Source organism: Lagopus leucura, unplaced genomic scaffold, assembly GCF_019238085.1.
Source record: "Lagopus leucura isolate 7727_CA_CO unplaced genomic scaffold, USGS_WTPT01 Super-Scaffold_100009, whole genome shotgun sequence".
Lineage (NCBI taxonomy): Eukaryota > Metazoa > Chordata > Aves > Galliformes > Phasianidae > Lagopus > Lagopus leucura.
This window is the reverse complement of record NW_024962266.1, coordinates 24,365,071-24,430,611: the sequence shown is the minus strand read 5'-3', so window position 1 is coordinate 24,430,611 and position 65,541 is coordinate 24,365,071. Positions and strand designations below refer to the sequence as shown.

Sequence of the window (65,541 nt, the reverse complement as noted above, 5' to 3'; positions counted from 1 at the left end):
ATTTCTCCAGCCCTCAGTACCCCAACTTCTACCCCAACAACCTCCAGTGTCAGTGGAGCATCCAGCTACCCCCAGGCTACCGGATCAAAGTCTTCTTCTTGGACCTGGAGCTGGAGGCTCGGAGCAGCCTGACCAGTGGCTGTGACTATGACCGCCTGGATGCCTTTGATGGTGGAGCTGAGAACGCTTCCCTGCTGGGGACATGGTGTGGGAGGGAGAGCCCAGCGCCTCTCACCTCCCGCAGCCATCAGCTGCTGCTGGTGCTCCACACAGACCGCAGCACGGCCAAGCGGGGCTTCTCCCTTGCCTACGTTGGAGGTAAGGCATCCGCTCATCCCAGTGAGTGTAAGAACCATGGGATTTTTCGCTGAATCATAGAATTGTTTGACTTGGAAGGGATCTTTAAAGGTCATCTAGTCCAACTCCCCTGCTGTGAATGGCGACAAAGGGACGAAAGTCTGAGGAGAGGTGGCCAGGCATTTGGGTACCCTCTCATGCATCAAAACCACTTTCCATAACTCAGTCATTTTGTGTTGGTGCCATCACACCTCAGTGCCACATTTGCTGTATTTCAGGATAATTACGTCTGAGCTGACCCACGTATCGGGCATAATTCATGCCTGCACTCAGCACAGGATGAGCCCGGGGTCTGTGGAATGGAGGAGCAGCTGCAGCATCTGTGTGCAGCCCAGCCCAGCACCCTGCCTGCAGAGCTGCTGGTGCTGCAGCACTGGAGCTGCAGCAGCTGAGCTGGGTGCAGGAGCTTTAATCTCTCAGCAGCAGAATCATACGTCATAGGGAGAACAGCAGAAGGGATTTTGGAGAATGTAGCCCTGGCAGTGAGAGGGGATGGAGCTATATCCTAAGCCTTTACAGGCTGGAGAGGGGTAAGGTTTGTACCAGGCACTCAGTAAGCTATGTTTCATTCCCAGCACCACAGAAATATGAGAGAGTGGCATCTCAATTTTCGTAACTCTTCATTCCTGCAGATATTTTCCTTTTGTCTGGGCCCACGAGGTGACTTGGGTGGGGTTTGTGTGATTTACGGCCATTGGAATGAGAGCCTTCATGCAAGGAGAGAGGATCCATTTTCTCCTCCTCCTCTTCTTCATCTAATGCACTTTAGTTATTTGGTAAATCTTCTAATGGTTTTTGTAATGCACTAAGTGTAGCAAACTGACACTGTTTTTTTATATTGATTTTATTGCATCTTACCAGTTTCATAAGGCCGAGATTCAGAGGGAGTTGGAATAATTCAATAATTCATTACTGTCCAAGTGCTTGGTTTGAGCTCGGCGAGGATGAATTTCAAAGGAGAGGGGCATTTTTTCCTCCCTGATTCCTTCCTGCATCCATTGCTTTCTGCTCAAAGAGATGGGGTTTGTCCAGTACTTGGGAGCCCACAGTATGCAGACCCAGTGCAGGCAGGGCTAAACCACTGCTGTATGAAACAACTCTCTTTTTTTCAACCCCTGAAAAGACAACTTGTCACATCAGTCCCCAAGCCATGGCTGTGGCATGATACATAGCAGCCATCAGGCTGGAGTCCCTGCTGTCCCCACCACCACCAGCTGCATGTGTCGCGGGGACAGCAAGCACAAAAGGTGGCAGTGGTGACAGCTCCTTTTCGGTTCTGACAGTCGTACCCATGAACATCAGCTGCACACGGACAGACTTCCACATCCAGATCCCCGTGCAGGCCCTGGCCCAGCTGCAGAGGAACAAGGTGTACTTGGGGATGCCCTCCTGCGTGGCTCAAGTGGTCGGTTCACACTTCAGGATACACACCAGGTTTGACACATGCGGCGCTGAGTCTCAGGTAAGGATTTGGCAAACCTTCCTGCAAAGCAAGCTGGGCAGTGGGCTGACATCTCTTCCTACAGCTCTCTGAAAGGTGGTTACAGTGAGCTGGGGTCAGTCTCTTCTCCCAGCTAATTGCTAGTAGGATGAGAGCTGATGGCCTCGAATTGTGCTGGGGGTGGGGTTCAGGTTGGATACAGGGAGAAAATTCTCAGCAAGAGCAGTGATGCCCTGGCCCTGGCTGCCCAGGGAGTGGTTGAGTCAGCATCCCTCCAGGTGTTGCAGAACTGATGTGGCACTGAGGGACGTGGTTGGTGGGGAGGGGTTGGGGTTGGACTGGGTGATCTTGGAGGTCTTTCCCAACCTTAATGATTATGTGATTCCATGACATTTTGTTGGTAACACCAGCTGTGGGAAGGAGTTGCTGGCCTCTTTCCCATGCTCCCAGTGGATGCTGGGCTTTGCTGCCAGCTGGATGTTCAGAGCTGTCTCCACAAGCCTGTGGAGATGAGCCCTGAGGAGTCTCAAGCCTTGTCTTGCAGAGACGAAACAACACATCCATCATTGTCAGCACGCTCTACATCGACTTCTCGGTGGGTGACCAGGAGGACATCCACCGGTACGAGGTGCAGTGTGAGCCCAAGAGGAAGGAAGCCTCTGTGTCCCTCATTGCTGGCCCTGACCCACACAGGCTGAGCCAGGCAGAAAATATGGTTGACGTGAAGCAGAGAGGGGTGGGAGTGATGGATGCCCACGAAACCAAGAGCCAGGACACCAGTGACATCGTCTTCATCAGCATCTGCATTTTGGCTGGGCTGCTTATGGTCATCGCTGTGGTTGGGCTCGTGCTGCTGTAGCAAACTCAAGTTGGAAACGTGGTCCCCAAAACCACCCTTGCCCCACGTTTACTGCTAACACAACTGCTGAAATGGAGATGGTGAAACAAAGCCCGAGCCCAACCTCCACCTCCCATGCCTGAGATCTGGGTGGTAGGCAGCCACTTTCCTTCCCATCAGTTTTCCTCTGTCTCTCAATCTGTCCATTTGGCTCAGGAATGCACTTCTTATGCTCTGTAACTATTCCCACACCTGCTTCAATTTGTTTTCCCGCTGGTGCCTCTACTTTCGGGAAAGTAAGGCTGTTTGCTGATGGCTGGAAGTAATCCTGTCAACTGCTGAATTCCTGAACATAGCAACTACCCCCAAATATAGCAATATTTGTAACAAATGTTCTCCTTGTTCCCCATCTGTACTGGTGTGGGCACTGTGGATCCGTACTGCAGACATCAGCATCTCCCCTCGGTGTGCGGTGATGGGTACAGCACATGTGGGTGCTTTTGGGTGGTGTTTCTACATGCCCTTACACCATATCTCAAAGGATCATTAGGGCTGGAAAAGACCTTTGAGATCCAACCCACCCCACCATGCCCACTGTCCATGTCCCTCAGTGCCACATCCTCATGGTTCTGGAACACCTCCCTGTCCATGGGATGCTGCAGGTCACATGCAGTGCTTTCCAGGCTGGACAAAAGTCCCTTGTAGCTGCCTGGGTGCTGGGCTCTCCGCCACCCTCCTGGCCTCAGGCAACCTTTTCCACCAATGGGGCTCTGTGCGCGCTGTGCTCACTGAGCTGTGAGGGTGATGGTGGTGCTGGGGGTTTGCTCATCACTGCAACAAGTGATGCAGTGCAGTACGTGAGCTATACAGAGAGCTAACAGAGAGGGCTGGCAGGAGAAAGGAGAGGTGTAACTGGGGGCTGGAGCTGTGCTGCTCTTGTAAGTTAATTCTGATAAGAATGTTGTGTTCATCTCTTCACTAAGGGGGGTGAGGCTCTGGCACTGCTGACCAGACAAATGTGCATGTCCCACCCCTGGGATGCCATATTGAGCACTGAGCTTATTCCCTCAGTGGACTGGGTGCAGACCCCACTGCTTCAGTGACTCCCTCCAGGGCTGTTTTCTTCTCTCTCCATCACATCCCGTGGCTGAAAGCAGTCTGCCTCAGGGGTGAGGTGCTTGTTAGAGGAAATGCTCCTCAAAAGTGGGGCAGATGCAGGTGTTCCCAAATGGGACATGTTCAGGGTTTGTACACTGTGGCCCCAGCAAGGTCATGTCCTGCTCAGAGGCCATGAAGTCCAGCTCTGAACCTGCTTTAACTCCTCACATTATTTTTCTTCTCTCTCACGTAATGCCTGGAGTGAGGCAGCTCTGCTCCTCTAATCTGTGCTCCCTGCACACCCCGCAGCCCACTGCCACCCCTTTACCACCCTGCAGGTACCCGATGGAGCACAGCTGAGCAGGCAGCAGCCACCAGCCCCGCCAGCTGGGGAAGCATAATGGATCCAGCATATGGGCAATTAAAAATGCAAGGACAGCGTTTGCAGGGAGCTGTTGTTTCCCGGCTTATTTTAAGCAGCCGTCTCTCCCATTTCTCAGTCGTCGCAGCCCAGAGGACAGTGAGGTCATCCTCCCCGTGCTCCTGGGGATTGGGTGTGCAGAGATGAAACGAGGCATTGGGGAACACGGGAAGCTGCTATGTTCAAAGGATGGTGTTGCCTTAAGGATCACTCTAAATCTGTGCTGCCCGCAGCCCTATCCAAGCATCTCCTGAGCTCTGGCCGTGGGAGGAGCTCTCTCCCAAAGCCAGCACTGTGGTGGGTTTGGGGGGTCTGGGCTTGAGGCATCGTCCTTCTCCTCCTCCCTCCATTGGTGTCACAATGTGAAAATTTCAGTTTAGGCAAACCAGTGGCTGCACAAAAGCAATCCTGCTCTTTGGGCAGGCTGTGCTGCGGGAAGAGCGCCTGTCCATGATAGGGGCACCTTTTATAGGGAGATAACTGCTTGGTGTATAATAATATATAATTAGCAAGGATTATCCTGTAATCTAGTCTAATTGACAGGGACCATAAATGTTGCCAGCAGAAGAATTTAGAGCAGTGCTAATTGCAGTATAACCCTGGCATGCCCTTTCCCTGGTGACATCCCTCAGGATGCCTGAGCTTCTCTGTGCCTCAGTTTCCCCTGAATCCGGGTGCTGGTGTTCAGGAGCCACCTGGCTGGGTCCTTACAGCTCCTTTTTGGTTCTATAAGCCAAGCATTGGGTTTGCCACCCTGGCAGTACTGCAGTGGAAGGTTGGTGCAATACTGGGGCTGTGGTTCTGCAGCCCCCAGAAGCAGCTGGGGCCCTGGGGGCTTTGAGAGAGCATCTGGGGCTGCTCCTTGTCTCAGCATCTCTTCTTCCAGGGCCAGCTCGGCAAAGCATTCGGATCGCAGCGAGAGAGATCTAAAAGTTTGGGTTCTTTGTGGAGAAACCTTTGAAGAGCCTCTTAAAAGACAAGCAAGGCTGAGGCACTGCACTCTCTTTTTCAGGAAGGAAGGGAAGGGTCTCACCTGCTCCCTTCTTCTTTCGCCCCAGCAATTTGCAGCACTGTGAAGCTTTCCTTCACTGCTGCCTCCTAAACCTGTGGGTTTGCTCTTCAGAAGTCCTTAAACCATTCCCCTGTTGTCTGTGCTTCCTGCTTGCTGCAGCTCCCCAGCCCAGCCCTTGGGGAGCTCTCCCAATTCCCCCGCTCAGTGAATCTTCATCCCACGTGTCCCTGCAGCTTTAACACCACCCTGCAAGAGCTGGACCCAGAGCTCTGCGCTTGGGTCCCTTGGAAAAATTGTTGTGAAAGTATTAGCCATAAAATAGACCAAATTTATTCGAGTTTACTGGTGTGCAGTAACTGCACTCCTGGAGTTAATTCCCAAAAGAGAAATACTCAGCATGTACTGAGAATGAGGCCAAAAAATATCTTCTCTGCAACGTGTGCTTCAAAGAGCTGAAAGGCATCCAAAATAGATGGAACAACAACTGCTTCTCCCTCAAGTGTGTTCAGAAAAGAAAGGTGTCAGGGGCCAAGAGAGATGTAGATAAAGTCACCCAGAAGAGTTGGCCATGTAAAGCCCTGTTCATGTCTATGTGACCTTGTTTTCAGATTTTACAGCACTACTACGGATATCATCTGGTAAGCATCCACATCTCTTTCCTCTGTGTGGCAGGTATTGGCATTGCAGCTATGGAAACAAAACCTACGACACTCATTGATCCTGAACTCCTTTTGTGACAGTCCAAGCTGGGTGAATTCAATTACAGCCTGAAGCTAAGTGGGAAATGGATCTGATTACTTGTAAGAAATTGAAGGTTTTCACATCTCTTGCTCCAGACTGGTCATAAAGTGTCAGGTCTTTACTGATGCATTGTCCTCAGTCACCACTGCCAGGTTCTGTCTCCAGCACACCTACCCATGCTTTGGATGTCGTAGTGTCCAAAGGAGTATTTAGCAGACCCACTTACTGACACCCAGTCCTGTTTTAAGATGAAGATCTGAATACCGCATCACTTTCACACCACGTTATTTGTTCTTAAGGGACTCCCCTGAGGTCAGCGTTGACCACGACTGATCAAAGCACACCTCCTTACGCTGCATTACCCTTCAGTTCCCATGCCTGTGAACAAGCAGGTTTCACTCATCCCAGCACTTGACTCTTTCAACCCCGTTAACTCAGAAAATGGATTGTGACCACTGCTTTGTACCTGCACAGAGAACAGAGAGCACTTTATTCTCCACCACTAGAGAAAGACTGTGCCTGTCACACAGCCTTAATAACAGCATAGAGAGAGCAAGATGACTTGTGGCACTAAAGAAACCAGAATACGAAAGGCAAGGTTTCCAGGTTTTAATAACTAGCAGCAATGCAAACAATAGTTTGTTACTTAAATCTATTTAACACCATCATTCTGAAACATGCTCTTTACAGAGAAAAAAAGCCTGGATGTGGAATGTTTTCCTCACAACATAATTGTATCTTAAAAATTCATTTCAAGGTGGGGTTTATTTTTTAACGTTACACTAAGACTAAGCACCACATTTCAATCATGAGTGAGGTATGGAAGTCAGAACAAGCTGCTCATTAAGCAGAGGTATTAAATAGCACCTTTACCCCAGGGCGTTTCGGTTGTCACCCCAGGGTTTCAGAAAATGCCCACCACTGCAGGATGACTGCACCTATGGAAGGATGGATAGAAAACAGAATCACAGAATGGCCTGGGTTGAAAAAGACCACAGTGATCGTCTAGCTTCAACCCCCCTGCTATGTGCAAGGTCACCAACCACCAGACCAGGCTGCCCAGGGTCACATCCAGCCTGGCCTTGGATGCATCCAGGGATGGGGCATCCACAACAAAATCATCAAAACTTGTTTTGTATCCCACTGTGGATGCAGGGGAAATCACCTGGCTTGGCTAAACAGGGCTCAGCCACAGCAGACTTGGCTGATTTAGGATCAACGAGGGTTTGCAGTTATCCATTAGGAACCTCCTCCCATGAAGCAATCGCCCCGATTTTCCACTATTTCTCACCAGCACAGAGATGGTCCTTTATGCCATTCAGCTAATTACACCTGAAGATCCACAACAGAGATGGAGCTGAACTGAGGTATAACAAACTGACAACAGAAAGAGGTGAGTGAACAGGGGCGGCTTTAGACCAGGAAAATACACAGCAGAGCAGAAGAAACTTTTTTTGTGCAGCAACCCCACGCAGATTTAAAGCACTGCTTTCATCACTAGAAGTTCCTGTCCTCAGCCAAGTGAGTCACACTGTCAGCACTTCGGCAATCCCCTTGTGACAGAAAGGGCTCCTAGTTCCGCAGAGACGCAGGCACATGAAGTTCTCGCTCGGCACTGAGCACGACACCTCACTTTTTATGGCTCTGCACAAACGCGGGGACGGTGAGCGTGCCAGCCTTGACTTCTGCTCGGGTTTCAGGTTTGTGCTTTAATGAGAAGACAAGAGCTCGCACCATTCTGCGATACGGCGCGCTAATGAGACGTGAAGAGAGATGAAAAGCTTCTCGCTCAATATTTTCAGCCAGTGGGTGATCAATCTGAAAAACAGCAAAGTATAAAATTAGATCTTTACATTTAATAAGGAGACCAACTGATTGAAATTGGAGTTTGGTGCTTTTCGGTGTTTCTTCATTAATCAGCGTAGATTCAAGGAAATCTACTTCTCATCACAAGTGCAACAGGAAGAACAATTTAATTCTACCCTAGCAATTAAGGAGCAAGGCAGCATGGTCAGTAGCAGGGAACATATTCACACGTCCAGCTGGGCGGCAGTGCTTTGCCATCACGACAGGAAACTAATCTGCAACTCGCCTTGGGTTCCAAGTGGAACCACAATTAGAAGCTATGATGTGCTCTGTGTGTTGTGCTGTCTCTGTGAAGCTCACTTTTTGATCCTGCTGATATAAGGCACCTCGGATGCTATTTTAAACTCAATTCCAGTAGCAACTATAAGACATGCCAAACACTTGGCAACTCTGCTTGGTGCTATAAAGGGAGATGCAGGCTCTGCGTGTGTAAAAGGAGGTATAATTAAGAATGCAGAAAGGGATTTACTAAATGTTAATTACGTAGTTATTGCTTCAACATGTGCCAAAACCTGTAATTTAGAAGAGCTTAGGAAAAAAAAAACAGCCTGCCCATCAAGAAATGGTTTTAATTTCACTTCTGCTTTTTGTGACAGGGAATCTCCCATGCTACTCATATGGGAGATTCCAGTGTGTCAACCAATACTCCTCCAAGTCCTTTGCCCACCACTTTCACTCTCTTTTTGCTACCCAAAACTAAATTACCCCTCTGCTGGAAAGCACTTGGAGCCCTATTGTGTCCATTCAGCCCCATTCTCCCCTTCTAAACAGCCTGCTTTCCACTTGCTTAACTTCTGTGGCTCCCCTACCTCTAAAAATTGTCCATCCTCCAGATACAAGCTCTACTTGTAGATGCAACGGCAGCTGCAAGCCACAAGGGTAGATTTCCTTGCCATACTTTCAGGTAAGTCCTCTTCAGAATTAATTCTGCCTTGTCCTACCTTACCCAGTACCCTCTATTTGAGGGTTGCTTTGTAGCCTTCATGTCTCCTAGGCTCGAAATTGACTGCCAGCCTTATTGCTGTGCTTGACCCAACAGGGAGCTCCTCACATAATCATCCCAAAGCACCCTCACACTAAATGACCTTTTTGCTCTGCCCCAGCCCAGATGGATGGGAAGTTGGAGAGGTTGTTCTCATAGCTGGCAAACACATAGCTGTGAAATTCTTGAGTGCTTATCACTTTTCTTGCTGTTTAAAGGACAACTAATGAATAAATTAAAGAGATAATTATTACAGTGTTTCACAGACCAAGCAAGCAAGTTGTTCAGCCTCACAGCAAAACTCTGTTCATTTACTTAAAGACACCAGAGGGATCTAGTAATTATTGCCATTTTACATACTGTCAAACTTGCCTCTATGTTTTTGCAATAGATTTCAATTTACAAATGTTTAATTACTTAAATATGAAATGCCCAAAGGTCCCAGTGTTGCTTTAACTGCTGACAACTAATAGTCAAAACTTTATGTTCTGCTAACTTCCTCCTTCTCTTATCCAACCCAACTACATTACATACACAGCTACTCTATTGGCTGGTGATGTAAATGAGATCACGTGTACAATGTACAATTAGTGTGTTCACTTGTTTAATAACAAAAAAACCCCCACAAATCTACCTTTAACACAAAGCTACTGATAAATGGCGAGATACATCGCTGAAAACAGGAACTTTTGTCCCCACTCTGCTGCTAGGACCAGTTTTAGGGTAAGCCAACGAAGGCTTATCTAACCTGTTCCTATGAGCAGCTACTCTTTGTGGTGGAGATGAACACTACCTCTAGATCCAGGGCTTCACAAAGCAGCTTCCGTGCGTTCTTTCTGAAAGCCTCAGTCTTGGGATCACTCTTGACTTCTATTGAAGGCCTATTTGAGTGGTGTTTGATGAAAGTTCTCCATTCCATGTAAACATCTTTGGCAAGGCTGGCCACATCATGATCGGAATGTTTGCGCATCCTGTTCACAGTGTGACCTGAAAAAAAGGCAACAAGTCACACAGTTTTGGTAAGCGGACAAAACATACATTGGTGCTCGGCAGCCAGACACATCTTTAATTCAGGCAGTGTCAGAGTATTGGCACAAATGTAAGCATAAAATTACTCAGAACGAAGCCTGAACTTCACACTCCTGGACTCCCGCAGGGATTTTGCTAGAGAAATTAGCAAGGAACGAAGCTAAACACTTGAAAATTATTTTCTCAAGTACGGAGACATACTGGGTCTAGTGAAAGCTTGTATAACTGGCCTAGATGTGTTTCTTCTTTTTTTTTTTAAACTGGAAACCCTTTTGAGGAGGACGCAGAGCTCCCGCCCTGCACGCGGACCTGCTGAGCGAACAGATTCCTCTGGGAGAGCACCCAGCGCGCCGCTCCCCGCCCGGCAGCACCGTTGGCCACCAGGTGGCGCTGTGCGGCTTCTGCGACCGCGGCAGCCGGAGGCGCTGGGCACGGGGCAGAAGCGCGGTACCTATTTTTGTGGACAGTAACACTTCCTTGGAAGGGATTTTCTTCTTCAGTTCCCCCAAAGCTTCCATCAGGTTTTCTTTAGGCTGCCCGGGGAGCTCGAGCATCGCCTTCCAGCGCTTTATGTCTTCCACCACGACCACCCTCTGGAAAAAAGCCAATGGGAAATACTCTTATGAACGAGGCTTCCCCGCAGCTAACGGGGCCGCTACCGACGCGCCGTAGGCTACGTGAACCGGAGCGCACAGCACGGGGACTCGCCTTCAGGGACTCGAGCGTGGCCTGCCGGTAGGAGCGGGGCTCCGATCGGACCCGGCGGGGGCTCTGCGGTGAGCGGGCCCGGCGCACCACGAACCGCTCCATCCTCCCGCCGGAAGCCGCCACCCCGCCCCGCCCTGCGCGCCGCGTAGTTCCCGCCGCCGGGTACGGCCGGTCGGGCCCGTCAGGCGGCGCGGACTACAACTCCCGGCAGGCACCGCGCGGAGGAGAGCTGCGATCTCGCGGGATCATCTCGCGAGAGGCTACCGGCGGCCGGTCCCGTCAGAGGAGGAAGATGGCGGCGCGGCGGGCCGGCCTGCTCTGCCTGCCTGCGGCCCTGCTGCTGCTGTGGGCGGGAGGCCGCGCTCGGGCTGCAGGAGCCGTGCCCGCCAGCTCCTCCGAGGCCTTTGACTCCGTGTTGGGCAACACGGCTTCCTGCCACCGCGCCTGCCAGCTGACCTACTCCCTGCACACCTACCCCAAGGTACTGCTGAGCCCCGCCTCGCGGCTCGGCCCCGAGCCCCTCTCCTTCCTCCCGGCCTACCTGACGTTGTCACCTCCTGAAGCACGGAGCGCGGTGCTTCGTACAGAGACGTGCTTCTTCTTTGAACTGGCTGTTAGGCTGTGGCAAATACAGCTTTCAAAGAGTATTTACGTTTTAGTGGTGGCAGTTCCGTGGGGTTGGGGGTTGCTTCTCCTTTCCTCCTATTCCTGAAGAGGCAGTTGTTATTTGGGTTGGGACTCTCCGTGTTTTGGGGACTAACGCTGTGCTGTGTCCATAGCCAAGGGGCCTAGGCCAAGACGCGGTGCTCGAACTGTGGGGGATGAAGCATCAAAGATGGCAAGCGAGTGGCCTAACAGAGCTGCCAGTGATGTTTAGATTCACTTGCATAGAAAATGTCCATCTCAGGATAGTCAAATAATATCTAACAGGGATATAATTACATATTCAGGAGTTTGCTATTGGTTTAAAGGTTTGCACAGCTCAGAATTTAAATGTAACATTTTCTGCCCAGAAGGGTTGTGGATGCCCCATCTCTGGAGGTGTTCAAGGGGAGGATGGATGAGGCCCTAGGCAGCCTGGTCTGGTATTAAATGGGGAGGCTGGTGGCCCTGCCTGTGGCAGCAGGGTTGGAGCTTCGTGATCTTTGAGGTTCCTTCCAACCTGGGCCATTCTGTGTGATCCTGTTTTTTTTTTTTTTTCTTTCACTAGGAACGTTTTTCATTGCTAACTGCAGCTGTATAGCAGCTTGAACTCCGAATGGTGGGAGTTCCCTTGTCCCTGAGATTGCCAGGGCAGCAGACAAATGGAAGTGGTGCTAATATGAGGTAGCAGGGCTTTGTCTGCTTTCATATGAAATTAAAATTGGTGCTTGCGGTGCAGCACCTGATTCTGGTATCTCTACAGGGAGGTAATGGGGAGCTGTGTGGAACACAGGTAAAATTAGTTCTGGATGTGTGATGTGTTTTGGTGCCTATATGTGATGATAGTGAGGAGAAAGACCTGAACCTGGGAAATTGAGGCTAAATGTTCTCCTAAAATAGGAGAAAGTCCATACTGTGCTGGCACTTCAGGTAAAGCTGATGCTTCTGTGATTTTTAATCTGCCTGTGAACTCGTTTTGTGTTGCTGGGAATGTTGAATAATACAACCACCTGTTTTGTCACAGTTTGTTTGATTTCTCACAAAACCACCAGGTGAATGGAAGGAAATTGTTTTAGTTGGAGAGTAAGTTGACTTTTACTAAGGCTTCTGTGGAAGGATGCCACAGAAATCCGTTTGCTACGGCCACTTCTGTGTGATATTAACGGACAGCACATATTTTCTGTAACAGCATAACTGTTTTAGCCATTCTGTCTGTGTTAAGTGTTAAGTTTTATCTGTGTTTTCAGCTTAGCTGCTTTTGAAGCATGTGAACTTGTGCTCTCAAACAATGACAGTGCACTTACAGTAGATTGTACAGTAAGGTGTGGTGTGTTTGTTTTTGGTGCAGTTAATTTAGAGTCTGTTTTCCCCCCGTGAAGAAAGTGGCTGCCATCACATTGGTGGCCGTGTAGTTACCAGGCTTGGTGGATCTGATTGACTTAAAGGAGGCTGGCTGTAACTCTGCAACATGGAGACCAGCATATGTGGAAAGTGCACCTCCACCCCTCTGTGCTGTGGTCAGAAGAAATACTGGGTTATGGGTGTACAGTGTATCATCTGTGTTGTAGCAGCACTGAGAAAGCACCATTCTGCAGTGCTATAAAAATGTGGTTTTGTGGAACTAGTTGGGCAGGTAAACGATTGGCAGTGGTATTGCTAAAGAAATTAATCAGAAGTTAATCATTTATTTTGGCGATTCTGATGGAGTTCTAATTAGAGGCTGGTGGGTACGTTGTAACACAGTGTAAAAAACAAACAGCCAAAAAAACACAACAAAGTCTGTTTTGATCTTCACCCACTGGGCTCTGTTGAAGTTCTGAAGTGGATGACGGTGTACTCGTTCTGTGGTTAATGTCAGTAAATCTTTTGCAATGTTACCTCTTATTTTTAAGGCCTGTGCTTTTTCAGAAGTGCAGCGTGGCTTTGCTGTGACTTGTAGGAACTGAATTGCAGAACGGAATTTGCTGTTCCAGGTCTGGCTTACCCCAGGACTGAGAGCTCTGTCTGAGGTGCATCAGGCTGCATCACAGTGTTACAGAACTGTGGCTGTGTTTTATTCCAGATGATTCAGACTGTCGTGTTTCTCTGACTTCTAGGTCTGGTGGAGGGAAGGATTGCGGTGCTCTGCTGGATGCCTTTTTGTAGCACTTCTGAAAAAAAAGTTGTGGGGTTTTGGTTTCTTTTTTTTTTTTTTTGGTCTATTTATTCTTGAATGGAGAAATGAATGTAAGTCTTTTCTTGTGCCTCCCCAGGAAGAGGAACTGTATGCGTGCCAGCGAGGCTGCAGACTGTTTTCCATTTGTCAGTTTGTGGATGATGGCATCGATCTGAATCGAACCAAACTGGAATGTGATTCTGGTAAGAATTCAGAACTCCTTTAACATCCCTTAAGGTGGAGATGCAGGCAGGGAACGGCAGCAGCATCTGAAGGATGTTAAAATGGTGGGATTATTTCAATTGCTTCCGTGCAACTTCAGGCTCATTTATAGAAGCGAATTGTTCAGATGAAGAACAACTATCACAATGTACATCTGCCTTGTAACTTGTGGTCTAAGCTAAACTCTCAACACAGCAATAATTATGTTTTGTTTGAAATGGGGATCTAAATACTTATGACTAATTGTCTCAGATCTGTGTTAGAGGGATAATCTCGTAGTGAAGGTGACATATATAAATGCTGTAGCCAATTAACACAGTTTCTGCAGTTGTACAGAACTTCTATGTAATAATACTGAGGTGGCTGCTTACCAGTTTTGTTCAGAGATGAAGTGGGATGTAACCAGCCAAAGCAGGAAAATCAGCAGAGTAGCTCCCTTCTGTTTCTGAAACGAGGACAACATCAGCTCTCAGAGGAGGCTTTTGTCTTCTCAGTAATTCATAAAAACAAGAGGGCTAGTGGTTAGCTTAGGGAGCTGCTGGAAGATACACAAGGAGAAAGCCTGAAATGCAAAGATGTTACAGCGATACAAGGCCGTATTAAATGCTCTAGAAACGGGCTAGTGCTCTAGTCTGTCATGCAGTGTGTACTGCTGTGATACAGCATGTCAGTCTAGTTGTCAAACCATACAAGAAAGAGTGCCATAAAAAGGGTGATGTAGCAGTAAGGCACACGTAGAGGTAATTGAACAGTTGCTTACTTTCTGATTTAACTCTCCTTTCTGAGGCTGTTGTCTTTTGCTGGCTTATGTTCTGTAATCTGTTGCACTGGTTGGTTCCCTGACTAGTTACTCAGGCAGGATGTACCTTGGCTGACTTGCTGAATTCTGTCTTCTGATGTCTCTGCATGTCTCCTAACACTAGCTTGGTGGCACTTTTGCTGTAGAATTGCTGTTCAGGTGCTGTGAGCCAAATACTCCAATGTTTAGCTGCTGATGCTGTGTGAATTGCCAGCTTTCCAGCCTCTCTGAAGGTGCATTTATTCCTGTAGGAAAACTGGGAGAGCTGCTGCACTCCGTGTTGCTGCTTAAGTGGAGGCTTTAGGTGGAGTAGAGCATAAACATCATCCATCTCAGCTCTAGTATTTTGGGAAAGAGCTATGCCCATGTATTGTCCACCTATAAACGTGAATAGTTTAGATTTCTTGGTCTTCAAGGTTTCTAGTGAACAATTAATAGAAGATACATGTAAATAAAGAGTTGGCTTCATTTAATTCTTGTTCAAAATTTAATCATCAATGCTTTCAACACAGTTACTTACTGTGCTAGCAGGAAAATGTTCCTTAGGTTTTCCTAAGGAATACCATGATTTCTACTGTTACCTCTGAGAGGTTCAGTACATCTGTGGCCTCTCTATTTGTTTAGAATTCCAGCCTTGTTCTCTAGGATAGTAAAGTAAGTAGTAAAAATGTTTTACGTGATCTGTAGAGGAAAAAATGCAGTGGCAGTAGGAGAATCAGTGAAAACTTGCAACCTTGAGTTTGTCCAGTCTAACATTTCTGATCGGTTGCTCTGACAGCATTCAGATTTAAAATATGTGATTTGTGTGAGCTCCAATTCCTTAACCTCTGTTAGACCTGGCACCAAATGCTAACCTTGGAATGATATTCGTGTCTTTCCCTACAAATGGGATTGTCAATCTTTTAACTGCTGCTTTGTTTCTGATCCAACTTATGTTGAAAATGTTTTCTTAACTAAAATGCAGAATTTATCTTCTCATTTTGGGAACTTTTCTTGCAGCCTGTACTGAGGCGTACTCCCAGTCTGATGAACAATATGCTTGCCATCTTGGATGCCAGAACCAATTGCCATTTGCTGAGTTAAGACAAGAGCAAGTAAGTACATGACATGTTTTTCAAATACCACCTACTTGTTTTCTGTTCAGCACGTCTCCTCTTTTTTAAAATTCTTCAAATGAAATCTTTTTAAGAACTGAAATATAGACATGGGGAAATGAGTGAGCAAGAACATAAGTTCTACCCTCTCCATATGAAAACAAACTGAAAGCCAGTTAATGTTGTATTTGCAGTTAATGTCCCTGATGCCAAGAATTCATCTCCTCTTTCCTCTGACGCTGGTGAGATCCTTCTGGAGTGATGTGATGGATTCAGCTCAGAGCTTCATAACATCCTCATGGACGTTCTACCTTCAAGCAGATGATGGCAAAATTGTCATATTCCAGGTGCCTGCCTTTTTGTTGAGGTGTCCTGGGTGCTGAATACTTATCTGTGCTCCTTCCAGTCTCAGAAAATGGTTGTGAGTCGCTGTCAGAAGTGTTGAGTTTTTGGTAGCATTTTGCTGCATTTAGTGCCATTACAGGGGTAATAAATGAATAAAATTATGTGAATGGAGCATGTCTTATGATCAGCTTCCCTATTAATTCTGAAAATGTGGACGATCAAGATTAGTGGAAGCTTGCTAACAGGATCTCTTAATCCTTGCTTTGTTTTAGTCGAGGCCAGAAGTGCAGTATGTTCCACAGCTTGATCAGGAGACTGAAGGTACAAGAGGATCCTTGTCCCTGAGTAAAACAGCTTGTAAGTTTTTCTTCCTGGTTTGGAGGAGCATGCAAGGAAAACAAACAAACAAACAAACAAAAAAAGCCAACAGAGCCAAAGTTGCAGGTGATATATGAAAGCAAGTTTTTAGAAAGCTGAAATGTAATTGGTTGCAATGGGTATTAGTGAGGTGTGTGGTGGTAGCAAGCTCTCCTGGAAATAGAAGCATGCAAGCTAGGGCCACTGTGAAAGATTCTTTCCATGCTTTTTGTGGACAAACTGGATAAAGTTTGGGTTTTCTACCTTTACTGCTTTTCTGACAGCTATTTCTGCTGTTCAATTTCAGCAGACCCACAGCCAGCAAGCTCGCAGACGTACCGAGGACTATTTGAAGAGCAAGGCAATGAGAGCTTTTTCAAGTGTCTTTCCATGTATGTATGTCAGTACCTGGAACAGGGCACCGTGGTGTTTCCTACATGTGTGGTGGCCCTGTGGGAGGAATCAGTGTTACGAGTCCTTTAGGTTCAGATAGAAAAGCAGCCAAGTTTCTGTATCTGGCCATTTGCTATTGCTGCGTTCCCTGCTTGCCCTGTGTTATCTATGGGCTGTCCTGCCAACTTTCATTCTCTTTCCCATTTTAGTTAACTGTGATACTGATAATTTCCTACGGTTATTTTTTTATGTGGAACATGATGTTTATACTTGTTTTTTGAGTATATTCAGCAAACTGTTCCATCAGTTCTGTGTTTTGCCTGTTCTGTAGCTCTAGATATGTTTCAGGACAAAACACTTGTATTTTTAAATGCAAAAGACAATGTTGTGTCTCATGTCTAGCCTGGAAATGCCCAGTATATATTAAAGTTTTGCTGCATATCAGCATCTTGCCTCTTTCTTCTCTCAGTCACTGATGACTGTTTCCTTAAAAGCTTAGATGTGGTGGATCAGTGAACTGCACCTTAAGTGCATAACAAAAATCTGTTCTTACCGTCTTCAGTGGGAGGAAGTTCAGGGCCCCAAACCAGGATCCAGCAGTCTTTTAGTATCTTTCAAGTTAGATACTAAGTGTTAGATGCTATGTTATATGCACAGGTGTCAGAATTAGGCTGTGCAGCTGGGGAGAGACTAGTGAACCAGCATGAAGTACAGTCAAAATTGGGCACAACCTTTTATAGACCTGTTATTTTGTATTCTGGTATATGAAATCTAGTAACATTCGTTTCATTTCAGAAATTCCAGTTGGATTTTAACCACTACACTTGTCCTGTCCGTGCTGGTGCTCCTCTGGATTTGTTGTGCAACTGTAGCTACAGCTGTAGAGCAGTATGTTCCATCTGAGGTAACTCTATTACGTTAAGCTTTCTACAGAATAAGCATCATGGGGGGTCAATTAGAGTTTTTTATTTTGCAGATGTGGTTAGCAAACAAATTGTTGTTTGAATGATTTTCTAGCTGAATGTCTGTCTGTCCCTGCGGCTGATAGGTGCTCTGAGCCTTGCTCAGTAAGCACAGATGCTGCCTTCTGCCTTATAGCCCTGCCTTCTTAGCAACCTCTGGGTTACTCTTCACAAATGGAGGTTGCTTCTGGTTTCCCTGAGAATTGGATGGGGCAGGTGGCAACTAGTAGGGATTTAATTCAGGAGCATCAGTGGTGAGAAAAGAAGTGACAGCGTGTTGTTGGTGACTGCAGAAAGTCTGTATGAAGGGGAACCAACTGAACTAGCATTCCTACAGCCCAAAGAGAGCAAGGCTTGCAGTGTTTGCAAGCTAAAGAGTTTGGTACACAAGCACTGCATGTACTGTTTTTTTCCTCTGGCAGATGAAATGCATTTATTTGGACTTAAATCTAGTCTCAGCCATGAATTTCAGATGTTGCAGAAAGTGTGAGTTAGCTTGCATTGAAGAGCTGCAGCCATGAAAGAGGGTAGTTGTGTAACAAAATGCAATTGATTCATATATGAAGAGTCTTTATCTTAAAGTAGTTCATTTAAATATTTCAGAAACTGAGCATCTATGGAGATCTGGAATACATGAATGAACAAAAACTGAACAGATATCCATCCTCTGCACTTGTTGTGGTTAGATGCAAGACTGAGGAACATGAAGAAGCAGGACCTCTTCCTACAAAAGTTAATCTGGCTCAATCAGCAATTTAAATAAGCCTCCATTGGATTGAATAGACTAATTCTAACTGTGCTAGCAACTCCTGATTGTTTGTGGTGGTTCTTCAGATAAGAAGCTTAGCAGCAAGTCTTTAAATGCAGATAAAATTACAGAATCAACAGATGTCATGGGTTTTTTTTCCCCTCTAGTAGTGAAGATTCAGACACCTTGAATTTGTTTCCAGACATAATCACTTTCCACTGGTGTTTGCTCTGTGTCTTTTTGCTTACAGAAGCTGTAAGCACGCTTTCCATATTTCTGCCATGACACTTTCAAACTTGTTTGTGTATTCTAGGATATACTGTGTACATTCAAGAGTTAGCTCTGTAAAGATATAAGAAATTTTAAGTAGGCAGGAGATGCCTTTTTAGTGTTGCACTTTCTGTTGTAGTTAAGAGAAAATATTATAAAATTATCTGCTGTTCTTTTTTTGGGGGGTGGGGGGGTACTTGTGAATGTTCCTGCACAAACAACCCTTTCTTCAAGAACAGAAATCTATTTTTTCTACCATGTGGCAATATCCAGGATGGAAAGCATTTGTGAAGTACTGTAGGCTAGAACTCAGTTTGTGGAAGGTGGAAGATGTGTTAAAAACATGTGGGCATATGCTTTCACAGACAGAACATTACATGGTTAATTAAATGTCAGACTGTAGCCTTTACATCTCAAATTGCTTGTAAAGTTAGAGCCTGTGTTTTCCGAAGGAATTCTACTTTCTGTTCTTGATCAACTATTCTAGTCTTGTAACTTCATTTACAGAAACAAGGTGATTCCTGAGAAATGAGAACAGATGAATAAAAACGACTGTATAGGAATTACTGACTGTACAGCCTTTTGCTGTGGTTTGTTATTGCTTTACTCCACCTGAAAGGCTGGCATTCCTCCTGTTGGCAATGTGAGCTGATTTTGCTGTGTGTGATTCACTGATACAACACCTAACAGTGTCCTTCACATTTCTAATGTATTTTGTTGCCATTCTTTTCTTTGAGGATTTGACTATAGCAGATGTATGATTTATTTTAAGGTCTCTTTGTAAGTATTTCAAAACTGACTAGAACGCATGACGCCCAGCTCATCAGCATGGTTTGTTGGTTGTACCAACTCTGGTGAAAGTTTAAAAACAAGCAAACAAACAGCTGTCTTCAAGTTTTGAGTTCTGGTGAAAACCTGAGATTCTGAGGAGTGCAGTCCATCGTTCCCTTTCTGTTAGATCTAGTTCAGTAGCCATGGCTGATGTGGCTGCTGGTTGTGTGAGCTGCAGGTAATGATCCGTGCAGGAACGTGGTGGTTGCCTATACAGTGCTGCTGGAAGTTGTGTCCTAGGTGCACTGAAGCAAATTTTCTGTCAGTGAATTATAAGAGTACGCAGAGGTTTGTTTTAAACAGGCACATATGGGTGTAGTAACTGTAATTTGAAGTCTTAACTTAGTAGTACCTCTGGATGTTAAATTCTTCAGTGAGCAACATTGCAGCCCTGAAAACTGAGTGTGGGCAGCCATGGACGTGTACCTTTCTTTGTGTGTTGGTGGCATTACCATAAGGCCTCAAACCCTGCTGTTCTGAAAACCATGTGTGTGTTCAGAATGCTGTTCCACTGCGTAACAGCAATGGGAAATCCCTGCTGTAGTGACTGGGCTGAGGCACACAGCCTCAGAATGCAGCCCTGTGTCAGTACTGAGTGCCAGCGTTCTGCTGCTGGTGGGATCAGGTGTGATGTGTGCAAATGGCTGTTTAACAGCTTGTAAGCATGGGCTTGGCAATTGTGGCCCATGTTCTCAGCAATACTTTGTTCTGGAAAGCCTTTAGCAATCCCTTTAATTCTTGTAATTGAGTAAGTGACATATAGATGTGTTGGAGTCTGTTAAAATATTTGAACTTACTGTTGCATGTAGTTGCAGAGGGAGTGTTATGGCTTCACTAATCCATGGCTATTTATGTGTTTTAAATATGTACATTACAGCCTCTGTTACCTTGATGATTTCTTCTCATGATCATGAAACTTTCCCTCCTGTTCCAAAATGTCTGACTTTATTGGTTACATTCCTAGGTTTGAATTAAACAAATTCTGCTTTCATTTGGCATTGTGTCTGCCTACAGGTCCACAACAAAGGGAGAAAACTCAACAAATAGATCAAATAAAAGTTCTGTGTGTTTTGTCTTTTGTTGGCTGTTTAATGGCATTTCAGCAGTGTGCACAGTGTCACCCATGGTTCAGTAATGTGCTGTTAGGTACAGGAAGCTGTGCCTGTTCAGTCTGACACTTAGCATTGCTGCTTGCCAAGTGCACCAGGTCTAAAGAAATTGTTAAGAGGATTTGTAAGCTCGTGTCAAAGCATATTCATTTAGTATTATTGGATACTACCATTAGGTTGCAGTAATGGAGCTGTTTCTCAAGATTTTGAATCTAAATGGAGTATTTAAGCTGTTTTAGTGTTGGACTTTGCAAAGCTTGTCCTATTTTTATTTTTTTTTGTTTAACTTCCTAACATCTTCGTTCTCAGAGGCTGCAATTTGGGTTTGATCTCTGCCCAAGACCACTATTTAAATGAAGGGCCTTAAATGATTGAAATTGCAGGAGGAAAGCATTTTCTGTTCTCTTTAGGCATACGTTCCGTTGAACTTGCTTCAGCTCTTAAATTCAGTCATCTTGACATGAGCAAAGGCATCTATCTCAACATGTGCAATTAATTGCTGCAAGAAACAGCTACGGTACGTTTTGGGGAGGGGGTTAGGTTTTGTGGTTTAGGTGATGGAATCAGCAATAGTCTTGCATCATGCATGGTATGTTCATCTTTGTTCCCCTGTCAGCCTCCCTGATCTTTGGCAAAGATCTTCAACTTCAGAAAGCCTTGCTTGTGTTCGTTACCGTGTTCTCGTTAAATTCTTGAACTCATGGTCTGATGTGGTGTAACTGCTCTAAACCCAACTACCTGCTTGGTTACAGCTGAGCTTGATAACCTTCGTGTAGGAAATAGGTAATAGTGGATGTCTGGTCTCACAGGCATTTCCCTCTGAAAGCTGGTTTACTCCATGTCTTCAACATTTTCATTACAGATTGTTTTGTGGGGTGTGCATGGGAAGCCTGGTTGGTCTGGTTGTTACATGTGACTAACCAAGCTCATTATCACCTAAAAAGCTATTTTAAGGCTTAAAATACTCATTCTATAGTGATGATTAGGAATTTGAACTTTCTCCGTAGAGAGAAGCAGATCTGGAATTTGATAGCATTTTTAACCTTTTATCTAGTACTGTTCCATGGTGTGGGTGCCTAGAGTTGCAGGCCTGGTGTACTCAGAATCCCCTCTGAACAGGACAGCTTCCTGGCATGGAGTTTAGCAGTGATACTTTCCTGTGAGAAACTGGGACAAGTGAGCGTTGCTACGTTGGAGGAAGAGGTCCACAAGGTTGTGTTTGATTTTGGAAGTTCTCTGAGTGGGTGTGTATGGGGTTGGCAGGTGTTGTCAGGAAACATGTAATAACTCAGTCAGGAATAATTTGTGTGTTTGGGGATGCAGAAGGAAGTAGCAACAATTGTTGCTGTGTCAGGCATCATTTGTTGTTTTGAATCAGTTAATTTAGTGAGACTGTCTTGGTGCCAGCTTTTAGGTAATAACAGCTGCCCATTTCTCCCAAGTCATGGTAAAGTAGTTCTTTGAGTGCTTGGGCTGAGGATGGGGTGGCATGTTGCTTCCAGGGTGGCAATAATTCAGAGTGCTTGAGTCTCCAATGCAGGGGCGAATTCTGTCAGCAAGTGGGACATGAACCTATGCTATTTTGTCCTTGAAACTGCAAAGCCTATGGGTATATCCTGTCCTGCCTTGCAGGAGCCTGGGGTTATGTTGCTACAATGCTAGTGGGTTAGCCCTGGTTTGGGAAGGAGCTGGGGAAAGGTGTTTTGGGTAAGGGTGATCCGACTCCATTTCCTCAGGCTTTCAGTTCATTCTCTTCAGTACCTGGCTGGCATTAAGGTGAGTGCAAGCTGTGTCAGCTGGGTGGTGGGCATTCATCTTCCACGTGGCAGGACAGCAGTGGGGTTGTCAGCATGGGAAGTTCCCGTTTGCCTCATACCCTGTCATGAAGCCAACGTGAAGCTGGGAGGAGGGAGAAGCAAAAGAAGCCCTGCTTCCAACCAGAGAAGGGGCTCAGCCTGCCAGCCCTGTCCTCCTGTCCACATGCCTGGGCAGCACAGTGCTTCTTTCTTCCCTCCCTCTGTTGCTTTTTGTGTCCTGGTAACGTTGCTTATGTTAGAGACCGTATATGTTGGTAACATGGCTGCATTTTAGGGTGCAGAAAGCTTCCTGTGGTCCTCTGAGCTGCTCTGAAGGCTGTAGCTCCAGGAGGAATGAACAAAACTCACCCCCAGGTACGGTCCTCTTCATGAAAATCTTGTGTTCTCTAAAATTCATGTGTTCTTGATAATGTTGTTTGTCTGATCTCTCTATCAGTGGCTTCTAAGTTTTCCAGTCCTGTCTACTTCACCTAATTTGATATGAAAGGGTATTGGTACAGCTTTACTGGCATCAAGTGCTGGACTTGCCTCAGTGTTTGTTGTGCAAATGGGTTACTGAAATCTGAAAAGCAATCTGATTGCTCTGTGAACCAAATGCAGGCTGTTTCCACTAAGCCAACTTTTGTTTGTATGTAAAATATATATATCAGTACTTATCCGTGTCCATTCCTGGATGAGATGGTACCAGAACCAGAAAAGCAACCATGATGTGCTCACGTGCTATGTCTGGAAATGGTGTTTTATTCTTTCACTTCTAGAGAAATGGTGATGTAGCTACTTTTGATTCAGCCAAGTCCTCTGAAGAACAAGGTAACAAAATGCCGAGCTTAACATTTTTGTTATTGAATTCTAAATCAGTGGAGCCTATCTCTGTAATGTAAAATGCAGGAAGTATTTATGGTGTGTTGAGACTTGTGTTTTTTCTTTTCCCCAGCCCTCAGTAGTGAAACATCCTGACTATAAAATTAATAGACTTAAGATGCTTTTTGCTGGCCTGGAGGTGGCAGACTTATGGTATAGCATCATGATATGTGTTCTTACCTTTTACAAAAGAGGCTCATTATGGAATTTCTACAGGCTTTCTATATGTTTTAATAGCTAGGCTTCAGCAAATTTTATTTAAGAAGAAAGTGAGATCACATGCAGTTGATAATAAGTCTGCAGATTGGCTTGCGACAGCATTTCCTCACTACCATTAATTTATACTCGTGCCTATTTGCAGCCATTCTGCCTACTGGTCAAAGATATTGTCCTGTGAACTGCAGCATGTCTGTGTCTACCACTTGCCTTTTAAGCTGCAGTGTTCTGCCTTTGATTCTTACTTGTGTTTGATGTGGGGGATGGTTACTGCTTCTTTGAATCCCTTTGCAGTTGAGCAAATGGTGTGTCTTATACTCGTACAACATATAGCAATTAAGTACATGAGGTACAGCTAAGTAATCCTGGCTTTTAGATCAAAGCTTGTTGCCTCCCAGCTTTGCCTCCCAACAGGCTGCTGCCGGCCATGCTGTGCCCACCTGTGCTGCCCACCGAGACGGGCCTGCGTTGTGCTGCTGCTCCTGGCTGCCATAGCAGCCATTGTGGGCCTGGCAATCGCACTGGGACTGCAGCTACGTGCACCTGGTTGGTCCCCAAGAGTCATTATTAGCGCAGTGAAGGAGGCCTGTTGCTATGGGGGTTGTTCCCCATACCAGTGAACATGGCAGTGTCAGAAGATAGTATTTCTTGCTTTCCTTTCAGTGAACCGCCCCTGTGTAGCCACCCATAACTGGACAGGCTTCTTGTGCAATGACAGAGTGACCTGCATCCCAGCCAGCCAGGTCTGTGATGGAACTGCCAACTGTAGAAATGGAGAGGATGAGCAGGAGAAACTCTGTGGTGAGCTGTTCTGTTATGATCCTCCCATACTGGTCTTCCTATTGATCTCCAAAGATCTGCCTCACCTACGGGGCCATTCATGATGCACTTTGGTGCTGCCTGTCCCTGTTCCGACAGGTACATCTGTACCTGCAGGAGCTCAGCCTCTGCCCTTGCAGGTGACCTGCCCCACAGCCTGCCGGCATACCTGGTTTTCCACTGCGGTAACCCTGAGCACTGGGTCTATGCTGACCAGAGGTGTAATGGGATGAACGACTGCGGAGACTGCTCCGATGAGATGGGGAGCTGTAAGTCTGCCTTTGGGCTGTGCTTAGTGAAAGATCTGCTGATAGCTTGAAGAGGTTTTGTGGGGTTGGTGCTCACTGGTGCTCCTGGAAAAGTCTGGAGGCTGGTGTTCTCTGAAACACAAAACAGAGACAAAACGCGTGGGCTTCTTCACATCTGTGGCCAAAGGCTGGAGGCAGTTGAGAGGGGAGAGACTCCATGCTTCAAAAGGCTTTTCCAGTCTAAATGGCACTATGATTCTGTGGCTGTGATGCTTAAGGCACATGGTGTAGTGGTGGGACTTATCAGGTTGACATGACTTGGTAATCTTTAAGGCCTTTTTCAACCTAAATGATTTTTTGATTATTTGTTCCCAGCCCCAAAAGTCATTCCATCTTTGTGACTTGCTGAGCACCAAGCAATTTCATCTCAATGTGGATCAGTAGGCAGCACCAATTATTCAAAACTGATCTTCGGTCAGGAGATAAGTTTGTCTGTAAGACTGAGGTCTGAGTGTGCACCTCTGTGATTTAAATCCAGCTCTGCTCAAACTCAAGTAGCAGGTTTGTTCCTAAATCACCCCTGAGATTTTGAACCTGACAGCACCTTTCTCTAGGGTGGCTTGCTAAACAAACAAATCACAGCTGGTCATTGCTCCCAGGATGCCATCTCTGCCACAGAGGTCATCGCAGTGTCTTTCTGGTCAATTCACAGACTCAGGGTCATCCCTGGTGGCTCCTCAGTAGCAGCTGTGGAGTTAAATGGTGTAAGGGAGGAGGTGCCTGTGAGTGCAGCAGCATTTTTCTTCCTGGTTTCTTGTCCCCACAGTGGCTGCCTGCCCTCCCTGCGGCCCAGCGTGGTGGAACTGCAGCCCTGTTCACTACAAGTACTGCTCCTGTGTGCCCAGGGCACTGTGCCGCGATGGTGTGCAGCACTGTGTGAGCTGGTCGGATGAGTACCTCTGCAGGCCGTGAGGTCTGGGCACCAAGAAGTGTTTGACACGGCGAGGTGCTTCCTGCACTGTCACTTCCTGCTGTGCCACCACCCTGGAAATTCTGGCACAAGCAGGCCCAGGTGAGCAGCTGCAAAAGGCCTGCAGCAGAGATGGGTGCTGTGCTGCTGGCATCCAGGTGCTGCAGGCCGGGCATCAGCTGTGGGACACCTCTGTGGGTTCTCCTGAGCACCTCTTGGGGCTCTGAGGGTGCGGAGTGGCAGCTTGGTGCTTAATGAGCAGCTGTTGGACTGAGATGTGTTGTAGAGCAGTTAGAAAGTGAAAAAGGAGGGAAACGAAGTCTGTTGCATCCTTGGAGCTGTGAGCAGAGGAAAACCAAGAGCTGCTGCCAGGCCATGGGATGACATGGGATCTGCTCAGTTTGCTCCTCTGCCAGTGCCGCAGGACCAGCCAGCTGCCTTTACAGCACCCACGAGATGTAGGTACAGATGTGTCATTGAAATATAAGAAAGCTGTGGTCTTTCTCTCTTCTTTTGAAAACCTTGCCTGTGTCTGAAACACCAATCCCAGATCTAGTATTCCAGGCCTCCAAAAACCACTGGGCACTATTCTTCCTGCATGCCAGCGCATAGATCTTCAAAAATAAATCCCGGTTCACTCATTTCTTCTCTGTCCTGTGATCTGTAACTCGGCATCTCTCCATGACTTGTATAAATAGTGAATGTTTGTTCTAATTTGTAGCTGGGATACAGCCATAGCTCTGAAAGATCCTTTAAAAATAGCTGCACTGTGTTCTGACTCATGCTTTTACCTAGAATGAAACGGCAGAACTCAGCACAATGGTACTGTGGAGATGTTTAGAGCCATGTTTAATAACCTGTCTGTTTCCATGCCACGTAGGACGGCTGGCTTGCTTTCTCTGTGTTGGTACAACATCACTGCAGTGTGCTCAGTGCTGCAGCTCAAAGAGTGGTTGGAAGTATCTTAGGTAAATGTTTCTCACATTCAGGCTACCACCCTGTCAAAAAAGAAAAAGAGCTGCACATTTTTGCTAGAAAAATCACTGGCATCTAACATTGCAACGAGGCTGATTCGGGGTTGGTAAATCCTGGCTTCTTGTAGTCACTGTGGCTGGGAGGAGGATGCTGGTCAGGCTGGCCCACGTGGCGCTGCTGGATTCCCCAGTGCATGTTTGTCAGTTGGTGCAGCAGCTCCCCTCTTCGGTGGTGGATTTGTGCCTTGGAGCTCTAAAGTGAGATGCTGAGGACGGCAGTAAGCGTGCTTGAGTCATTCTTGGATAAAATGTGCACAAGGGTGTGTTGAAAAGGGGAAGTCTGCCAGTCAGCACGCAGAGCTAAGGAAAGGGCTAATTTTATCAGGGATGGAGAACACAAGCACAGTGCTTTAAAACACCTCTTTTGAAAAGTGAGGCTATACTGTATTGTTTTCCTGATGCTCCTGTGACCTGACAGGCTCTCCATGCCAAGTCACAACGTGCCTGTTTGGTGTGTCAGAGCCCCAGCTCCCAGCTGCTTGACTGAGGTGAGGCGGTGCACAGTTCTGTGAGGTGGGCATCTCTTCATGGTCACATTAGCAGATGGTAACTGTGGAAGGTCTAGCAAAGCAAAAATAATCCGTGCTGGCTGATGCACCAAACTGCAGCTGCAGGAGCAGCGCTGGGCCTGAGCGTCACAGCCTGTCAAGCTGTTTTGCTAAGTCACTGTTTGTGCTGTTACTTGCCTCAGATGAGGGCTGATGTCTTCAGTGGATGCTATAAATAGTTTTGAGTTTCTGGGAAAAAATGTAGGGCCTGAATGTAAGTATGCTTGTTTGTTTGCAGTCCTTTTTTGAAGAAACTTCAGCACTAAAGGAGCAAAGTGAGAAAGGCTCTTCTCTCATCTCTCTGCACTCTAGAGGCAAAGTTCCCTTTCTTGGCATCTTTGCCATTTCCAGTGATGCACTGCTTTTGTTGTCACTTACTCTGATAAAGGCTGTCTAACAGATCCTCTAACTAAGCACCAGTAGAGGAAACCTGTTTAAGTTCTCAGCCTTAAAGGACACAAGGAAGCTCTCAGGCTCAGTTCACAGCCACTGTGTACTTTACTCAGTTTTGATTTGATTCCTGTGTGTTTCTGTGACAAACCTGTAGCGTTACAGCTCTACAGCTCTACTCCTGGCTTTGTGCACACTAATGCAAAATGATTCTGAGGATTAAAAGGAGGGATACAGGGGACTTCTGTTTGGATTTCTGCAGTAACTACATAACCAAGGGGGGTTACTGTCTCTGCTTTGTTCCCTCCCCTGCGGCCTGTGCTTATCCTGTTTGCTTCCTCCCTTTGTCAGAGCTGTCAAGCACAGCTTCATGCTTACAGGCTGAGCTTTCTGTACTACCAGCACTATTAAAGGCCCACTGCACTAAACATGCATAGTGCACCTTTATTTCAGCTAGGTTGATTGGTCTTCTGCCCCTAAGGTAACAAGAGGGGTGAAGGAATTGGAGCAGCATTTTGTGAATGTCTATGTCAGAAAAATGAGTTAAGGATGACACTAAAAACTTTATTTGAAAAAAATTATGTATTGAAAATATACAGTAGAATCACCATTCTCTTCATTGACCCTGCCCCTTCCTCCCCAAGCATAGGTTAACCCACAAACCTATCACAACAACCAGATGTAACAATACTGCTCTCCTTTGTTACTGCCTTTGGATGCATCTAAACTCTGTCATCAGCAAGAAAACAACAAACAAAAGACCCTGTTCTTTCTGACTCAGTAGGTATTTAACAAATCCCAGTCCTCCACGGTGAGGCACAGATGCTTCTGTTTAGAAGTCCTTTCTCTCTCTTGTTCTGCCAAAGCTCTCTTTTTATTGTTCTTTAATTCATGGCTGCCTCCAACATCCTTTTTCAAAGGTAAATGGCAATTCTGAACGTCTTCCTTATAAAACTGTAAGTTTCCAGATACTTTTGTTTCTGCTTCCACCAACTTACGTTTGACCACTTCCTCTATTCTGTGTGTCTTGCCATCTAGAGAGGGGGAAAATAAAAGTTTAGATTTAGGGAAAATTAGGATTATGCTGTAAAATACACACTTATGTTGCAAATTATTCTGGCTAAGCCAACCTGGAATACTGACTGCTCATAGACAACGATTAAATGATGTGGTCTCTATGCAGTTACGTACAGAAGCGCTGAGCTGCTGTTCTGGAACTCAAGTCTTCTTGTGGCTTCATGGCCTCCATAACTGCCTGCTCCCACTGCAGAACTGTCTGAAATAAGATTTGAAGGAGTCGCTGTAATGTTCATAGAAATATCACCAAGAACTGCTCTATCCCTTGCAATATTCTATTCAGTAATTTAATATCCCACAGGTATTAAGTTAGGACAATTTCCATGGAGTAAGATAGATTTAAAGCTCCATACCTGTTCTGCCCATCCCTCTGTTTTGCAGTTACTATGATCAAATTCTTTCAGAGGCACTTTTGATTGAACTAAGCCCATCTGCGTTTGGATCCGCTTAACAACAGCATTCACATCCTAGTGAATGAGGAAATAAAGCAGTCAGAGGGGGGAGCATTTGATTGCACCTGTCCAATAAATTAAGCTCTCTCACCTTGAGGCCTGTCCCAGAAATGTCCAAACAGTTCAACTTCTTGAAACAAAGAAGGTATCCAATTCCCACATCTGTGATTCTAGGGTTACCTGTAAGGTTAGTTAGTTAAGTTGCAGTATGTGGAGAGGTATGGTCAGAACACCAAGAAGCTACTTGTTCAAAAACTAATATTTGAACATTCTTGGCTTTTTTTTCTTGTTGTTTGGAAACTGAGTCAAATCTGGTATTTTCCCTCTAATAATCAAAAGACAGGTTTTACAATACTACTTCACATGCTTAAAGATATTGACGTTAAGTGGCAAATGGCTGCACTTAGAGGTATGACCTCACGTGGAATGTTACTGCTGAAACCTGGGGTTGGGCACTTGGCCTGTGGGAATTGCTAAATTATATGTATTCCATCAATAGGAATTCTTCACCAAACAGGACATGTTTTGCTACTGCTACCACACCACAAAGCACTTACAGGACAAGTCTAACACCAGAAGGTTCTGAAGTCCCTTTTTCAGTACTCGTACTGGTGCCGTCATTCTGCGAAGGCCTGCGTCTGACAGAGCGTTGTCTTTCAGGAGGAGTTGTTTCACACTGAGAGGAGAAGTACAATAAATACAGTTTATAGTCATGTTATTTAGACAGTTTCACCAATTGTCTTAAAGTCTATGTGGAAAGCTCTTCAGTAGATGATCAAAACTTAATAATAATTAAAATAGTAAGAAAGAAGCTTGCGTTGGTGGGGGAAACAAATATTGCCGTATTCCTTCTGCTAGCTCAATAGAAGCACTTGACCAGCTACTCCCAGAGCTCCAGCAACAAGCCAGCCCTACAGCATGAGTATTTACTACTAGAGACAAGAAGGTTGTTTGTTAATTGGAGTTATTTAAATTAGGGCTGCCAATCTCCACTCGAGACTGTGAAAAGAAAAGTGCTTGGTGAAATGGGAGAGGACAGATTTGTTAAGGGAGATAGTCATGATGTTTAAGTGAACAATGTGGTATTACCACAGATCAACTCAGGGAAAACCACAGCCTTAGAACGTTCTTCAGAGCACTTCAAGACAAAACCTTGCCTCTAAATACACTGAAGTTTTTACACTAATACAATATCCTCCATCAGTGGCTTTTCTGCCTTCTGATTTCCCAAGTCTTCTACTTTCTAATCTTTAGAAAATAAGTTCTGCGATACTGTTTGATACTAAACTGTCAATTAATGAAATATTAGGCTTAGTGCTTGCAGGAATCTCCATCTGGCACACTGGTTAAAAATTTGGCTGATTAAAGTTCTCCCTTTAAAGAAGGAAATAACTGTGTGAAGCTGTTCCAAATGCACAAGGTGCATTTATTTTAGCTGACAACTGAAATTTACAAGAAGTTGATTTAAACATGAGCAGTCAGTTAACTTGCACATTGGTAGGACCTCTGAGATTCAGTGTCCCCTTTGGATCATGTGCTTTGTGTGCAGTAAATTCTGTATTTTGTTTACCTCACGTGCAGGTTTTATCAACAACCCAAATCTTCAGACTTAAATGCTGCTGCCTGTGAAACTTTCCCGTAGAGTCACAGCCCGATGCTTGGCACTGTTTAGTAGTAGCAAAAGCAAACGTCATTTCTTGATACATGTCAAGCAATTAGTACCTGGACAGAGCCTCTTTAGTGAGGTGTTCCAAAAGTTCATGTTCATCTCCAAGTTTACAACAGGAAAGATCCAAACACGTCAGCTCCCGGAAAGACTTGATTTCTTCCAGCTTTTCAGAGATAACCAGGTATCTGTAAGAACAAAAAAGCTATCACTGTTGAGGAACAACAAGGGCCCTGTGTTCTCAAATGCAAGCACAATGCACTTATTTCTCATGCATCTGTGTAGAAGTTGACAGAAGTTAGTCAGCTGCTAAAACTACCTTTGAACACTGCGTTCTGCTTACAACACACTTGAGCTCCCAGCCTTCTCCTTCAACTAAAGCACACTTTCTTTGACAGAGTACCAGACTAACGATTAATACTTCAACTTGTAAGCATCGTTATTAGAGGCTTATTTACAGATCATTACCATATAATTTCAGGATAACATAGATTACCTTAAATCAACTTCACAAACTGCTCTTCCTTAGCATCCAGAAAGTGTATAGACAAACCAACAGGTATAAAATCTGTTCCAGATGCATCAGAATGGCTTGCCAAATGATAAAAATGCTATTTTTTTCATACACAAAGTACTTCACTAAAGAAGTAGAGCAGTTCACTAGCTGGACTCCATCGTGACACCCACAGGGCTGCCTCCAACCAGAGTTGTGGCTACACCCCAGGCAGCACTTACACAGTGAGTTTTGGTTTTTTTTAGCTGTGTTGGTTCCCTGATGTGATTCACTCTGCAGCCACGCAAGCATCTGCGCTGGAACTATTCAGCAGATTTAGAGATGGGAATGCACTGAAGAATGGCATGCACGAATACATAGTAATATGAGTTACCCCATCTCTCCTGCATTTATGGCAAGATAATCCCTCAATTCATTAATATCTCCTGTATTTACCTCATAGCCCCCGTGTCAAGGCAATCCCTGAGGATAACATTTTGAGTGGTGAAATCAGGGGTGCTAACTATGATCCCTGAAACCTTTTTGCCCATGCAAGTAAGAGCATTTTCTCTGTGCTGGTATCCATGTTAGAGCACTCCACCAAATCCCCTTGCCACACAACTCAGCTAGGTGGGAGGCAGCACGTGCAGTTAGAATGCAAGACAGTTCTTGATAGGTAATACAAGCTCAGAGGGCTTACTAAGAGTGGGCTCTTAGAAATAAGACTCATAAAAAACGTCTTAGTGTCTTACTTTCTGGATTTCAAGGATTTTATATTTAACTGATCTTTTTGTAATGGTAAAATATGCCAGAGGTAATTCCATTTCTGAATGAAGCTCGTAAAAAGTACCTGCACTAAAAATAAAGAGGGAGTTCGTTGAAGGGATAAAACAAGGTAATTGACCTCTGCTCAAACTTTCCTGCTGTGCTTAAAGCACCCTTGGCACTTCAGATAAATGTGCCTGTCCTTTGATTTTAAACTGAATAAACCACCCTTTTTTAAAATGCAAAGATGGAAGGCAGACTCATTATATCACTATCCAAGACTTCAGTAAGAGCAAAGCTTTAAAAGCAGTTTTAAGCTTCTTGAGACACTCTAGTAGTAAAAGAAACTGGGGACACTGACAAGGTGGAAAAAACGGTGCTGTATTCTAATCAGAACACCATTAAAGTATGTTGAGTATGGGGACAGAATCACAGTTATCACTAAGGTAAAGCCTGCCCGACTACAAAGGCTGTACCTCACCTACAAAATTGCATCTTCTGCTGAAAATGAAATGAGCTAGAAAATGAAACAGGATTGGAGAGGATCCAGGAGGGCCACAAAGATGATCAGGGGACGGGAGCACCTCCACTACAAAGACAGGCTGAGGGAGCTGGGCTTGTTCAGCATGGAGAAAAGAAGGCTGCGGGTGACCTCACTGCAGCCTGCAGTACCTAAAGGGAGCCTACAGACAGGAGGGGAATCAACTCTTTGAAAGGGTTGATAACTGCAGGACAAGGGGAAATGGTTTTAAGTTGAGAAAGGGAAGATTTAGGTTGGATGTCAGGGGGAAGTTCTTTACAGAGAGAGTGGTGAGGTGCTGACAGCTGCCCAGAGAGGTTGTGGATGCCCCGTCCTGGAGGTGTTCAAGGCCAGGTTGGATGGGGCCTGGGCAGCCTGGTCTGGTATCAAATGGGGAGGTTGGTGGCCCTGCATGTGGCAGGGGGGGTTGGAGACTGATGATGCTTGAGGTCCCTTCCAACCCTGGCCATTCTGTGGCCATGCTGTGATTCTGTGTGAATAAACCCAGATGGTCTGCAAAGGTGTGTGCAGTCACATAACTATGAAATGCTCATAAGCAGCAGCTACAGAAACATCCCATGAAGTATCTAAGGAGGCACTTGAAAGGAATGGTACAAAAGGAAGCAAGCAGTGTTAGACAAAGCAAGGCTCAAAATTAGGTGGCACCATGTGGCCCTGGAGAATAAATTTGTGGTTGAGAGAAAATAAGAGAACTTGAAGCACGCCAGCAAAAAGCTCAGCAGATGCTGATGCGTCACGGAATGCACGTACCTGTTCCGCAAACACAGGGAGCACAGCACCAAGCTGCCGTACGCTTCAGTGAACTTCTGCAGAGCTCGCAGTCCCGTCACAGGCTCTGTGAACTTCTGCCTTGCTTCTGCGGCTGAAAAGAGCTTTTCAGCAATCTGCTCTGGGAAACCGACCAGCGAGTCGACGTGGTCAACGTTGTCGGAGATGTAGCCCAACACCAGGCTGAAGAGGGACTTGGCCGAGTAGCGGAGGTTGCCCTCCTTGGTGTACGTGAAGATGAAGTGATCGGTCCTCGGCCTCCTCGCCCTGTCGTCCTCGCCGTTCAGACACAGCTCCACAGAGAACCCCCCGGAGAACAGCCTGAGAGGCCGCGCGTTCCGGACGCCGCCCGCAGCCGGGCTCACCACGTGCAGCTGCCCACGTTCACGCACGTAGATCGGCCCGGCATCCGCGTGGCTTTCCGAGCGGAGCCAGTACGACATTCCCCTCGTGCCGTTCTGCAAAAAAGAAGCCGGAGGTGGGCAAAGCGCTGCCGGGGAGGCTCGGGAAAGGCCTCGCGGCGATCCCGGGAGCCCCGAGTGCGAGCAGGTGCGGGGCCCGGCCGCCACCGGGAACGGCGGGGAGCAAAGGGGGGGGGGGGGGGCGGGCCAAGGGAGGCAGGGACGAGGGGGAGGCAGCCGGAGGCTGCGGGAGGAGTGCCGGGGGCTCCGCTCCGCGCCGTGCCCGGAGGCTGCCAAGTGGCACGGGGAGCGATTGCTTCCCGCGGATCCCGACCCCCGCCCACCTGCCCCGCGGGGCCGCCCCGACGCGCCGTCACCCGCCCGGGCCGCACCGCCCGTTCCCGCCGCCCATCCCGCGGCGCCGGCGGCTGCGGGCGAGGCGGGGCCGCGCCGGGGGCGGGGAGCGGGGAGCGGGAGGCGGGGCCGCGCCGTGGCACTGTGCCGGCGGCTCCGCGCGGGGCCCTGCCCTCGGGTTTCCCTTCTGTTTCTCCGCTCCCTGGCGAGGATGCGGGCCGCCGAGTGGTGCCTGAGCGCGGCGGGCGCTGCCCTCGTCATGGCCACCTCCAGCGACCCGCGGCACCCGGCCGGAAACGTGGCGGACGGGTGAGGGCTGCGGGCTGCGGCCGGCCGGGCCCCTGCGGGCGCGGAGAGCCGCATCGCTGTGAGCCGTGCGTGGTAGCGCTGTACGGTGTTCGTGTCGCCCTTCTGTGACCTGAATTCTGCGGCCCCGCTGTCACGCAGCCCGATTTGGGGTTACAGCACCCCAAAGAAAGAGGCTTTCCCGTTCTTTGTTCCGTTTCTCGAGGGGGGAGATCTCTTGGAAGATGGCCGTAAGCAAAGAGCCACAAGGGGCGGTTTTGTGCTGTTCTCTCCACAGAAGTTCCGAAACGTTCTGGACGACAACAGGGATGTTCCCACAGGAGTTCATCATTGGCTTTCCCAAACGTGTGACCGTCAGCAAAGTGGCGATCCAGTGCTACCTGGGTAAGGGCTCCTGGAGCAGCAAGTGGCTCACGTTCAGGGCACACGTCTGCTCAGCTATACCTCCTCAAAGCACCGTCTTATTATTGAACAGTCACATTTAGCACGCTAATACATCACAGAACCATTAAGGCTGGAAAAAACCTTTCAGATCCCCACCCCCCCTTTGCCCACGTCCCTCAGTGCCACATCCCCACGGCTCTGGAACGCCTCATGGATGGTGACCCCTCACCGCTCCCTGGGCAGCTGAGCATCACTGCTCTTCCTGAGAAGAAATATCTCCTGACACCCAACCTGAACCTCCCCTGAATAATAAAGATACAGCTTAACAAAACAGTTGTCCTCCACATCTGTTTTGCTTCTGTAGATGTTTCAGAAAAGATGGATAATCGGCCCCACCTGCATACTGTATTATTGCAGCACCTTAAGGTTATCTTTTGTAGCACAGTGATGTCTGATCCATTTTACAGGCAGAACTGCAGTACTTACTGTTTTAATGATTAATTCTGAGCATTGACTTTTATGATTTTACTTCTTAAAGTAAAGACCAAAAGGACTGACCTGAGGTCAGAGCATGGGGACGGGCGCTTGGCCATCAGCTGGCAACTTGTCATTGGTTGTCTGCCCTCGAACGTGAGCGTGGTGTTTGTCTCATAGTCCTGTGCCCTATGGTAGAGCAGGAATTAATTGTAAGATGCTCTGTAGATGAAACATCATGCAATAAACTTAAAGATCAGTGAGCCTCAGGGTTTATGTTGATATTTTAAATGCATATGTATTTTAGTGCGGACCTTAAGGATTGAAAGAAGCGTATCAAAAGACCCAGTAGACTTTGAAGAGTGCATTGAAAAAGGTAAGGTTCTGAGCCTGAAGTGGTTCCAGCCCCAGAACAGTGTCATGCTTTGGTAGAGCCTTGTCCCCTACGTTTCTTTTGTTATTTTCAGTTAGTCTTTTCTATGATGTATTTCACAGGAATCCCAGTTTCCTTGCAGAAGTTCCTGGTGACATTATACTGGGGGTAGTCCTTGCAGTCAGGTATTTACGCTTTGACATCAGTTGCCTGAAACACTTTGGTGCTGACTGGAGGCATCTGTCTCTTCTCACTGAACAGTGTCACATTTTTGGAGTTCCCCATCTGTATCCCCAAACATCCACTGAAAACATGGATGCTGGAAAATAGCCGGGCTTCCTCTCATGTAGCCTCATGCTGTGCAGTGCCATTTTCTCAGCTTGAAAACTGCCTTTTCAGATGGCTAATGGTTAACAAATGTACTGGGTAACAGTGCATTTTTTGCTTTCTTGTAAGGTCAAGTCTTAATTTTATGCCTTTGATTAAAAATGCAGCATATAAAATTGTGCTGCTTAGATTTTAGGGAGGTTCTGTTGATCCGCACAGATGAAACTACCCTGTTTATTGTTACTGATGCACTTTTAATTTTTCAGTGAGTCCTTTTAGCTCCATGTGTGTTTGTTGGGCGTTTGTATCAGGCTTGATTATTTTGTTAGAAGTTAATTTAATAGACATTTAAGTACATTTTATGAACGCTGATAGGCTGCTGAGCTGTTTGGAGATGTAGAATGCTGTACAAGGGTTACAGGCATTACTTGTACACTCTTTTATTTAAAAAATTGAAAACAGACTCATATGGTATAATAGAGTGCCTTTTCCTGCTTTGTTATGTATTCTTTTAAATGCCCCTTGGGTGATGTCCTACAAAACAGTGTAATGAGTTGTATTTTTACACTGGGATATTGCAGAAAGTATTTGTTCTCTTAAATCACCTTGTAAAGAACAATTTCTGTGTGTTGTATCAGTTCACGGTCCTTACATTCTCATGGACTCTTATTCTGGTGGACATTTTTCACAGCACTGCACCCTGTTCCTTATTATTTGCTGAAAAAAAAATATGTATTTTCTAGATTTGCAACACACAGAAGGACAGCTTCAAATGGAAGAGTTTCCAGTGAGTATACACGGGATGCACCATGGTGCTTCATGGGATAGGATGTCTAAGCTGGGCATAAGCTATGACGAAAACGTGATCGTTGCCAAGCTGACATGAGATGTAGGGATTTATCAGTTGTGGAAATGTCATTGCCTTTGCTGCTGCTTCTCTGTTGACTGTGGCGTGAAATTGCACCTGCATACTGCTCCTAAGTGAGTGACAGAGCTCTCTCCAGAAGAGTGGCAGTGTGTCCTCCCTCAGCTGTTGTCTTGAGGGCTGCAGTATTCAGGGTGGGAAGGGACAGCTGTTTGGAACTGCTCTCGTCTGAAGAAGCTCTGAAGCTGCATGTACTAGAAGAACTTACCTGACATTTAGGAAATAATCATCTCTATCTTTGTAACACACTTCTGCAAGTAGTTTGATAGTTCCGTTACTACTGGGAATGAGCTGACGTTGTGTTTTTTCTTTACAGCTTCCTGATTTCCAGGCCACTTATTTGCGATTCATCATCAAATCTGCCTTCGATCACTTTGTATCGGTGCACAGGGTGATGGCAGAGGGCACAGCAGAAGACACTTAAGTCTGGCTCAAATTTGTACCTCATCTTTTTGGTTTTATATTTTGGTATCTCTGTCAAAGGAAATATTTATTACAAGCTAGTATTAAAGTGTTTTTGAAGATACAGAGGTAGTACGTGTTAACCATCAGTTTATTATATTGAACACAGTGCTCTCATTAATTGTATTAACAGATTTTATAACCTAGAGTGTTAAAAAAACTTGAATGTAACCAGATCCATTTAAATAACTGTGTTTAGCTCACGCTTTCTTTATACATGAATTAAAACTCATTTTTCTGTGAGATGTTTCCCTTGCATTCTGAGTAGAAAAGGTGTGACAAACTTAAATGTCAAAGAAGCTCTTCAGAAGTTCTTAAATTGGAAATTTTCTCATCAACTCAAACTGTTTAATAGGATGAATGGAAGCTACTAATGCTTGTAAATAACCAGGAGGAAAAAGACAAGCGAGAACCATGGTGGTCTGAAAGGTTTGTTTGTTTATTTGTTTCCATGATTGAGACCAATCCTTTGCTTCTAAAAATATTTTATAAAATCAGGTCACAGCTGTCTGTGCTTTATGCTGTGACCGTCATAACAAATATTATAGAAACAAATGTCAAGAGATTGTCTCATTCAGAAGCCTTCTAAAGTGAGTGAAACTGAATGTTTAGAAAAATGGTGTGTATACAAGAGAGAGAGAAACTTACTAATGTGAAATCAGTTGTTCTGCATGAAATTGGCTCTTGCAAATGGCACCACCCCTAAGGCTTGTCCTGCACCGTAGGAATGTGGGTGCTGGTATCCAGACATAACAGCTCAATGGATTCCAGTGGCGCAGGAAGATGGACGTAAGCGCAGCAGCTGAGGTGGCTGTGACAGACCTGAACATCTCCAGACACACGGATGATGAACCATGTTACAGATGGTCTTCAAATGCACGTACATTATTCTCTTTCTAGTTGTTTCTAGTATCTTGAGATTTTGGGTTTTTAACTCTTAGGTCTATGAAAACTGATCCATTGAGCTTTTACATCCAGATAGTCTTTGCTCTGATGTCCTCTTCTTTCTATTTCAGTTTTTCCAGAACGGTGCGTATTTCCTGGGGGTGGTAATTCCAAGGCCCCACTCCTCCCTGCAAAGGCAATGAAGTTACACAGTGAAGCTCAAAAACACAGAGCAGAAGTCTTTATAGCTCAGTGCTTAAATCAGAACGGCGGGTGGCTGTGCTTGGGCTTCCTTTGCTTGGCAGCCGTTGTGCAGGAGATGGTGTGTGCACAAGTCACACCCTGCTGTGTAACTGGGACAGGGCCTGTGTCTGGCTCCTGGAGCTGGGGAGTGTGCCTGGATCTTGCATTTAGATGTAGCTAGGTTTTCTAATAAGCCACAAGATAAATATTTGAGCAGGACTGAGGTGTACATTAAATATGTACATTGTGAAGGCCCAGACTGGTTTTGCTGCAAGTCCTTTTTTTCCCCTATGGTTACAATGAATTGTGAAACGACTAGCTATGAAACAGAGTGAAATACTCACTGCTGAATAGAATGTAAGACATTCTTATTTTAACAGTTGAGGATCTCAGTATGTTGTGCTCGTTATCGTTGGTGGTTTTTACCTTGTAGATAACATTTCCTGCTTGAAGTACATACAGTCTTTCTGGCAGTGCTGCATATTTTGAACTGCTCAGGTTTTCCATTGTGTCTAAAACCACTGGACATAAGGGATTCTTCTGCTGAAGAAATTGTGCTGCAGTTTTTCGGTCCTCAAGGCTTCTGTGATTTTTAATAACAGCATTGTTTTTGAAGGCCCATCCATCTAAAGCAAATGAGAAAGGTATTTAGCAATGCAGTTCAGGTGTTGGGGTAGAGATGTACTGTGTCATGTATTGCAGTTTACTCCTGACAAAAAAATTTGCTATGAAATGAGAAGTCCTTCTTAGAGTGTGAGAATGGTACAGCTTTGAAAATAAATGATCCCAAGTTTCTTTACTCTGAACAAATACTCTGAACAGTATTCCCATTTGTCCTGGATTCAGAAACACCAGGTGTATTTTAGCTGAAAATTTCCCACCTAAGCCCAGAAGGATACCAGGTATGGGAGCTATAGCCCACCTGGATAAAGTTTGCCAAAATTAGTGCTGCAGAGAAGGGGTTTTTTATATAAGAAGTCATGATATTAGCTGCTCCCTGCTCACTTAGCACAGTTTCAGCAATAGCACCATTCATTCAGCTTGACTCTACCATTTAAGCCTATAAAAAAAACCAACTCCAATCTGGGATAAATACACTGGGTAGAAGGCACATCCTCCTTCTTCAGAAATATTCAGATACACATTTGCATACAAGTTCCTAGGAAAGGAGAAACATGTAAACCATTTTAATGACTGGAGTCTGCATCTCAACTACTGTAAATAACGTGTTGTTAAAAAAGTGACGTTTTAGAAAACCACCTCAGTCGTGGGCTAAAAATCTCTGCCAGTGTCTTAGCTCAGTGTAGATAAATACGTGTATGCTCTATTCTCTTTATTTTTTCCCCAAAGGAGCTGTACTAAAACCAGGAGGAAGTTTTGCACAGCTTTAACTGTGTGCTTTGCTTCACAGAGATGAGTGTCTTCAGCGGCAGCGCCTCAAGTCAGATGTGTGAGTGAAGTCCTTGGGGAATCAAGGGCAAAAATTGCTGCCTAGATTCAATGTTACCGTCTTTGATTCTTGATTGTTTGCAGTTCCCTCCTCTGCTAAATTACTTTTCTTCCTAAAGGGAATGTTATATATCAAAAGTTTTGGTAGGTGCTGATGTGATTATTTGTACTGTACCTACTGCGTGAGCTTCTTCAATGTAGATGATAAGGAAATCTGCTACAGAGCTGAAATCTTTGACAAGTTTGTTGAACTCATCAAAGTGTAACATAAATGAAGGTCAGGTGCAGCTTCCAAAATTGAGGATTAAAGGTCGGTTATCTGGAAGAAAATCATAGGACACTTTGTGGTTACATTGATGGAGGGAGGAAGGACAGAACTAAATTAATACACTGAGTTGAGCCTCTGCCACAGTGTTTCCTGTGTGACTAAATCACTTGTCGCGTAACTTTCTTCCTAGGACATTGAAACTGATAGCAGAACATCTGTATCACCAGGTTTCTCTACAAAACAAGCATAAGGACGCTTGCTTTTCATAGGCTGGAGCTGACTGGTGCAGGTTCCGTCCAACAGTGAGCTTAACCAGGAAGCATCCTTCCCTGTGTAACACCTGGCAAAGGCAGAGTGTACCCTCTAGACAGATGTCTTCCCTTGTGTTATCGTCACAAGAACCGTTTCTCAAGCTACCAGCATTTTGGCTTAGGGATCAAAAGTGGATGTACAGGATGTGGCACCTCACAGCCTCCTTGACATCCTTCATGTGAAGGAATTTTAAAAAGTATTACATGTGATCGTTCTGGGAAGTTTCCTGAAGGACACTGATTCAGAGATGGATGTCTAAGCACAAATTATGAATTCTTTTAATGAACCTTCCGGACATTTTTTTGTGGTGTCATTTGTAGCTGAGCTGAGTGAAAGCTGCAGCCCTCTCAGTCATGCATCACAGGCTTGCATGCTTTCAATGTATTTCTGCAATTTCCTGTCCAAACAGAACTTGGCTTATATATTTATCAAACTAATGCTACCCAAGCCTGGGGCAGAAGTATCTATGCAGTTGCTTACAAATTAGCACATGCGTACCCACATTTGCTAGCATCTGTTCAATTGATTGCAGGGTTCAGTTTAAGAAAACTTGCAGGATTTTTAGTCTGTGGTCATGCTAGATTATCTCAAGTGCGTTCAAGATGTTCCTTCTGGCTGAGTTTAGCTTCACAAGCTGCTGCTAGCATAGATTTGCATCTTAAAGAAGCTAAAAAACAGGGTGCCTTCCTGTAGGTACTGTGTATGTACTGTTATTTTTATCTTGCAACTCTATTTTATTTCTCTGTCTGTCTTTATATATACACATATAAATTAGAAAAGCAGAGCTGGAGAAGGATTTAATCCCTCCCATGGAGACAGAGACTGCAGCTTAATGATTAATTCCATGTTCTACAGAGATTTCAGTGGGAGGCAGAGGACAAAGTACAAAGCATCTTCTGCTTAATTTCTAGCTCCTTTAAATCTGCAAAAACACCCTGTGCTTTCTAGGCTTTAGCCTGGCTTCTGGGACTTTCCTTATGTGCAGGCAATGCCAGCCAACGGTTGTGACTCACTGCATATGGTTCTGATTCTGGGTCTTATCTTCTGAAAAGAAACAATTATCTTGGCTTTCAGGATTTCTAGGAAGGGACAGGCTTTTGCAAGATCTCTATGAGCTCACTGGCATGCAGGGATATTGTATGTGGGACAATGAGCTGGTTACTTCAAGGGATGAAGAGGCAGAGAGCTGAGAGTGCATGGCACAGCAGCCCAAGGTAACAGCATTCATTTGAAGGCAGAAATGCACTGCTTGTCCTCAACCCCTCGGCAGCCTCTTGTCCTCATATATCCTTCTAACAACCCCAAACTGGTACAAGGGTGATGTACTGACCTCGCATGAAACTCAACAGCTGCCAGATCTCCCCATTTAGAGCCACCACCGGTGTGTTGGGAGCAGGGTGTCCCTCGTAGGCTTCGTCCTCCAGCCTCCTCCACTTCACTTTCAGCACAAAGAGCAAATACTGGAAGCTGAAAAACGTCGGACCCCAGTTTTCGTAGCTGAACTTTGGGTTCTGATTCATTCTGCTCTTTTCTCCCAGCTTTAGGATGTATCTTTTCATGGTGTCGGGGAACAGGATCATCATGGTTTTGCCAACAACAACAGACAGAGTAACCTGCAAAAGAATCAGGAGTTTCTGTAGTAGCACCCTGATGCTGAACATCGTGCCTGAGGTCTGGCTGCTTCAAAGTGACCACAGCGTGACAGCGAGGGCAAAGGTAGTGAGGTGGGAAAGGGGGCGGGGAGAAATTTCTGGTGTTTGGCTGAATTTCTGCCTCGTCTCGATCTGTTCTTCACTTTTAAGTGGGCTCCAGCGCCTGCCTGAGCGAGGAGCGCGCAGCTGCACTGCCCTCATTCACAGCGAGGCAGCAAGGCAGAGGTTCCTGGTGCAGCTCACGGGTGTGTACATCATTAATGAAGCGGGGTGCTTTCCCCGGTTAAAAGTAAGAATTGGATCATACGTACGAAGTATGTACAAATTATACATGCACGCACGTGTATGTATGTCATGTTTATTTTTATATGGTGCACTGAAACGTACATCTACGTTCTCGTAGCTCTGTAAGCTATACGCGCAGGTACGTACGCACTTACTACACAGACGCCGCAGCCCTTAACCCTTTCCTGGCGCAGTTCCTGCAGCGCTCAGAGCGCCGGGGCGCGCGCAGCCAGAGGGGCGGGCAGCCCGTGATTGGGGCCGCGGTCCCCTTATGGGGGCGGGCAGTGGCGGAAGAGGAAGCGCCTCCGATTGGTCGGCGCGGAGCTTTACGCCAATGGGTTCTTTTCTTGCCCGCCGGGTGGGCGGGAGAAGCGAGCAGCGGAGCTGCCGATTGGCTGTCGCGGCGCAGTTCCTGCCGCGTCTTTAAGGGTGACGGAGGCCGCGGTTGGGCAAGGGGTTGGGGAGCAAAGGTGCGGGGCTGGGTAGGGCGGTGCGGCGCTCCCTGGGGAAGCGGGTGAGGCGGGCGGCCTGGGGGCAGGCGGGGCGGTCGGTCGGTGGCCTCCGTCGGCACTGCCCGCAGAGGCAGACACCGGGGGTAGCGCCGGCGGCCCGGCCAGCGGTGCTGCGTGTGCCCGGCGGTGCTGAGCGGCCCGGCGGGGCCTTGTGCTTCCAGGAGGGTGCGGGCATCGGCAGCTGCTCCTCGGCCCGAGCGGGCGGATGGCGGCGGTGGACGACTTGAAGTTCCGAGGTGAGGCTGTGCGGCTCGGGGTGCCGGGTGGGCGGCTGTCGGAGGTGTGACTGCTCCGTGCTTTGCGTTCCAGCTCCCTGGTACGGGTCTGTTACACCGGATCAGTGGGAGAGGAGGGCGAACGCTTCGTTAAATAAGCGTTAGGAATGTGTCGGTTTGGGTTTTGAGAAACACTTGGTTGTGCTTCAGGTGTCTGAGTTATTGATGCATCCTTTCTCGGGTAGTGCGGGGATCTGAATGTAATCTAATCATCGTTTCTTGTAACGTGCTTATTTGCAGAATTTGACGATGCAGCTCATTTGCTTGCAGCAAATCCCGATGCCACCACTATAAGCATCGATGAGCCGGCAGAAGCCCATAAGAATCAGCACAGCCGTCGGCAGGAGCCGGGGAGAGAGGAGGACGATGAACTGCTGGGGACCGACGACTCGGATAAAACAGAGGTAATACTCCCCGTCAGCAGGGCCCCCTCAGCACACACAGGTGGTGCTGACAACACTGAGGTATTCCTAGAGGACAGCAGGGATGAATGCTGAGTGCTTTAAAACTTGGCTTCTCTGCTGTCGCAACGCTGTGTTTGTTTCTGCCAGTTTTGCTGTGATGTGGTGCCTCTGGCAGGAAAACAGGAAGCTTTGAAATGCCCAGGGTCTGTCTGAAGGCTCTGCTGATGCAGCTGTCAGTCAGCACAAAGGAGCTTGTGGTACACACGAAAACGTTATAAATAATGTGTTGAAAGGTGGCATCTTGCTGCTCTTTAGAACACCAGACCACTGTTCTGCTTGCAGGGAGATCACTAGCTGCTGCTAACAAATGTTGGAGGAGGAAAGGAAAACTGTTAAGTAGTTCATAGAAAGCACTAATAGGTACTTCCCTGTTAATTAATTTTGTTTTCTGCTTGGGAAGAGAAGTGTTTTAACTGTTGTGTAAATGAGCCAGTGATTTACAAATGGCATGCTTGTAATGTTTTCCGTGTTGCTTTTCCCACCATACAGCTGCTTGCAGGGCAGAAGAAAAGTGCCCCTTTCTGGACGTTTGAGTACTACCAGACGTTCTTCGATGTGGACACCTACCAGGTTAGCACTCCACTCTCAAGGAGAACTCGTTTGAGCCATGTCTTATCCAGGCATGAAGGATCTTTCCTTTTGTCATTTTTGGTCAGACAAAACTGTGTGTTCTCATAGGTCCTGGACAGAATCAAGGGTTCGGTTTTCCCAGTGCCAGGAAGGAACTTTGTAAGGCTGTATGTCCGCAGCAATCCCGACCTCTATGGTAGGTATGAGGTGTGCTAAGTTCCATTCTGTGCTAAATGTTTTGAGTTTGCATTCTTCTACTTGCTCTTGCTAAAAAAACTTACAAGAGCAGAGGAGCTGTTACTGAAATTGTGTTTCCTTTTAAGGTCCCTTTTGGATATGTGCTACACTTGTCTTCGCTATTGCTGTTAGTGGCAATCTCTCAAATTTCTTCATCCACCTGGGCAGGCCGACATACCACTATGTGCCTGAGTTCAGAAAAGGTTTGTAAGTAGACGATATGGCCTTGAGGGTGTGTTGTTGTTGTTGTCTGTTTTTAATGTGCTAGTGCAGTAACACAAAAACAGGCTGTAGCTTTTATTTAGCAGTCTTGTTGGTTGATTGCTGTAAATTTTTAAGAGATGGCAAAGCAAGCACTGAAAGTGGGCTTGAAGTCGCTCAAATAGTTTTGGATTTGACAGTCATGTCTATTCTCAAATGTTATTTTTTTCAATATCTGAAGCTGAACTTCTTTTTTAAATTTATTTTTAATTTTTTCTGCTCTGCATGGCTCTCTTCACACTGAAAACGACAGCATTTCATACTCAAGTGGAATAAATTGAAAGCAGCAAAGTAATCATTTCTGGAGTCTTTACTTTGTAATTAACTTGAAATGCTGGTGAAAGTACTGGGAGTAAAGTGGACATCAATGCAAAATTCTCAATTTATGAATAATGAATGCTTTACATTTTGAAAGTAATTTCAAAGGAAACTCTAGTTTTCAGGCTTAATGCTTCCATACATTCGATTCTGGTGGTATTCTAATAGAACCTTAAATCTTCTGATATATTTACAGTCTCCATAGCAGCAACAACGATTTATGCATACGCTTGGCTTGTTCCCCTTGCTCTCTGGGGATTCCTGATGTGGAGGAACAGTAAAGTTATGAACATTGTCTCCTACTCTTTCCTGGAGATAGTGTGTGTATATGGCTACTCCCTCTTCGTCTATATTCCCACAGCGGTACGTATGGCCTGAAGGCTGCTGGCAAGGTTGGGGATTGGGATGTGTCCTCCCAGGGTGCACGTGTGGATGGATGTGTTGAGGGCAGTGCTGATGCACAGGCTCTGAGGACAAAGCTTCCTTGGCCAGCACCATCCTGGGCCGCTCTGATGATAGGGAGGCCATGGAGGGGGTGCCCAGAACTTAGGAAACACGAACTTGTCATGGGCAGCAGCTCCTTGTTGCTGTGGCTGCTGTTGTCCTTTCTTCAAATGAGGCATGGGATAATTAGAGAGCAAATTGGCTGGAGGTGATGAAATGTCAGAGAACACGATGCATGAAATAAACGAATCCCAGTTTCGCACAGTCTCTCTGACAATCATTTTCCTCCCTGACAGATCTTATGGATTATTCCCCAAAAAGTGGTGCGCTGGGTCCTGATGATTTTTTCCCTGTGCCTTTCGGGCTCCGTTTTGGTGATGACCTTCTGGCCTGCTGTCAGAGATGACAACCGGAGGATTGCGCTGGCGACCGTGGGGACCATCGTGCTGCTCCACGCCCTGCTGTCTGTTGGCTGCTTGGTAGAGGACTCTTATTTCTTTATTCTTCCACCTGCCTCTGTTACTTGTTATTACCTGGGGCTTGCAGCATGGTGTAATACAGGGAAGGATGCTGCTGGGAAATCTTTCTAAATCAAGAAACAAGAAGTGCTTGTGAAAAAACACCCTTTAATTATTTCAGATAGCAGAACTTAATGCCAATTGGACTTTGACAATGCAAGTAGCAAACTCAATAATGAATATTTAGCACAAAATTACCCAGAAAACAGTATTTTTATCTGGAATTAATTCACTTTTCAACATTAATTCTTGTAATCTAGTCACAGATTATTCCAACAAGTACTATGCTCAGTTAATCATATAAAATTATTGAATTCAGTATATAGTGCATGCTTCTGAGTTCTATATATGAAAGCATAAACTTGCTAGAGATTAGTAAATCCACATTATGAAATCAGAAGGCTTTAATGCTACTGAAATCTATAATGACAATAAATTAATTTTTTTTTGTTCTTTAATTGCACTGAGTGGAATTATACCATACAGGCTTCAGTTCTGGCCCCCCCCCCCCCACTTCAGCCTCTTGTCTAAATAGATTTGCTCAGCATGCAGATAGAGGGTCAAATGCAATTCTGATGACAGTGGGAGCTACTGTTACTGTAGGCTGCATGGAGCTTCATCAGTTAATCAGCAGTCAGTTGAGTAAATTTCTGCTGTCGTCTCTGGTATTGGACAATTCAAACATCTGAACTGTTGACTGTTATACTGTAAAATCCAATTTAGAGTCTCATTTTAACTGACCATATCTAATCTGATAAAAGCTCTTAGAACTAAAAGATTCAGACTTCTCGTTTCAGTGCTGTGCTTGCAGCTCATGGACAGTGGATATGGCAAGAGTGAATGGGGGCTGATGAGGCAGAACCATTTGTTTCTTCCTAAATGGTCTTTTTTTTTTCTGCTTTGCAATAACTTAGGCATACTTTTTTGATGCCCCTGAAGTGGATTTTCCTGCACCTATTATCCCTGCTCACAATGGAACAACGCTGATAACAAAAGTTAAGTAAATAAGGTAAGATCATAGATTTCTTCCTTAAGCATCTAAAAATGTAATCCTGTCATTAGGGAACACAGGTCTTGAAACATCTCCCTTGCTACTATGGTTGAGGGTTGAACACATGAACTCCACCAAATGGGGTCTGCGTATAAATACCATTTATTACTGTTCTGCCAGCTGGAATTCTAAATGATGGCTGTGAAAATGTAAAAGACTGAGAAACAAAGACAACAAGTTATTAAATAACGAGTCAGGCCGAACAGCCCTAATCATGCATGCCCAGTGCCTCTGAGGAGCCGTGAGCTCACAGGAGCTGCTTCTCTCTTCCAGGTCGTGCTGTTTCTCCACCAGTAGCTTTATTTTTTCACTGAAGAATGGGACGCGTTTGTGCAGAAGAAGCCCTGCGGGAACCACGAGCTGCTGTGGGCGCGGGGGCTGCGCCCGGTGCCGTACGTGGCGTTCGGTCTCCCGGCTGATTCCGCCGGAATAAAGCGATGCGAAAGCTCCGTGCGCCGCTCGTTTCTCCGCCTGCGCCGCGCGGGGGATGCCGGGACTCGCAGTCCTCTCCACGTTGCGCGCCTGCGCTGCTTCCTGTCGGGGGTGGGCGGGGAAAAGGGGCGTCGCGCTCTTCCTATTGGCTGCCCCGAGCTTCCCGCCGTGCTGCGCCGGAAGCGGCGTGCGGGAGGAGGCCGTTGGACGGCGGAGACTTTGAACGGCGCCGGGCCCGGCATGGAGGCGGCGGCGGCGGGCCGGCAGCGGGCCCTGCTCCGCCAGGTGAGCGCGGCGCCGCCGCGACCCTTTCCTCACACATCCCCTCCCTTCCCCGTGCCCTCCTCCCCCTCACGCCGCCTCTCCCTCAGGTGCTGGGCTGGAGGCTGGCGGCCGCCGTCGCCTGGTCCGTGCTGCTGCTGCCCGTCTGCACCGCGGCCTTCGTTCTCCTCAGCGGTGTCCAGCCCCTGCGCCCGCTGCGCTGGCTGTCCGGTACGTGCCCGGCCCGGCCCGGCCCGCGTTCTCCCTCAGGCTTCCTCAGCGGCGGGTCTTCCTAGCTGGGCTTGTTTGTTACTGCGGTCTTTTGAGAGCTGATTGTTTCTTTCCTTCCTTTAGATTCTTTCGATGATTTATATACTTCACATGTCATCTTCTGCATCCTTCTGATGTCTGCTGTGATTCTGATAATAAGCGTTTTCAACGCGGAGTTTTATGCAGGTGGGTTGCATGCTGAACTGGCTGTGGTTCCGGTTATAAATCAGATGGGGGTGTGAGAGATTTGTTTTCACCTCTTGCAAATTTGCTTTTAGTTAACGTAGGAGGCACATAAAAGGTATTTTTAAACAGAGGTAGCAGTCTATTTAATTACTGCTGCAGTGAGCGAGGAAAGGTGTGAAAATCGTGGGTTTGAGTCAGAAGGGGACTCAGATGGCAGCAGGAGAGGCAGCCCAGATGTGTGCATGCTTCACCGCTCCGTCCCTCTGCGTTGCTTTCTGTATCTGGTGACTGATTCCAGCTGAAAGTGTGGTGCCAATGCTTTTATTTTTTTTTTTTAAATGACAAGTTCTATTGATAGCAAATAAAAATTCACTTTTGGCTTTTATTTACAGTTGTGCCATCGATCCCGTGCTCTCGATTAGCGCTGATAGGAAAAATAATTCACCCTCAGCAAGTTATCCATTCAGTTGCTCATGCTGTAATGGGCATGTTGGTTGCTTGGTGCGCTGCAGTTATGACAAAAGGGAGGTTCCAATTTCTTGCTGTGCCCTGCATGATTTCAGAAAGGTAATTATGTCTGTGTCTTAAGGATAAGTTATGGAAAGAGCTGCTGTTGTAAAAGTAGGTCCTGATGGCCATTTTTTCTATGTAAGAGACTGAAATTTCAGTGCTGTCAAAAAAATGAGCAAGTATGCGTTAATATTTTTTAATAAAGGCTAGGAAATGCCTCAACTGAGAAATATTATAATACATGGGGAGATAAATGGGCCAGAAACCCAGAATGACTGAATTGTTGGGATTGTCGATGGAGAGTTGCCAGGTTGGTTGTCATTTGTATTAAGTCTCTGGTGGGTGTGCCTTCCTTCCGAAATATCAGAAGTATCCTCATGCATAAAGTACAGAAATAAGTAATGGGAATTGGACGTGCTCAGATACAATCACATGTATGATCAGGAGATCAGAAGTGAAGTTTCTCTTTGAATTCCAAACGCTGGATTTAAAAAAAAAATTAATATTAAGTTTTCTCTTTTAGCCTCGATGACGCTGTTCCTCAGATGTGCCTGAATGAATACCACCTCTTCTTTCTACTTTCTGGTGCTTTCATGGGATACTGTTACAGTCTCTTATACCTCATTAACAACATGAATTATTTGCCATTTCCAATCATACAGGTAAGCAGTTTTATAGATCTGAGCAGAAAGATAAAGAAAACAATTATTGAAAAATAGCCTTGATTGTTTATATCTTTGAATGTGGCAGCACCAGGTCTCAGTTGGCTTTTACCAGTAGATTAAAGCTGAGTGAGTGTATGTTTTGGTGCCAGTAATGTTCACCTTCCTTCTTGCTGCTCAGCCTCTTTCAAACAGGTGCAGGGTGCTGAGGGCCCTGTGTTGCACATTCAAAGCTGGCTAAGGTGGACCATTGCAGGAGATGAGCTGCAGGAAAGCAGCAATATACATGAACTGATTATTAACATCAGGAACTAGCAACGAAGGTTACCTAAAAGCTGAAAATGCTCAGGGCTTTTAGATGATTGTTTTCAAACAGAAATTTATCAGTTGTGATGGAGTACCAGATTTTTTTCAAGTCTGAAGAGCATACAGTGAGTTAAGCTTAAACTCAGCATCCAGAGCTAATTTGTGTGCTTCTACTGTGGGACTGATCCCTTCAGAGGGGGCTGTAGCAGTTCTGCAGAAATCTAGCAGAGAGAAGGTGAGGGCTGACATGTGAACTGCAGCCCAGAAATATTGCTCCGATTAGTTTTAATTTGTCTAGGCTACAGGTTTTAAAGCAGGCTTTTATTTTTTTTTTTTTTAACTGTTTCACCAGCTTGTTCTGAATGCTACGAAACTGTTGTTTTTGTTTCTAGCAATACAAGTACTTACGTTTCAGAAGGTCTTTGCCTCTCCTCATGAAACACAGCTGTGTGGAATCTCTGTACTCAGTTAGAAACTTCTGCGTTGCGTATTACTTCTTTGGTAAGGATTTGTAAAGTTGGAGTGCTTGTATTTTGAATTCCTTTATTTTAGGCAGGGAATCTATGCTGCTTTTTCAGCCTCTCAGATTGCTTGCTGCAGGTGTGTGGGCTTATTTAAATAAGACAAGTAATGTCTCTCTAGAATAGTGCGAATAGGCACAGTTTGCACGCTGCTATTAATTCTGAAAGCCTTACAGCATTTTGGTTAGCACGTGAGAAATGTCTCTTTTTCCAAAGAGGTTAACACCTTGCAGAGGAATTTCTCAGCCAGTTGGTAACATCACATGAGTAAGAACATTACCATTTTCTAAGAAGACAACTGGGAACACTAGTTCTCTAACCTGAAGCCTGTGTTTTTGGACACAGGGCCAAAACATTGATCCTCCTCCAGAGGGTTGTTTCTGGTGTTCTCCTCTTGGAAGGAAATTCCACTGCAGGCAGCTGTGAAGTAACTTGCAAGTAGGAGGAGCTACCAAGCTCTAACCAGCTAGCATTGCAGAGGATGCATTTTGAAACCTTTTTGGCCACTGTTTGTGTGTCCATTCTGATCTGTGTAAAAATACTTTGTTTCCAGGCTTGGAGTATAATTGAAGAATTTTGTTTTTATTTGTAACTTAAATATATTTAACTCAGTTTTTTTGTCACGTGGGTAAATGTTGCTATGCCTGGCTTACTCCTTCCATTGTCTGGTATTGGGAATAGTCTCAGAGCAGAACCTGGAACATTGGCAGCAGGTACAACTTCTGTGTACGTAGTGCCACCATTCCTTACTACTTCTAAGCAAAACCAAGCACTTTGGCTTTATTCCCAAGTGCAGTTTATTTGCAGTTATTTGGAGAAAACTGGGGAGAAAAATGCAGTTTGCCTCCCTTCTGGGAGAATCAAGAATCATTCCTTAAAATGATAATGATAAATACTACTGATGGGCACAGCTGGGTTGGACTGGATGAAATACAGGGAGGTTTCTTTTATGTTAGGGTTGTAGTTATACTTCTGAATGATGTAAAACTATGCTAGAGCGTTTTCCATTGGGGCAACTGCTTCAAGGTTGGTTTCTTCTGTATCTGTATGAGTACTCTGCTGCTGTCTGAGCTGTAGTGAAAATGAATATCAAATTACTATTAATTCCTTTGATAGAGAAGAAATACAAATATTCCAGTGCTGAGAAGCTAGTTGCAAGAGCAACATCTCTCACCATGTAGTTGTTGTCCTGGCACCTCTTCTTCCATTCTCTCATTCCTATTTTTTAAGAAACAGAAGAGAGAAACCCCAAAGGCAGATTGTTTTCTTGCATGTGTGTTACAAGGCCTTTCTTTGTCTTTTATATAAGCATTCTACTTCAGTCTTCTTGTTGGCCTGTTGTGTGCTTGATTGCCTGTGTTTTACTTCCTTCAGTGTTGTGTTTATTTCTTTGTTCCCTAGGTTATATCCCAAAGATGTGGATAAGCACCACAATGGATCTTCGTATAGACAGGTGGGTACCTTGTGCTGAAAATTTGGAGGAGAATATTGCCAACAGCTGCCTTTTCAGGTAGTCCAGCTTAGCAACTGATCCTTTGTGCATAGTAGGGCTCTGTTCCTGACCTCCCTCAGAGCATGGGAGCATTGGAGGCTTCTGAAATAAACCCCACGAGGGCCAGCAGCCCCTGGTAAGAGCCATTTTGTAGCTAGGCTGTAAGGAATCCTCTTTGGTAGCCTTCATCTCTGTAAAACTGAAATATTTGGAAGGTTATTCTCTCCAGATCTCATTTGTGGTTTTTATCCAGTTCTGTGTTTTTAGGATGTTTTCATTTTTATACATCACTGTGATTCCTCTTCAAATAGGGAAGTGGCAGCTTTTAATACTCTAATGCACTGAAGTTGTGATTACAGTCATTTATTCCATGTGGCTTTTTCCTTAATTTCATTAATTTTAATTTCATCTAATCACCTCTAATAGAAAGTTAAAGAGATGTGATCTCATAACATCTTCATGGGACTTGTTGAGAACCACCAACAAAATCAACAGCGAGCAGCCTACTGAAAATGCCCTCCACAATAAAAACACTTTTATCTTGGTTGATTTATTTGCAGTAAATTGCATCCTCTTGACACACTGTCTGGCTTATTGGATCTCTCCTTATTTTACCACGCCTGGTTATGTGGTGTGTTTCTTCTGGTTACCTGGTACATTGCGTGGTTGTTCTTCAAGATCTACGCTACAGAGGTTGGTGTGCTGTGACAGTGCTGAAGTGTTCTGCTGATAATGCTTTCTTTTCAAAAGCAAGAACTTGTGACACGCACCTGCAGGCTATGTGAGAAGGTGATATCCAGAAATGAGATCTCAGTCCAATTTATCACCAGAAAGGATAACAGAAGGTGGTCAGTGTTCTGCAAGCTAAGCTCTGGAAATCTCACATTTCAACCAGGCATCCAAATTCTCCAAAGGAGAGACACGTTAATAAGAGTTCAGGCTGCAGTATTATAATAGACTTCAAGCAGCCCTGGGAATTAATATGCTTTTGCATTTTCATTCAATCACTGTTACAAAGTAATGTGGCTAAAAAAAGACCATTTGAATATATAATGAATCACATTAGAATAAATCTGAGACTGTGCTTATGGGGGTGGTGGGAGTGGGGAGTGCTGGGGGGTGACAAGGAAAAGGCAGCCAAGAATCTCGAAGCTTACATCAGATCCACACAGCTGTTTTGTTAACCCTTTGACAGCCATGGCTATTATCAATTCCAGTCGTGCAGCTGGGGAAGAGAAAAAGTGATAATATGTAATCTGAATTCAGTGACACTGAACAAATAAACTGGCAGAGTCTGTGCCCAAAGTGATTCATGTTCTGTAGTATTAAAAATATGCAATGCTTGATAACAACATAAGCAGTTATTTATATTTGAAGGCTTTCTTAGTTTATCAACGAAACAGTGTAGGAGGAGAATTCTAAAATATTTCATTATTTAATAAAAGATCCCTGCAGTTTTTCATTGGATTGGTTACATCTTAAAAGACAGATACAGCTGTTGAAATGTCTTGTTTTTGGCTGTGGTGTCGATAGATTTTTCTCCCAGTTATCATTATGATAGTAATCTGTCTACACATGATTTGCCCAGCTGTATGGGTACATGGGGGGCATTTCAAGATAAAGGGAGCTGGATTTTCTAAGACCTTGGCCTTAAATGTGAGGAGTGGCCTTTGTTGTGTGCTTGTTTGGTTTTGTTGTTGCTTCTGTTAGAAGTTTCAAGGCAGTTTGTAGTAAGTTGAAGCAGTTGGGTGTGTGCTTTTGTGGTCCATAATTCCTGACGAGCACCAACTCAGATATGATCTTTCTTAAGCTTTTTTCCCCCCCATGTTTTGCACTGGTGATGTGGTGTGTTTCTTCTGGTTACCTGGTACATTGCGTGGTTGTTCTTCAAGATCTGTGCTACAGGGGTTGCTGTGCTGTGGCTGTGTGTATAACACAACTTCTGGTATTTATTTTTAGACACATCACTTTCCTGTTCAGCCAACTTTTGCTGAGGAGACAGACCAATGCCTGCCTAAAATCCTAAACAGCAACCCTCCGCTCATTATAAAGGTAACTGGATTTCTGCAATATTCCCAGTTAGATTTGTGCTGGGAAGCTGATTCTCAAACTGTGATCTGCTGTGTGGCAGCTAGAGAAACTGCTGCTAGTTCTTTATAAAGCTGCCTCATGGCTGAGAGAGACAGTCACAATGGTGAAAACTTGTTTAGTAGTGACATCTGCTGGTGCTCACCATGCTATACTACTTTTAGGCTGAAGATGGATTCATTTAGAGGTGAAGGTGAGATGTATGCCTGCAGTAATAATGTTAGTTTGTAATGATGCTAAAATAAAAGGTTATGAATGCTTTCTTTTCTTGCCATTGTGGTAAACAGTAATTTTGGTGAGGCTGTGTTAGACTTTAGTAGAACTTACTGTTTATAATAATGAAGAATTGAAGACCTCATACAAAAAGTGTTGTGTAAACATAGGTGACTTTATTCTGCAGCACGTGGAAGACCCGTGTTTAATGATTATATGGATCTCTGATAAGGCTAGAGATAAAATGGGATTCAAGTGAATTGCCACCTCCTGTAAGCTCTGTTACATTATCAAAGGATCTGTGAGGAAGAATCAATCACAGCACAGCAACTGCTGAGATTATGAATTAGGCTGAAGTGTCTAATTTATAATTGGGTCTTGCACAGTGAGAGAAATCTGGTTATCATTGATCTGCCCCATTCATTACTTATCATGTGAAAAAGCAGTGTTAGGCTTTGTGCTGTTGGCACACTGCAGATGAGCTCTGGCTTGCAAAAACAGTTTGTTCTCAACAGTTTGTTCTCTAGACTTGAGCTCTTTTTCTCTGAGTTGTTAGCTATTAAGATTGAATTAAAATAAAGCCCTAGATTTTCTTTAGCTCCAAAGGAAGAACATACCAATAGAGTTTTGCAAAGCTCTGCTCAGACGCTCTATCCAAACTGGTTCTGGGGATACATGCAGTCTTTTGCCTGTTTTTTTTCTTCCCCCCTGCCCCTATCACATGGCTTGTCATAGTCTGTGCAAACTTGGTCTTTGTTAGAATTGCATTTCTATGGGTAACAACAGTTTTTAAGGAACCTCCTTGGAATTTGCACTTGTGAAAACACTTCTCTTTCCTTGCAGTTTTTAGCCTTACAAGACTTGATGTTACTTTCCCAGTATTCTCCTGTTCGACGTCAGGAGGTCTTTAGCCTCAGCCAACCAGGTAAGAGCTCAGGTTGATTTTTATTTTTATTTTTTTTTTAATTAAATGTTTGCTGAATGTGTTGACAAGTGTTTTTGTTTTTTAACTGCTGTGATGTATGCTATGTAAACTATGAGGCCTCCTAAGTAAAAATGTCCTTTTGATGCCTTTTCCAAAAGGATGCTTAGTTCTCTGTATTCACATTGTTTTATCTACTCAATAAATACCAGTCCCTGTTATTTGATTTAAATGACAACTGTGAGGAAACACAGGCCTTAAAGTATTGAAAGCAAGATCCTTGTGACATCACCTATCAAATAATGCAAACTGAATAATCCAACTCGTGTATGTAAGGCCAGTGTTCAGGTGTGAGATTAAACTGAGCATAGATAGTGGGTCACCACTGGAATTATGAAAGCAAACAAAGGCCACGATTTCATTTAGTGTACAAGCCTCTTGCTGTATATGAAGATATGGCAGAGAAGGGCAGCTGAGTCTGCCTAGAAACGTTTGAAAACTTTGTTGCTCATCATTGGGATTTCTGATGTTTGCACGACTTCTAAAGCGTTCCCCATTACCACTGATATTACTTTGTTCATTTCAGTTAATTTCAAATCTGATGGACCAAACTGCTCGTTTCCCACGTGCTTAATGGGTTTCACTGAAGTCTTGTGGAGTTATTAATTGCCAGTAGGATGGAGTCTGTCCATGTTTTCATCTTCTTTTCAGTATAAATATACTGCTGCAGTAAAAGCGCACTGTGGCTTTTTACAAATGGAATGGTGCTGCTGTCTTTGAAGCTTTTTGCTGAGAGCAAATGTGCACTGTTGGAATAGATATGAGGGTACTGTGGAGATCAAAAATACCTACTGCATTTCCCTTTCATGTGAATGCTCCTAGGTGGGCACCCACACAACTGGACTGCGATATCAAGGGAGTGTTTGAGTCTTCTGACTGATCTGACCCAGAGGTTGATTGCACAGCAGGAAGCTGCAGCAGCAAATGGGAGAGCAAAGCAGCAAGTGGGAGAGATGAAAGTATCTCCGCAGACTCCAGGTATGTGAGGAAGTGCTCATAATTCTTTGTAAAGCATGAGAATAGCATTAGACTAATGCACCTATGTGATCTGAATTAAGTTGTATGGAAAAATGAGTTGAGGGGGTTCTGCAAATAGATGGGGACATTTAAAAAGGAAGTCCCACCCCCGTTTCATTTCGATCCCCTAAACAAATGGAAAGCTTCAAAAGTGTGCTTACTTTGTTTACTTTGCTTGATGTTATATTCAATGCAGTATGGTCTTCCACACTTGCATGAATTAAGAAAGTCTAATTATTAGTGTTATTATTAGAATATGACTGAATCTAAGAACTCTGAGACCTTCCAGGAGATGCTTTGTAACTTGCTTAGCTGTTCTTGTGGTTACCTTAAGATGACAGTTAGTTTTTGTTGTCATAAGGGCTTTCAACATGTTTAGGTGGCTCACTGAGTATCATGGTAAAAGAAGAAGAGCCAGTTTGAGTCTTGAGTTGCATGCAGGTAGCACACATTTCAGGTGTTTCACATGCTGGTCTTAGGCATCGTTCCTGGCAGCAGAGCTATGTCAGTACGAGGGCTGGCAGGTAACTGGATCCCTTAGCAGTCAGTGCCTGGGACACAAACGTACTCCTGTCCAGGGAACAGCAGGGGACAGTTGGTATGTCAGAGGTGAATTTCTTCTAGTGCTGTTGCTGCTGCCTTGGAATTTGTGGCTGACGTGTTTCATACCAATCAGAAAGAACTGTTGTTCTTATTTAGGAGTTGTCCTTAAGTACCCTTGCCTTCCAGTACTAATACTAGGAATGCTAAAGATGCTTTGTGATGATACATCCAATGCATTGTAATGCTAGTTAGCAGAAGGAGATGTTCAGGAAATCCATCATCAGTTTGAGAACAAGTGGAAAGAGCTTTTAAAAACTCTGTGCTCAGGTTGATGTGTACTTCTTTGCAAGGTGGAAGCAATGTCTGTTAATAAAAACTCTTGACAATACAAAGCTGTTGAAGCAGCAATCCAGTAACAAACCCATGTCTTGACAGCATGTTTATTTACGTGCAGCATATTTCTCTTGTTAGGAGCTGCAGGGGCAGAAGATATCCCTTTCCAGTTACAGAGGTCTAATGTTGTTCCCAGAGCTGCTATGTCTTCCCTGGTTAAATCATCCTCAGTGCCTTTAAAGGCATCACCTGGGTCTGATACTGGTTCACCTTTCAGTTCACCTGCTTTAACTTGCAAGGCGGGAATTCTGGAGTTAAGTTCTCCTTGGCATGGAAAAGTCCAGAGTCCTCTCGTTGTGCGAAGGGGACCAAAGCTATGGACATCAGGTTCAGGTAAAGACTTTTCTGCTACGTTTGTTCTTACCTTCGTAGTCATAGGTGTAGATGCCAGTAGAGATCTGCATGCGTGAGAGGAAAAGGGACAGAAACCTGTTTTCTCAGGAGACTGCATTTCTCTTGTAGGTCTGCAACTGAATGGTTCCCACCACGAATCCTTCCCAGCGCTCTCTGTTGCAAGAGTTGGCAGTGAGGCTGTGCAGCCAAGTTTGATTTACACGTGGCTCCAGAACAAGCAAGAACAGGTAGAGTAAAAGTTGCAGCACAGATAGATTACAGCCAATACAGCTTAAGTGTTCTCTCTTCTGAAAGAACTCTTGAAGAGTACTTCTTCAATTAGCTTGCATGACTTAATGAAACATATTCTGCCTCACTCAATTCCTTTGCACTGTGAAAAGATGGTAGAGGTGAGGAGGCTTAACTTTGCTTGCCTTCTGATAAATACTGTGTTTTTCATCTTCTGTTTCTTTTCAGATAAAAAACTTCTTATCAAGACGAGTGCTGATAATGTATTTCTTCAGCAAGGTAGTCATGATCATGTGTTGTGTGAGTGAGCAGCATGGTTTAGAAAATGCATGAACATGTGAGATCTGCTGTTGCAATGTGTGTCTTTTCCATATAGTAATGATTTAGAACACTGTGTCCAGCTCTGAGCTCCCCAGCTCAAAAAAGACAGGGATCTCTTTCAAAGAGTCCAGTGAAGGGCCACAAAGATGACAGAGGGCCTGGAGCATCTGCTTATGAGGAGAGACTGAGGAACTGGGGTCTGTTCAGCCAGGGAAAAGATAAAGGTTTATAAATACCTGAAGGGAAGTGGGAAGCAAATGGATAAGCCCAGATTCCTCTCAGTGGTGCACAGCAATAGGACATAGAATAATGGCCTTAAATTTGAACGTAGGAAGTTCAAGTTTTAGGTTCAAGATACTCCACAAACTTGTGGAGTAAGTTCTTTATAGTAAGAGTGGCACAGCACTGGAATGGGCTGTGCAGTGAGAGTTCCTTACGTGGGGATACTCAAGACCTGGCTGGACACCTGCCTGTGTGAGCTGTGGTGGGGTACCTGCTTTAGCAGGGGGGTTGGACTCAGCTCTTGAGGTCCCTTCCAGCCCCTGCAGTTCTGTGATTCAGAAGTTCTTTTTTCTAATCTAATTGTAAGTACAGTGCTGTTTTTATTGTGATACTTAAAGCAGGACTATCCTGTGCCTCTATTAAAAAAGTAAATATTTGGTTAAGCTAGGCTGTTTATAAGCAGCATTTTGCTTGAAGTATCATAATAAAACAACTGAGAACGTAAAAATGCAATTATCTCAGGATGCTAACTGCTAGATGGTGTAAGCCTCTAGTTAAGGTTAGGATTCTGTTAATAGTACTTTGTCAGGCTAGTGTACCAAGTGAATGCTTTATATTTTTCCTTTGTGGGGAAAAAAGGTAGCTGGATTTTTTGGAATTTCTCTTTCTGAAACATTGGTACTAATTTTACTTCTACCTTTCAGTTGTAAAGTATTTCAGTAGTATAAGTGTTTATACTGTGCAAGTTAGGCTTAGTTTTTGCACAAAAAAAACAGTTGAGTGCTTCTCTTAACAAAACTGTACAAATTAATTAAGCTTTACAGAGCAAATCTCCTCTACTGTAGATCTTTGTTTTTATAGGTTTCACTCATTTTTGTATGCAGATCTCTTCTGTGCATGTGAGAGTTATTCACATATAGCAGTTTTGTCAGCTAGACTAGAATGGAGACTGAGTCAAACAAGGTCATAATATAGGAATGGAGAGATTAGTGTTTATTTAGCCCTTGAGAACAAGCTAGCAAATATACTTTCTCTCTTGGAATCTTCACTTGTAGCTAGAGCTTTGTGGGCAGCTCCTACAGATTTATCTGGGCATTTCCTGACATTTGTCAGCCTTGCAGATCTTTTCTGAGGAGTCGTGTGAGCTGAAGAAATGTGTATGATTTAATTGAAACCTGCAGTTTTGGTGATGCTTTTAGGTTGTGTGCTTAGAATGTTTTGATTTCTTCTCAGCATCCGGAAGCCTCCATCCAAGCTGTTTTCTCTGATGCCCAGATGCACATTTGGGCATTGGAAGGTAAGCAGTTTTTGTTCCCAGTTTTTCTGCTCCTAATGTTCATGGAACTACAAAACCTGTAAAAACTTTGCATCTTTTTTGGTAGAAATACAGCTGCTTTTCTATAATGTTCTATATTAAATATCTCTTTAATAAAGATTCACTTCTTAATTTTGAAATCCCATGCACAGTTTTTTAGCTTGTTCCATGGAGGCAGTGATTTCTGGATTTGATTTGTTGCTTTTCTTCCACATTAACCCATTTATCTATCAGCTTCACATTTTCTTTCAGTAAGAAATTTTTTTTTGCAGCAGGTTTTCTTCCTGAAGTGTCTTTCTTTGTTAGCTGGGGGTGTGGAGGCAGGCAGGCATTCAAGTAATAAGTTAACAAATAATTTGGAAGAAGTGGTCCAGAGAGATTTAAAAAAACCAACGAGGAGGTGGCTGCACAACAGGACTTTCTTGCTTGTTTATCTCAGTGTCAAGAGCAAACACCAGTCTTTAGAATCCTTGACTGGATTTCACTGTGCAAAGATCAGTCCTCCTCCTGGGTTAGATGTTTTATGGACTGATGAGACAGGTTGTGTCAGATCAAAGGTGACGAGTCAAGAAATATGGTCAGGAGATGGGGATCATAAATATGGTTTTTGTATTGTTTGTGTCTTAACAAGGGTTGGTGAGCGAGGCTGCAGTGCTTTTTAATGGAATAAACTGAGAAGGGTTTAAAAGCTCAATCCAATTTTCAGAGTAGTAAAGTTGTTGTATAAGCTGAACAAAACTTTCAATAATCTGGAAATGTTTCTGCATGACTAAGATTGTGAAATAGCACTTGTCTTGTGGTTGATGTCAGGTACGGTTCTGATCAGAGGAGCAGAAAGGGAGCCAGTCCTCTTCTAAATATTTTATGTAATCTCTCTTCCCCTATCATTAGCCTCAAGCTATTGTGCAGCAGTCAGACGAGTGACTGATTTAGCCCTGCAGCAAGCCAAAGCTGAGGTAATGGTCATCTGGCTGCAGAAAGTCCTAAGAATTCCACCACGCTAGTAGGATCTTCAGGAAACATGTAGTCTTTGTTAATGCATCGCAAGTTGAGAACTCTGTAATTGTAGCAACCTTTTTTTCCCCCCAAAGGTCTTTCTCATTTGGTAGCAGCCTCCTTCACTGAAGACCAATTTGGAGTTGTTCAAACTACGCTGCCAGCTATCCTGAATACTTTACTGACCCTTCAGGAGGTGAAAGCCATGAACTTTTCCTTACTCTATGAGCAACTTTATGAGAGGAGTTTTGTTAGCTTTGTGTTTTAGCAGCGCTGACCAGTCGTGGCATTGAATTAGTCACTGCTGTAAACAGCTTCTCATCTTCAGTTAATCTAAATGAAACAACCAGTTGACACTATGTTCCTTATGGGACAGCTGGATAAAAGCCTTGTTAGATCTTTAATATGTAGAAGCAGGAAGAGCATTTTTACTGAAATATTGAACCAAGCATGCGGTACTTTTTAAATTAAACATCTTGCTTCAGGGTGCATCAAATATCCTGTATCTTAAGCTTACTTAGGACTTGGTCTTCAATGGGCTGTACAGAATTCTTCATACAATCTGCAGCACTTGGAGGCTTTGCAAACTGCTAGAGATAAGATCACAAAGCAGTGCTCAGGCATTACTCAAACTCTCCAGTTGTTGATGTTTGGAAATGTGAATTAAAAAAAAAAAGAAAAAAAAGAAAAGATTTGTTTCCAAAGCTATGCATGTCTTTTTGATACCATCATTTTTACACGTCCTTAGTGGAGATTCTTGGAAAGGATTTTGAGGTTATTAAAGCTTCTCAGTGTAAGTCATTTATTCCAAGAAGAGGTGCTGGGGGAAGGGGCAGGGAGCACCTCCCATGTTTCTGAAGGAAGCAAGATATAACACAAAACAGAATTGGTTTTGTACTGCCGTGCTTAGCATTTAGACTTAATACCAGAGAATCTGATTTCATAGATCTTAATTATTGTGCTGATGTTGATGGCCTGGAAATGTAAGGCCAACTTTGGTTTCCAAGACATTTTTGTGTCTTGGTGGTATTGGAATTTTTTTTTACTTAGCTTTATTTAATAAATATCTTGTTAGCTCTGCTTTAAAGTAACTGACCAGACAGAGGGAGCTCATCTTTTCTTTTTTATCTCCATTAGGTTGTAGACAGACATTTCAAACTGCCTCACGTTTCTAGCAAACCTCCCAGGAGTTCAGGAAGCCTGGTGGACACATCCTACAAAACACTACGATTTGCTCTGAGAGCATCCTTGAAAACAGCCCTGTACCGGATAACCACTGTCTTTGGAGAACACCTGAAGTAAGAACTCTTCTTCATGATTTCTCCCTTGCTAGATTTTTAAATTAAACGTTACTGTGGAAATGGACTTTTGTGCCAAAATCTCTATAGGGCATTATTCTAACATGGCATCTTCCTATTTTCTTTAATTTGTTGAACCTTACAAAGTTTTTGTGTATGTAGATGGTCCTGCTAGAAACTTACTCAAAGAATTCTGGGTCCTCAATGAATTTTTTTAATGAACTTTATAGTGGTTCATGGATGTCACTCAATAATTAAATCTTTGCTGCTGCAAAATAAATTGACTAGAGATAACTATCTGTTTGGTAGGAAGAGAATCTTGGGCAGCCTTACTAAATGCTTCTTGCTTGTCTAACAACTGGCTCTCAGCTGCTGTCACAGCAGGCTGACTTCTGTACTTGGTGTCTGAATGTGTGGAGCTGAAACTTTCTTCACTGTCTGCCCATCTCTCTCTGTGAGATGAAATGTCTCACAGTTTGGAAATGCTATGTGTACGGGATAAATCATGTTGAGGTTCTTTCATATGTAAGTCAACTTTGCAAGAATAACAGCTGATCATGAAGCTGTATCAGGGATCATTCAGATGGGATGGTAGGAACAACCTGAACTGAGAGGGTGGCTGAGTGCTGGAGCCGGCTCCCAGGGGCAGGGCTCATGGCACCAAGCTGCCAGAGTTCAACAAGCATTTGGCAGTGCTGTCAGGCATAGGGTTTAGTTTTTAAGGTTGTTATCTGTGCAGCCAGGAATTGGACTCAGAGATCCTTGTGAGTCCCTTCCGACTCACAATGTTGTGATGCCATGATTAAACAGGTGAAGAAACAGATGAGCTTTCTAGGCATAATTGTCTTTTAGCAGTGGAAGCTGTTGAGGAATTGATATTTTTAAGGATTCATACCTACTTTTCTGTGTGTTTTTCTTGGAACCTAAGCTTTCGTACAGCTGGGTTTTCTAAATTTCAGCTCGAGTGCAGATGTTTATTTCAGTGTGCACTTAGTTTTGGCATGAGGTTTCATATTGTGGTGTACTACATTTAATGTAAAAACTTATGTTCTGTGTTTGTTTTTAGTGCAGTGCAAGTCTCTACAGAACATAAGAAAAGACTTCAGCAGTTCTTGGAGTATAAAGAATAAATATCAGATTTTGATACAGCTACAGTTTGGTGCTTCTGGTAAGAAGAAAGTGGGACTACTGAGCCTTTTTATCCTGTATTGTTGAGAAAAACATGTGGAAGTACAAGTTGCAGAATGAAACTCTTAAAATTGTAGAAAGTCTCTTCCAGTTTTGGAAGAGTTCATCTTTTGTATAATAAAATGTCTTAAAATTCATCTTGCCTTCCTTTAACATCACTTACAGGTGAGAAAGTGTCAGTTCTTATTTTATGTCAGACTGTGACATTTGAGATTATCAGACTTACTCTCCCATTTAGTTTTTCCCTCATATATTCTTTCCCTGCTTTTCCTGATGAAGGGCTGGGTGGAGATTTACACAGATACTTCATGTCCCTGAGTGTTTCATAAATTTAGCTGCTAACACTTTCAGCTCAGATGAAGCGTCTGCTTTAAGAATAAGAAACAGATGTGCCAAGGAATAAAAGGTGCTACTCTCCTGTAGGATGGAAATGATTCCTTCTGAGTAGAATGGCTACGTGAAAAGGTATTGGTAAGACAAAATACTGCTTGAATTTATCAGCATGGGTTTTATTGTCTTCAGGGTGACCTGGGAAACGAGCTCTGATCTACACAGAGACATACAGGAAGCATTTACTGTATTTGGTAAAAGCTGCAGGTAGTGATATTGTGCATGAAAGGTTGGATCAGCAGCTTTCTGTTCAGGTGGATATGAAGGATCTTTGTAACATACCCATCTTTTTCAAGGCAATGTAACTATTGGTAGCTTCTGATGAAAAGTGACTTTTTTAAAAGCATCTTTTACATTTCTTATTTGCAAGCAGACCTGTCCAAATAGTTTGAAAAATGAACTGTCCCATTTTTAAACTGACTCCAGTTACTGTGATATCTACAGAAGAAAACTTGCACAGTGTGTGAAGTGCTGAGGTGTAGCTGCAGTACTTTTATCTCAAGGAAATTACAATAAGGTAAACGAAATGGTCTAAATTCAGTAAGATGAGGGGAAAGAATGTTTGGATCTTCCTTCTTCTGTTCTCTGCAGTGCTGTTGGTCCTGTGAATTTTGCTGTAGAATCGAAGATTTGAAGATGACCAGGATGTCATTACAGTGGTGTGGTGAAACAGCTGGCTTACAGAGCAGCTGTGCACTAATAATTGCTTACCAGGGGCCAGTAAGGCTTAGGAAGAGAGGAAAAGCCCAAATCTAGTGTGAGACCTGTGTATTGGTTTCCCATTACAAAGGCATTTAATTTTCTCAGCATACACAAACTGTATGTGTTAGCTTGATAGTAGTTGTTATAATTAGGTTGTTCCTTTTGCAGAGGTTGCTTTCAGCAAATGCCAGAAGGTGATGGACAGCCTTTCATTATTTTTTTAAGGTTAGACACAGTCTTTCAATGTTTTCCCACGCTTAACTTCTACCACAGATTTGACTGTTATGTCAAAGCCCCTTGCCTGCCTGCTTTATTAAGTAATTTGCTCTTTTGCTGCTATTACGATGTGCACCTGGCGTTGAAGTGATGCTTTAGCTCAGGTGTTAACTGTTGATCCAAATACTTTGGTTAAAAGTTTCAGATAAATTTTCCATACATTGAAGCAGGTGCAGAATGTTGGTTTTGTTTTTGTTTTTTTTTTTTTTATTGCTCTGGTATTTTGTGCAACACTCTCAACTATAAGCTTCAAGTTGTAATTAACAGTGTTGTGGCTGTCAGCAGGAGGGTTAAAATGCAGACTTCTTTTTGTTGCCAAAGTGCTTGAGGTCTGTCCTCCTTGTGTTGCAGCAGAGATTTGCACATGACATCTGCTAATGTGCTTTTCATTTGTGGAATTCTCAGTGTTTGACAAAAGAGCTTTCAAAAGCTGATTGCTTTGTAGTTTCTTTAAAAGCTACAACTCTTAAGGAGTTGTAGTGCTTTTTCTTTTTAAGTGAATCTTTAATAGCATCTTGTGATTGTGAGTGTACAGGAGTGCATGTTGAGTGCCCTCTGAAGGTGCAGTAACTGACTTACAGAACTCAAACAGGGGTAACACCACATTTTAGTTCAGTGTTTGGGAATAATGTTGTTCATTTGGCAAGCTGTCTTGGTGTTTCATCTCTTACACTCGTAGATACTACTTAATGTAAAAATAATCACTGTGAAACTTCTGTGAGCTACAGGGAGTCTTTTGGGTTCATTTCTACGTTCTGGGTAATGAGGAAAAAAATTATAAGGTTTGTTGTTTTTTTTGTTTGTTTGTTTGTTTTTTACAGTTTGTTTCTCTGTAACTGCAGTTAAACCTGTTCCCTCAGGCCTCATAATGTTTCTCATCTGTTTAATCATCTCTAAGCTGAGCTGCACCTTCTTTCTGTGTTGCATATTGCAGGCGCAAGTGAAACTGATAGCATTTGGTTTGATTGCTCTTCTGGCAGCCTTGTGAACTACCTGCCTTTCCCTGCAGATTCACTAATAGTCAAGAACATCTGAAATTATCTTCATCACAGCTGCAGAGAGGTGGGCAGTATTGTTCAGATCTGCTTGTCTGTTGTAATTGAGTAATAGAATGCTACAAATGAGTAATTGGAGACTTTAATTCTTAAGCAGCCCCTTACAGACCTGATCAAAACCCAGTCCTGCTTTCTTTTCTGAGACATAACAGAAAACGGGGAGTACACAAACACAGTGATCCCACTCCTTGAAACTGCTGTATGCCCCCTATCTGACAGAACTGTGCAGGACTTGCTCTCTCAACACACTTTGTTTGGAGGACTGCCTTGATGCCAATTGCTGCTTGGGGCCTGGATGCACCCTTCAGATGAAGTGGTTGTAATTCTGTTGCTGCTTACATTGAACAGAGGCTGTATTGTACGTACTACTCCTGGTGTCTTCAGGCCCAAAGCAGCCCTCTTCCCACCTACTGGGAAACATTTTTGGCTCTTTGGTTGAGGCAGCAGATGTATTCAGCTGCAACTGTGGCAGCATCAGCCTCTTG

The 65,541-nt window shown here is 44.6% G+C and overlaps 9 protein-coding genes across 15 annotated transcripts in view; 6 read left to right on the top strand and 3 right to left on the bottom strand.

Annotated features, from left to right (window-relative positions):
• The window catches only part of CDCP2 (CUB domain containing protein 2), an 8,526-nt gene extending 6,415 nt beyond the window's left edge, over window positions 1-2,111 (top strand). For both annotated transcript variants that reach the window (XM_042873988.1, XM_042873987.1), the window contains 2 exons: window positions 1-318; window positions 1,641-2,111. The exon at window positions 1-318 is cut by the window's left edge and continues 36 nt beyond it. In XM_042873988.1, coding sequence (XP_042729922.1) covers window positions 1-318; window positions 1,641-1,891 — 569 coding nt within the window. In that variant the 3' untranslated portion in view covers window positions 1,892-2,111. The remainder of the gene's footprint in view (window positions 319-1,640) is intronic.
• Window positions 2,112-6,947: 4,836 nt separating this feature from the next.
• TCEANC2 (transcription elongation factor A N-terminal and central domain containing 2) lies at window positions 6,948-10,598 on the bottom strand. Its single transcript, XM_042873771.1, has 4 exons — window positions 10,494-10,598; window positions 10,237-10,378; window positions 9,550-9,743; window positions 6,948-7,726 (listed from the first exon to the last, which is right to left on the bottom strand). The coding sequence occupies exons 1-4, from the start codon at window positions 10,593-10,595 to the stop codon at window positions 7,538-7,540; spliced, it is 627 nt and encodes a 208-aa protein (XP_042729705.1). The 5' UTR covers window positions 10,596-10,598; the 3' UTR covers window positions 6,948-7,537.
• A 185-nt stretch (window positions 10,599-10,783) lies between these two features.
• Window positions 10,784-19,043, top strand: TMEM59 (transmembrane protein 59). 2 transcript variants are annotated; one of them, XM_042873015.1, is made up of 8 exons: window positions 10,784-10,974; window positions 13,388-13,493; window positions 15,311-15,405; window positions 15,600-15,752; window positions 16,023-16,107; window positions 16,418-16,499; window positions 17,296-17,404; window positions 18,066-19,043. In XM_042873015.1, exons 1-8 carry the CDS (start codon window positions 10,786-10,788, stop codon window positions 18,219-18,221), a joined length of 975 nt encoding a protein of 324 aa, XP_042728949.1. In that variant the 5' UTR covers window positions 10,784-10,785; the 3' UTR covers window positions 18,222-19,043. The 2 variants fall into 2 exon arrangements, with proteins under 2 accessions (XP_042728949.1, XP_042728948.1); XM_042873014.1 differs by having other exon boundaries at window positions 16,415-16,499.
• A 1,354-nt stretch (window positions 19,044-20,397) lies between these two features.
• LDLRAD1 (low density lipoprotein receptor class A domain containing 1) lies at window positions 20,398-25,992 on the top strand. Of its 3 annotated transcripts, XM_042873020.1 has the most exons (6): window positions 22,492-22,591; window positions 22,996-23,047; window positions 23,729-23,860; window positions 23,978-24,115; window positions 24,274-24,402; window positions 25,208-25,992. In XM_042873020.1, the coding sequence occupies exons 1-6, from the start codon at window positions 22,571-22,573 to the stop codon at window positions 25,351-25,353; spliced, it is 618 nt and encodes a 205-aa protein (XP_042728954.1). In that variant the 5' UTR covers window positions 22,492-22,570; the 3' UTR covers window positions 25,354-25,992. The 3 variants fall into 3 exon arrangements, with proteins under 3 accessions (XP_042728952.1, XP_042728954.1, XP_042728953.1); XM_042873019.1 differs by lacking the exon at window positions 23,729-23,860; XM_042873018.1 differs by lacking the exons at window positions 22,996-23,047; window positions 23,729-23,860 and having other exon boundaries at window positions 20,398-22,591.
• Window positions 25,993-27,866: 1,874 nt separating this feature from the next.
• On the bottom strand, window positions 27,867-33,640 carry LRRC42 (leucine rich repeat containing 42). The gene is made up of 7 exons (XM_042873013.1): window positions 33,068-33,640; window positions 30,575-30,706; window positions 29,410-29,528; window positions 28,944-29,032; window positions 28,754-28,867; window positions 28,515-28,599; window positions 27,867-28,357 (listed from the first exon to the last, which is right to left on the bottom strand). Exons 1-7 carry the CDS (start codon window positions 33,526-33,528, stop codon window positions 28,101-28,103), a joined length of 1,257 nt encoding a protein of 418 aa, XP_042728947.1. The 5' UTR covers window positions 33,529-33,640; the 3' UTR covers window positions 27,867-28,100.
• HSPB11 (heat shock protein family B (small) member 11) lies at window positions 33,516-37,986 on the top strand. Of its 2 annotated transcripts, none has more exons than XM_042873022.1 (5): window positions 33,516-33,634; window positions 34,424-34,530; window positions 35,312-35,380; window positions 36,448-36,491; window positions 36,946-37,986. In XM_042873022.1, the coding sequence occupies exons 2-5, from the start codon at window positions 34,455-34,457 to the stop codon at window positions 37,051-37,053; spliced, it is 297 nt and encodes a 98-aa protein (XP_042728956.1). In that variant the 5' UTR covers window positions 33,516-33,634; window positions 34,424-34,454; the 3' UTR covers window positions 37,054-37,986. The 2 variants fall into 2 exon arrangements, with proteins under 2 accessions (XP_042728956.1, XP_042728955.1); XM_042873021.1 differs by lacking the exon at window positions 33,516-33,634 and adding an exon at window positions 33,990-34,149.
• Window positions 37,223-41,970, bottom strand: DIO1 (iodothyronine deiodinase 1). The gene is made up of 4 exons (XM_042873016.1): window positions 41,579-41,970; window positions 39,844-39,987; window positions 38,646-38,845; window positions 37,223-38,164 (listed from the first exon to the last, which is right to left on the bottom strand). Exons 1-4 carry the CDS (start codon window positions 41,907-41,909, stop codon window positions 38,099-38,101), a joined length of 741 nt encoding a protein of 246 aa, XP_042728950.1. The 5' UTR covers window positions 41,910-41,970; the 3' UTR covers window positions 37,223-38,098.
• Window positions 41,971-42,599: 629 nt separating this feature from the next.
• YIPF1 (Yip1 domain family member 1) lies at window positions 42,600-47,284 on the top strand. 2 transcript variants are annotated; one of them, XM_042873811.1, is made up of 10 exons: window positions 42,600-42,655; window positions 42,859-42,933; window positions 43,243-43,376; window positions 43,926-44,006; window positions 44,115-44,202; window positions 44,330-44,446; window positions 45,019-45,185; window positions 45,563-45,745; window positions 46,699-46,793; window positions 47,109-47,284. In XM_042873811.1, exons 2-9 carry the CDS (start codon window positions 42,903-42,905, stop codon window positions 46,786-46,788), a joined length of 891 nt encoding a protein of 296 aa, XP_042729745.1. In that variant the 5' UTR covers window positions 42,600-42,655; window positions 42,859-42,902; the 3' UTR covers window positions 46,789-46,793; window positions 47,109-47,284. The 2 variants fall into 2 exon arrangements, with proteins under 2 accessions (XP_042729745.1, XP_042729744.1); XM_042873810.1 differs by having other exon boundaries at window positions 43,213-43,376.
• NDC1 (NDC1 transmembrane nucleoporin) lies at window positions 46,900-62,770 on the top strand. The gene is made up of 19 exons (XM_042873657.1): window positions 46,900-46,924; window positions 47,152-47,552; window positions 47,639-47,759; window positions 47,883-47,984; window positions 48,377-48,551; window positions 49,018-49,156; window positions 49,855-49,963; window positions 51,385-51,436; window positions 52,036-52,168; window positions 53,435-53,527; window positions 54,620-54,701; window positions 55,581-55,736; window positions 56,790-57,044; window positions 57,174-57,292; window positions 57,522-57,572; window positions 59,070-59,133; window positions 60,243-60,343; window positions 61,285-61,445; window positions 62,512-62,770. The coding sequence occupies exons 1-19, from the start codon at window positions 46,900-46,902 to the stop codon at window positions 62,573-62,575; spliced, it is 2,403 nt and encodes an 800-aa protein (XP_042729591.1). The 3' UTR covers window positions 62,576-62,770.
• The last annotated feature ends 2,771 nt before the right edge of the window (window positions 62,771-65,541 follow it).

What these genes read in the sequence shown, in the direction of transcription:
- TCEANC2 (XM_042873771.1), bottom strand. Translation starts at nt 10,595, where the DNA reads ATGGAGCGGTTCGTGGTGCGCCGGGCCCGCTCACCGCAGAGCCCCCGC. An exon ending in CCACGCTCGAGTCCCTGAAG is followed by an intron (nt 10,379 to 10,493) that starts GCGAGTCCCCGT and finishes GCTTTTTTCCAG; the next exon opens with AGGGTGGTCGTGGTGGAAGA. An exon ending in GTGAAGCCCTGGATCTAGAG is followed by an intron (nt 7,727 to 9,549) that starts GTAGTGTTCATC and finishes GCTGTTTTTCAG; the next exon opens with ATTGATCACCCACTGGCTGA.
- TMEM59 (XM_042873014.1), top strand. Translation starts at nt 10,786, where the DNA reads ATGGCGGCGCGGCGGGCCGGCCTGCTCTGCCTGCCTGCGGCCCTGCTG. An exon ending in GTCCCTGAGTAAAACAGCTT is followed by an intron (nt 16,108 to 16,414) that starts GTAAGTTTTTCT and finishes GTTCAATTTCAG; the next exon opens with CAGACCCACAGCCAGCAAGC. An exon ending in AGCAGTATGTTCCATCTGAG is followed by an intron (nt 17,405 to 18,065) that starts GTAACTCTATTA and finishes TAAATATTTCAG; the next exon opens with AAACTGAGCATCTATGGAGA.
- LDLRAD1 (XM_042873020.1), top strand. Translation starts at nt 22,571, where the DNA reads ATGAACAAAACTCACCCCCAG. An exon ending in TGAACAAAACTCACCCCCAG is followed by an intron (nt 22,592 to 22,995) that starts GTACGGTCCTCT and finishes TTTCACTTCTAG; the next exon opens with AGAAATGGTGATGTAGCTAC. An exon ending in CAAGTCCTCTGAAGAACAAG is followed by an intron (nt 23,048 to 23,728) that starts GTAACAAAATGC and finishes GCCTCCCAACAG; the next exon opens with GCTGCTGCCGGCCATGCTGT.
- LRRC42 (XM_042873013.1), bottom strand. Translation starts at nt 33,528, where the DNA reads ATGTCGTACTGGCTCCGCTCGGAAAGCCACGCGGATGCCGGGCCGATC. An exon ending in CAGAGGGATGGGCAGAACAG is followed by an intron (nt 28,600 to 28,753) that starts GTATGGAGCTTT and finishes ATCTTATTTCAG; the next exon opens with ACAGTTCTGCAGTGGGAGCA. An exon ending in AACAGCAGCTCAGCGCTTCT is followed by an intron (nt 28,358 to 28,514) that starts GTACGTAACTGC and finishes CCCCCTCTCTAG; the next exon opens with ATGGCAAGACACACAGAATA.
- HSPB11 (XM_042873021.1), top strand. Translation starts at nt 34,052, where the DNA reads ATGCGGGCCGCCGAGTGGTGCCTGAGCGCGGCGGGCGCTGCCCTCGTC. An exon ending in GGCGATCCAGTGCTACCTGG is followed by an intron (nt 34,531 to 35,311) that starts GTAAGGGCTCCT and finishes TATGTATTTTAG; the next exon opens with TGCGGACCTTAAGGATTGAA. An exon ending in TTCAAATGGAAGAGTTTCCA is followed by an intron (nt 36,492 to 36,945) that starts GTGAGTATACAC and finishes TTTTCTTTACAG; the next exon opens with CTTCCTGATTTCCAGGCCAC.
- YIPF1 (XM_042873810.1), top strand. Translation starts at nt 42,903, where the DNA reads ATGGCGGCGGTGGACGACTTGAAGTTCCGAG. An exon ending in ACGACTCGGATAAAACAGAG is followed by an intron (nt 43,377 to 43,925) that starts GTAATACTCCCC and finishes CCCACCATACAG; the next exon opens with CTGCTTGCAGGGCAGAAGAA. An exon ending in TCGTCTATATTCCCACAGCG is followed by an intron (nt 45,186 to 45,562) that starts GTACGTATGGCC and finishes CCTCCCTGACAG; the next exon opens with ATCTTATGGATTATTCCCCA.
- NDC1 (XM_042873657.1), top strand. Translation starts at nt 46,900, where the DNA reads ATGAACTCCACCAAATGGGGTCTGC. An exon ending in ATGGATCTTCGTATAGACAG is followed by an intron (nt 51,437 to 52,035) that starts GTGGGTACCTTG and finishes ATTTATTTGCAG; the next exon opens with TAAATTGCATCCTCTTGACA. An exon ending in CTTTACTGACCCTTCAGGAG is followed by an intron (nt 60,344 to 61,284) that starts GTGAAAGCCATG and finishes TATCTCCATTAG; the next exon opens with GTTGTAGACAGACATTTCAA.